This window comes from Lissotriton helveticus, chromosome 12 (genome assembly GCF_964261635.1).
Source record: "Lissotriton helveticus chromosome 12, aLisHel1.1, whole genome shotgun sequence".
Lineage (NCBI taxonomy): Eukaryota > Metazoa > Chordata > Amphibia > Caudata > Salamandridae > Lissotriton > Lissotriton helveticus.
Window position 1 is genome coordinate 318,040,217 of NC_136073.1, and position 72,089 is coordinate 318,112,305.

General features: G+C 44.1%; 1 long non-coding RNA gene across 1 annotated transcript; it reads left to right on the forward strand.

Moving 5' to 3' along the window:
• The first annotated feature begins 8,177 nt into the window (after nucleotides 1-8,177).
• Nucleotides 8,178-42,014, forward strand: LOC144799108 (uncharacterized). Its single transcript, XR_013603750.1, has 3 exons — nucleotides 8,178-8,796; nucleotides 41,108-41,400; nucleotides 41,840-42,014. It is a non-coding gene; the product is annotated as an uncharacterized LOC144799108 (long non-coding RNA).
• The last annotated feature ends 30,075 nt before the right edge of the window (nucleotides 42,015-72,089 follow it).

The window sequence follows — 72,089 nt, forward strand, 5'->3', positions numbered from 1 at the left end:
CACTCAGGCAGCCGCACTGAAAGAGAGTCTACTTGATATGAATCTGATCCAACAGATCCACCTACCCACCCATAAAAAAGGGCACAGCCTCGATCAAATCTGGTCACAGAACATTCCCTTGGCTGTTAATTCCATCACCCCTTGTATCTGGTCGGATCACTTTCTGATTCACTTCACTATCATCACTGCAAAAAATAGCAAGCAGCCTTTTCAGAAAGGAGGAAAAGTCAGAATATGGAAGAATGTTGATATTTCTGCCTTCATCGATACTTAAACTTCTTCTCTCCCCCCATTAGATCAGGATATCGATGGGACCGAAGCAGCCTTTTCCAACTGGCTACTTCAGGCAGCCGATGTGCATGCCCCTTGCTCTAACTTTCCCCGCTCCCGCCCCAATGACGCTCACAGGTGGTTTACACCTCATCTGAAAGCATTAAAACTTGAAGTTCGTCAAAAGGAGCGGAAGTGGCGAACAGTGTATTCAGAATTAGATAAAGCCAACTATTGCAGGGCCAGAAAGGAATATCTAAAACTTATCCAAAAACATAAAACTGATTATTTTTCGGAAAAAATCCTTAATTCCCGCAATAAATCAAAAGAACTGTTTAACATCGTGGAGAGCCTTAGTGGCAGTGATAGAACGTCCCAATCTGTGGTCTCCACCCAGGACCTTTGCAATTCACTAAACTCGTTTTTCTTTAACAAAATCTGCACTATAAAACAAAGTATCCTCACTACTCCGTCTCCCCCCCTTCTGGCTGACATCTACTATAATCCTTTATTCCTGGAATCCTTTCCCCTTATTGACGACGCCACTCTATCTAAGCTTTTTGCCAGGGTCAAATCAGGCTCACCCGACGATATTTGCCCCCCACATATTTTGAGAGAGGTGGAAACTATTATTCCTGAAGGCATGCTTTCCATGCTGAATGGATCTCTCTCACAGGGTAAAGTCTCTGACAACCTTAAAAAAGCCCTCCTTATCCCCTTGATAAAAAAAGTCGGAGCTGACCCGCTGGATCCGCTCAACTATAGGCCCATATCACTGCTGCCTTACTGTGCCAAATTATTGGAGGCTCACGTCTGTGACAGTATCTCCAAATTTGTTGAAGAATCAGAGTATCTTGCACCCAACCAGGCGGGTTTCCGCCCATGCCATTCAACTGAGGCAGTTACTCTTTTGGTGCAGAATACTTTGAGACGGAACGCGGATGAGGGGATCCACCAGGCCCTGGTGCTACTGGACCTTTCGGCTGCGTTCGACACGGTTGACTACACCATCTTGGTCAACCCTGTCGAGCAGGCAGGTCTCAGGGGCCCTGCGCTGAGCTGGATCCGCTCATTCATTACTGGCCGTACTCAATCTGTTAGATTGGGTCCCTTTACTGCTCCCACTATACCTACCACCTGCGGAGTACCTCAGGGCTCTTCATTGTCACCTCTGCTTTTCAATTTATATTTACGCCCCCTTCTGTACTCTCTCAGGATAGCGAAAGTTACCATCTTCAACTATGCAGATGATTTGCAGCTCATCTTCCCTCTAAACACCAAGGACTCAGTGGAAGATTTTCAAAAAACCATGTCTCATATCCTGAGTTGGATGAGCTGCAATCATTTGAAACTTAACCCAGGCAAGACTGAATTGGTCTTGCCTGGGCAGAGTGTACTTAGTTGGAACCCTAGCTTTTGGCCATCTAGCATGGGAGCCCCTCCGTCCAAGTCATCTTCAGTTAAGAGCTTGGGAATTTTTATCAGCGAGGATCTCTCCTTGAAAAGACAGGTAGGCGCAGTTGTGTCATCCTGCTTCTTTCAACTGAAGAAAATTAAGAAAATTGCCTGTTTTTTTTCTCCGGCTGCCCTTACTCAGATCGTCATTTCCCTGGTCCTGTCTAGATTAGACTTCTCCAACAGCCTTTACCTTGGGCTCCACGCTGGAGAGTTAAAACGCCTCCAGCTGGCTCAAAACCAGGCAGCCAGACTTATTCTGAATCTATCTAAAAGGCAGTCTGTCAGATTAGGGTTGAAACAGCTTCACTGGCTGCCTGTTGAGCAGCGAGTAGCTTTCAAAACTGGGTGTATTTTATTTAAGTCCCTACATCACTCTGGCCCTCAGTTTATCAGAGCTCTATTTAACAGATATGACCCTTCCCGCAATCTCAGGTCTACTCACAAATCCCTTCTGACCGAGAGGAAGCGTCTCGGAGGCTGCTGTTTTGACCATCTTGCAGCCACCTTCTGGAACTCTCTTCCTCTTCAACTAAAACTGAGCGACAACATCCTGAGTTTCAGACATTCCCTTAAAACCTGGCTTTTCTCCCAGGCATATTGTTGAGCCGCCTTATTTCTACTTGTAACTGGTGCGTTTTGTTCCTTCCTATAGCGCCATGAAGCCCCTGGGCGTACGAGCGCTTAATAAATTCATATTAACATTAACATTAACAGACTTCTTAAGGTGGTATTTGGTCTCTAGGTAACCTTTTTTGCGCAGTCTTCAATCTAAAAGAATTTTGGATAAAGTGCAGGGACTTTTTAGTAGTCATATTTCCCGCATATTTAAGGTTAACTAAGGTCGGGGTAGGGAAGTTATCTTACCGGCTATCTCCTACAGAGCAGCGTTCCACTCCCTTCTCTGGCAACAGTCCTGACGTATTGGCTCGCGGTTCCGGCAAAAGAAGATCATTCACTGCCGTTCCCGTTGGAATTTAAACCCATATTGCGGCTTTGTCATTGGCTAAGTTTTAATGCCCGACAGCTGGTTACACTAATTAGTATTGCCCAGCTTTTTTTTCTTGGTTTTTCGTTTTCCGCTGCGGCGCGAGTTCCAAGCCTCATTGCGGCGCGAGTTCCAAGCCTCGTTTTCATTCTTGCAATTCAAGCCTCGTTATCAACCCCGGCCGCAATCTTAGCCTCGCTCTGATGTTATTCGGAATGCGTCCCAATGCTCTCTCAGTCGCGGCCATATTTATTTATTTATCGACTCATCAGTTCTAATCCGGGCGCATCCTTTAATTATGTTTTAAGCCACTGTGTATAAAACTATTCTAATACAATCAGGGCTATTCTTATTTCGGATGTTCATTATTCGAAGCAGATTTTTTATTTATTTAATTATTTATTTATATCCATCAATCCTTTTATATTTACTATTTTCCCATATATAGGCTGCTATTTCTGGAGTTATATATTTAGCCATTTCGGATTTACATTATGTAATTAATCAAACTTCTATTTTTTATTCTTTTAAATGCATTTGTAATGTACGATATATAATGTCCAATAGAAATGATTACAAGTTCATATCATCATTGGGTCATTTTCATTGGACATGACGATGCATTTTCATTTACCGTATCCAGGCCTGTTTCATTGAATATTCCAGTTTTATCTTAACCTATCCCAGTACAAGTTTGATCGCTGTGATAAATTTGCCTTCTATTTCATCCAGTGGCAAATATTCTCATTAACTATTGACTAAAAACAGGTCAAAATGTGCTTTTCATATATTTTTTTCTCAGGCACTTTTTTTTCACTACTAGTTGTCTATTACTATTGTCATCCAGTCCTACCTTGAGTTCAGACCTCTCTTAATAGTGTCAAGGTGGCATATTAACCACTGCTCACGTTTCTTTCTAAGGGCTTCTAAGTTGCCTCCCCTTCTACTAATGCTAACTTTCTCCAAAATAAACCATGAAAATTGATTACAGTCATGGTTATTTGTTACGAAGTGATCCGTGAGTGGAGCATTTTCCTTTTTGTTCTTGATTGCTGATCTATGTTCTAATAGTCTTGTGCGCAATTCTCTCCCTGTCTCACCTACATAGCCCAGCCCACATGGGCAGATTATGAGGTAGATTACACGTTTACTTCTACAATTGGTCAGGCTTTTTGGGGTCATTGTTTTACCATTAAAGTTTAGGGTCTTGCTTTCCATACAGTTTGGACAAATTGAGCAGGACCCACATCTGTAATTACCCACTGCCCGTCCTTCTCCAGGAAGAGTGGTTTGGAAATTGGTAACTTGGTTGTTATACGTGTGTACCAGGGCAGTACGCAAGGTTTTTTTGCGTCTGAAAGAGAACAGTGGCTTGGGCATGGGTTTTTCTAGCTCACTGTTTAGGATCTTCCAATTTCGATTTACAATATTCTTGATTTTATTGCTGAGGCCTGAGTACTGACTTACAAAAACTATTCTATTATCTGTTTTGTTTGTTTTTTGTCTATTGGTATCTAACAGGGCATCTCTGCCCTGGGTACCTTTAAAAGGGCCTCTTTAATAATGGGGAACAAGTCAGGAGTTACCACTTTAAATAATCCCTATAACACCCAACAAGGACTGAGGATAGCCTTATTTTAGCAAACAGGTTTTCTCCACTATCACGCCTGAATGAGATTGAATGACTAGGGTCACCCGCCTTAGCCACACTACAACAACCACATGAACCTGACCCTATTACAACGGTTGATTCTAACTTTAGGTTATTAAGTTGGAATATTGCTGGGTTAAGGTCAAAACGGGAGGACCTATCCTGGCTTAGTTTTATTAAAGCCAATGATGTGATAGCATTCCAAGAGACATGGGACCTGCAAAATAATTTTTGGCTGGATGGCTTTACATCTTATTTCCAACCAGCACGCCCATCTGCTTCAGGGAGAGCCAGGGGAGGACTGTTGTTACTCCTTTCAGTTACTCTGAAAGGGGTAGTCAAGACTTTAGACTCTGTTTCCCCCAATTGTTTAATAGTTGAGATCTCCTCTGAGACCGACGGGAAAACCTTGTTAATAAATTTCTATAACTCAGGGGAGAGTGATTATCGTAATGAACACTTGTGTTTTTTAGAACAGTTTATTGTAAGCTATAAAGCTCAACAAACCACTTTAATCGATATTATCCTTTTGGGAGATTTTAATATTCACCTTTGTAATTTTAATTGTCAACTTAATGAAGGATATAGCCCTTCCTTTGCGTCCCCCCCACATTTCGAACATACTCAGAGGGGAGTGGGTCTTGGGGATCTTTTATCATGTGTCGATCTTTACGAGCCATCTTTCTTTGATAGACGCGAGAGGGTAGCAACCTTCAAGTCCAGGGAAAGGGAGTCTATTATCGACTATATATTTTTAACTCCTGCCCTGATGGGTCACGTAATTTTTTATAACGGAGTCAGTTCTCCATTTAGTGACCATAACCCGGTCAATCTGGTGTTGAACGCAGGATTTTCCAGTTCTGTTAAACTAAATAGCACCAGACCTCAAATAAGTGTGACAACTAATGACCAAGGGCGAAGGTTGAAATGGGCGAAAATAGTACCAGACCAGTTTTTAGACACCCTCTGTGAAAAGATGAGCGTTGAGTTTGGGAAATGTGCAGATGGTGCCACCTTGGCAGGGGAGAGCATCGTAGCTTTTGAAGCAATTTGTAAGCAAGTTGCTATTGATCTAACTGCCCCTGCTAGACGTACAAGGAAAAAAGTGAAAAGATGGTTCGACACTAAATGTTCTAGGGCTCATCGTATTTTAATGGAATCATTGAAGGTTTTACCCAGAGATAAAATCCTGATAGCTAATTGCAGAAAGGAATACAAATCATGTATACAAACGCGCAAAAATGAAATTAAATCAGAGGCCTGGGACAGTCTCATGTCTGAAGCAGTCTTAAAGGATAGTTCCAAGTTTTGGGCCACCGTTAACAGTCCGCTGTTAACAGGTGAGGATAATGAAAAGCTTGAAACGAACATCTCGGAGGAAGATTGGGTGAGACATTTTGAACAAATTTATGCAAGTAATGAAGTATTTAATACCTTTATTCCACCTGCCTGTATCCCACCCATATCTAACTTATTGTTTATAGAGGCGGATGTGGAAAAAGCAATAATTAAAACTGCTGCAAACAAGGCCCCCGGCCCAGACGGTGTTCCTGCAGATTTATTTAAGGGAAATGTTAAATTTTGGGCTGCAATTTTAACTAAGGTTTTTAACTCTACTGTTACTCATGGTTTCCCTGCCTTATGGGCCCTTTCCACCATTATCCCTATTTTTAAAAAAGGACAGAGAGGGGACCCGAGATGTTACAGGCCCATTTCCCTTATAGACTCCTCTGTTAAAATTCTAGGAAAAGATATTTTATCTAAAGTGTCTGAGTGGGTTACACAAAAAAGTATCCTAATAGATTCCCAATATGGATTTAGGCCGGGCAGAAGCACTGTGGATCAGTGTCTCAGCCAGTATTTATTAACCCCTTCCATGCTCATGACGAGCTCAGCTCGTCATGCAGTACACTGCTTGTGTGCTCATGACGAGCTGAGCTCGTCATGAACAATGGAATTCAAAGAAGTTCAGCACCAGGGGTGAATTGCCTTAGCATTGATAGTGTTAATTAATAAATACACAGTGGCCAGTAGGGGGGCTATTTATCTAGGTTTTATGGACTTGTCCACAGCCTTCGATCTAGTTAATAGATCGAAGCTGTGGACAATTCTATTGGATATGGGAATTGACCCCAGTTTGGTTTCTTTTATGGCAGAACTTCATCGTGATTTATACACAACTGTTAGGATGACCCAAGATGGTATTTGCACTAGGCACTTTAAATCAGGGGGAGGGGTTAGGCAAGGGTGCATCCTGGCCCCTCTTCTTTTTACATTATATATTAATGCACTAGACAAAACCTTGGAAACCGCTACTCTGGACGTCCCGCGTATAGGAGGCAGTACCATCCCAGTCCTCCTATACGCGGATGACGCCGTCCTACTAGCACGCACCCCGATAGGACTACAGAGGTTGCTGAACTCCTTCGGGGAATTCATGGCCTCGCTGGATTTGGTGGTTATTTCCGCTAAGCCTCATTTTATGGCCATGGGCCTATTGTAGAGGGGTTGAGGTCCAAGGAGTGAGAGCTTTCACATATCTGGGGGTACTGTTTGACAATTTCTGTACATGGATGCCCCAGAGGTTAGCTAAAAAGAATGCCCTGGTGCGAGCAGGATCAGCCTTGTTAAATTTGACACAGTGCCTCGGGGAAGACCATTTGAGGCAATCTTGGCGATTTATAAAGCTAAATGTCTTGCACTGACACTTTATGGTGCTGCGATCTGGGGATCTATCCCGATGGACGATGTGCAAAGGGCCGAAAACAAACTGTTTCAGTGTCTTCTATCTATCCCTCAGTCTACCCCAACATTTGCTGTGCACCAGGAGTTGGGGATGGGGTTTGTTGGTGATTTGATTGGTTTGGCCCCCCTTATCTGTTGGATGAAAACTTGGCTTAATCCAGAGCTAACATTAAATCGACGTATTTTAAAAGACTGTATTAGTTTAGATCGGGGAGACGAAATACAGTGACTCACATATGTTAAAGGAATGTTCGTGAAACTAGGTTTGGGGCTCCATCAGGTTAAACCCGCCTTAATGTATTTGCAATTGCTAAACAATACATGGAACATTTTTAATATTGCTAGTTATCTTGTTGCAGCCATAAGATGTAAGAAACTAAGAGGCCGGAGTATAAGTGAACGATTAATTTTATTGTAGCCCTTGCATCTGTATATACATGAAATATGTTAGCAACCATCATATGGACTCTTTATGACTATTTTACTGTTTTTTATTGTATTTATTGAATGTAATTTACGTGTGTACTTTTATGATTTTAATTATTCGCATAAAGTGATTTGATGATGATGATGTTGTTTGAGGTAAGTGGTGTACTAATAATGTAATATTAGTAGTATAATTATAGAGGAAAAACATTTTAAAGGTTGTTTTAATACATTTTCTGGAGCTATTACAACATTACGAACCATGCAGTCACGTATTCCTGGAGTAACAGGAGGGTCGCAAATCCATCATAGTTTTGGCAGTACTAAAACAAATATCTAGGCACTTCAAAGGTTTTGTTTAGGGTAAGAGGTGTCAGGACTAGAAGCATGTGCACCCTCACCTCACTACAGGTACCAGAATGCAGTGCAATAGAGAGGGATTGTGTGATATCCCATACTGCATAGAGGCTAACCATGTGACATGAGGGGAGGTTCATAAGCCTCTCCATCAAAGATTGGGGTGCTTGGTTTTCCTAGCTGCACCCTCGATCGCTAGTCATCCTCCTCTCCTTGCCTGTATTCCTGAATCTCCTGTTTAATGAAGCCAAGAACCTCGTGTTTTCCTTGTTTGTACCTCAAAACTTTTGAATCTACGTTGCTGAACCACGCTGCCTGTTAACATCAGAAGAGCGTCTCCCTCGCTGCCAAACAAACAACACAAGACATTTTTTTTCTTTCAACTAAACTTTATTGCTCACTGCAGTGCTGTTGCTGTGACATCGCCACCTGTGGTTGCCTGCACTTGTATCGAATACGAGAGCTCTGTTACCTGCACCTGTCTCAAGTTCGAGAGCTCTGTTACCTGCTGCCATTGTTTCTTGCAAACGCGAGGACGCGTTTATTGTTTCCCGTGCTTACACCCTAAAAACTGACAAGCCTTTTTTTCTTCGAAACGCGAGGACCCGTTTATTTTGTTTCTTCTCAGAAACGCGTGTGCCTCTTTCGTGTGGGACGCAAGACGCGTCTTTTTTCCTGGTCACCTCATTTTATTTCTTGAACGCGAGGTCGCGTTGTTCTTTTGCTCCAGACATCACGAAATGCGAGGAAGCGTTTCCACCTCATTCTTTTGGAATTAGAGAGCATTCCTGCATCCCTACTATTGCTCTCACGGAGGGACTGAACTATATTACTGTCTTCCTCCCCATTTATTTGTGAGACTACTTATGGACACATTCTAAGCGCCCTTGAGTCACCAGGTCAGGTGAGTGTGGGATAGCACACTCACATTGTAAGGTTAATCTATTGACTATTGCACTTGAACTTATTGTTGCTATATTGTGTTTGTTCATTTCTCCCTACTGCAGTAAGAGTCGCTGTTCTGAAACCCTACCTGAGTTACTTCACTCTTCCTTTGGCGGACCTTTTGATTGTGGTCTCTCCCTTTTTGTGAGATGTTTACCTTCTCCTTGGTGTTCCTTTGAGACACGGTGAGGGTGATATCTTTAGGAAAGGGAGTGATAATATCATCGCTCCTGAGGAGATTGGATTTCTGCCTGGATATACTTCCACGCCCGACAGAAAACCAAGCCCACGTTTTTTACACTCCTCCCGAGCGAAGCAAGTCATGGACGAAAATGCCATGATAGGAGAGTCCGCAGAAAGCACGCTTAGAGAGTTAGTGACATCAGTAGTGAATTTACAGACAGAATTAAAATTGGTCAAGAGTGAAAACCAACGACTTATATCAGAGAACACTGTGTTGAGAACAGAGAGTAAAATGTTGGATGCACACCCTTAGTATAAGCGCAGCTATATACACCCAGCTCACTTCCAGGTCCCCACTGTTAGTGCTTCTCCTGAGTCCTCCCAGATTCCTTCATCCCCTGGTCCCGCACAAACCCCTTCTACTCCTGTCAATGTTACAGTCGTTACACCACCACAGACACCACTTGCCATGCCGGAAAGGTTCAATGGAGATAGTCAGAAATACAGTGCATTTATGAACCAATGTCATTTAATTTTTCTCTGTAGAGCCACCTCTTTTCCTGACGATGCGGCCAAAATAGCCTCCATTATATCATATTTGAGCGGTAACGCAGCCTCATGGGCTGTGACCTTAGTAGAAAATGATGACCCGGTATTGTACAACTTGGGTTTATTCAAAGAACGGATGAGAAGTCTATTTGCAAGACACTTGTACATGCAGGCAAGTGACAATGAATTGTTAAACTTAAAACAAGGATCTAAAGACTTGTTGACGTACATCACTACGTTCAACAGGCTGGTTACTGAAACCCAATGGCCTGAGGAAAAATGAACCTCGCTGTTTTACAGAGGACTCAAAGCTGACCTCAAAGATATTCTATCACAAATCGTAGATCCCCCGGAAGAATGCTCAGCGTTTATGGATTTAGTAGTGAAATTGGATCATCGCTTAACAGAGTGTAAAGGAGAAAAATCTAAAGGGGAGTACCCTAAACTCTTTTTCTCCCGAGGCGAGAAAAGAGAACCCTGAGACACCAGTGAACCTATGCAAATAGGTGGAATACGTGGCCCCTTATCCGCTGAAGAGAAGGAGAAACATAGAAAACTTAACCTTTGTCTCTACTGCGTAAAAGGAGGCCATTTCGCAAAGGAATGTCCTGTTAAACCAAAAGTTCCAGTAAAAGACACACAGGGTAGGAATGTGCGACCTATGCCGTCGGGAAACTGAGTGACTTGGGGAGTAGCGATGTCGCTCCTCCAAGTCCCTTCACCTTCCAGACCTCACACAATCTGGCGAACACAGCGGCCCCTATACCTAAGCCCTTCTCAATTAATATTGTGTTCTTGTTGCCTTCTCATTTGAGACATACCATGGCTAACCATTTAGAGTCTGGTGCCACAGGAAATTTTCTGGATTTAACCTTGGCTAAAGCATTGGGTCTTGATTTTATACCCAAGAAACATCCTGAAAAAGTCAGCGCAGTGGATGGGTTTGAACTCTCTTCGGGCATGATATTGAACCAGACCCCTGATATAATTCTGATGTGTGATAACGGTCATTCTGAAGCTGCGTCATTCGACCTCATAGATACGCCCACTTTTGGGGCTATTTTGGGGTTTCCCTGACTCCAAAAACACAATCCCTTAATTGACTGGGTCGCTAGAAGAAGTTGAAGTTGAAGTGGAAAATATTTGTAAAGCGCTCTGTGACCAAGCGGCTTCCTGGCGCTGAGATTAATATTTGCCGATAGAAGAAGCACCAGGGAGTGACTAGGAAGAGAAAGCTTGGGAAAACAGATGGGTTTTGAGTGCCTTACAGAAATGCAAGTAGACAGGGATGGATCTGATGGTCAATGGGAGGCTATTCCAGAGGCGGGGGGCAAGGATGGAAAATCTGGTGCCACCTAATCTGGACTTGCGGAAACGGGGAACACTTAAAAGTGCCTGGCTAGAGGAGCGGAGATTGCGGGAAGGGATATAGTGGATAATCATGGAATTGATAAAGACAGGGGCTGTGCGAGCGCGGGCCATGAAGACCATGAAGACCATGCAGCCCATCTTGAAGTGGGTTCTCTGCAGGATGGGGAGCCAGTGGAGGGACCTGAGTAAAGGGGTGGTGTGATGAAATTTAGGAAGCTGATAGATGAGGCGAGCGGCATGATTCTGGATGGACTGGAGGCGCCGCAGGTCGTAGGCAGGAATGCCCACGTACAGGCAGTTCCCGTAGTCCAACCGTGAGAGAATCATGGCCAAAACAATGATTTTGAGGGCATCAAAGGAAAAAAAATGGGAAATCTTTCGGATAATCCTGAGGGACAAAAAACAGGATGAAACAACAGAGCTAACCTGGGGACGCATGGAGAGGTCCTGGCAGTTTTTAATTCCCAGGGTTCTAACTGAAGCAGAGGGAACCGGGGGAGGACCAAAGATGGAAGGCCAGAAGGCAGGGGACAAGGGGCTGGTGGAGCCACCAGTCAGGACCAGCTCCGTCTTGTCCGGATTAAGCTTTAGGTGGTTTTGGTTCATCCAGTCAGAAATAAAAATAAGTGTGGTTTGAAATTTAAGGAGGGAGTCAGGATCGTGGGATAAGTCAAAAACAAGCTGAAGGGTGCCAGCGTAGTTGTACACGGAGACCTCCATGTTTAACCGAGCAACAATAAGGGGGTAGATATAAAGGTTGAAAAGAAGAGGGGAAAGGGAGGAACCCTGGGGAACCCCACAGGGAAGCGAGCGGGGGGGCAGAAAAACCAGAGAGACGGACAGCCTGCGTCCGACCTTGGAGAAATGAGGCGAGCCAAGAGAAGGCAGAACCCTGGAGGCCCGCTGCCCTGACACGGTCGAGGAGGATGGAATGGTCGACCGCGTCAAAAGCAGCGGACAAATTGAGAAGCACCAAGGCTTGGGGGGAGTTGGAATCAGCCTTACTCTTCAGCTCGCCCAGAACAGAGAGGACCACAGATTCGGTCGAGTGGACCGGACGAAAGCCAGCTTGATGGGAGGCCAGAAGATGGTTGTCCTCGATGTAGGCCGAGAGGCAGGAAGTGATGTGGCTCTTCAGGATCTTGCCTAAGTAGGGGAGCAAGGAAATGGGCCTGAAATTGGCAGGGAGAGTGGGGTCAGAGCCGGATTTTTTTAAGATGGGGATAACTGTGGCTGATTTAAAGAAGGCTGGAACTATACCCTGGGAAATGGAAGAATTAAGAAGGGAAAGGGGAGGTCAGGGCAACCAGAAAACAACTCCCTTAAAACGCGAGCCGATCCATAGTCGGCAGGGGAGCCTGACTTAACTTTCCTGAGCAGAACAAGGAAGGATTCCTTAGAGATGGGTAAAAATTGGTTGAGAGAAGAGGACAGAGGGGGAAGGGAAGGGGAGGGAAGAAGAGAAGATGGCGGAGGGATGTTCCGTTTGATGTTGGCAATCTTCTCAAGAAAGAAATCGTTCAAGGAGAGACAGAGGGCTTGGGATGGAACAGGGGAGGGATTGACTCTGTCGGATGCGGCCAGATTGTGGACAATAGAGAAAATCTCCTTAGGTTTATGAGCCGCTGACAAAATTTTGCCAGAGAAATAATCTGATTTGGCTGAGAGAATAGCTCTCTTGTAGTTGTTAAGGAGAGACCTAAATCGATCTCTGAGAGGGGCAGTAATTGCGCCTCCACTGACTTTCTGACTTACTGAGAGACAATTTAAGGGCTTTAAGATCATCAGAGAACCATTTATTGGCTTCGTGGAGGCAACACGCCTTGACCCTCCTGAGGGGGGCAACCAGGTCGCATGAAGTGGACAGCCAGGTGTTAACGGCGTTGACTTGATGGTCAAGGGAAAGGTCAGATAGGTCGGGGTGGAAGTCGCCAGGGAAGAGCAGAGAGTGTTAAAATCCACCCGGTTCCAGTTCCGTGCTAGAATGTTCTTGGGCAGGGGGGACTTGTCAGTAGCTCCAAGGTCGATAGAGAAGGAGATGAGCGAGTGATCCGACCAAGTACAGGGAAGGATGGTGGTGGAAAGTATAGCCCAACTAGCCGACCATAACTGGTCAAGAGTGTGACCGTGTGCGTGAGTCGGGGAGTGAATATGGGAAATAAAATTGAGACCACGCAGAGTGTCAGAAAAGTCTTTAGAAGTCTGATCTTCTCTGGGGTCTCCAGGCCAGTAGTTAAAGTCGCCCAGTAAAAGAACCGAAGAGTTATTGACCACAAGAGTGGCCAGCAGCACCTGCAGAATAGGCACAAAGTGAGACATGGCCTGAGGAGGGCGGTATAGAAGGAGTACAGTGAGGGGGACCAAAAGGTTCACCGAACGAGCCACTATAAGGTCTACATTAGGTATGGCGGGATAGGAAAGCGGTTGGAACTGAAGATTGGATCGGATGATCATAGCCACGCCCCCGCCGACTTTCCCGTAGGGACGATCGGTCCGGAGGGCATAGTAGGAATCGGGAAGCGCAGATAAGACATCAGGCAGAGAATCAGCAGAGAACCAGGTTTCCGTAAGAAACAGGAAATCAGGAGTCTCTGTGTCCAAAAGATTGAAAAGTTCCAACTGGTGCCTGCCCGCCGAGCGGGTGTTGAGGAGAAAGGCTGGGGCCACAGTAGGCAGGCAGGAAGGGGGAAGGAGAAGGGAAGCAGGGAGGACGGCTGACTGGGGTCTAAAAAGGGGGGGGCGCAGGGAGGGAGGGAAAAGGGGCAGGGATTCCAAGAGCAAGAATGCGTTTGAGCATAGAGGGACTGAGGGGCCAATTACCTTGGTGAATGAGGAGCTGGGCAGAAGTGTAAGTTAAAGAAGGGGCAGGGTCTGTGGCCCCGGGTCCCGACCGGTCGTGGACAGGTGCAGACGGGCTTGCCTTTGGCGCGCCTTCGGCGCGCTGCGTGCGTCCCCTTCGCGGCCGGGATAATATTGTCATTATATGCTGGCCAAAGGGGGGAGTGGCCGAGAAACTGCACCGGCAACCCCAGAGTACCCTCAAGATGGCGTCGAACCTCGCCCGTCCCTACCACAGCAATCAAATCGGACATGAGGGGGGAACGATCGGCGAGGGAGGGCAGTGGCGGTGAAAGGGCAGGCAGGTGTAAAGATTTTAAAAAACAAGTTACACAAAGTACACAAAAAGACAAGATCGCTTTTAAAAAACACAGGTATCGGTGCTCCCGGCTTAAACGCCTCAGGAGATCTGCAGGCAATAGTAAATCATGCGAGCAGCGCGACCGGCACGCCAGAAATACTAGCCAGAGGGGGGAGTGGCTGAGAAACTGCACCGGCAACCCCATAGTACCCTCAAGATGGCGTCGAACCTCGCCCGTCCCTACCACAGCAACCTAATCGGCTGTGAGGGGGGAACGATCGGCGAGGGAGGGCAGTGGCGGTGAAAGGGCAGGCAGGTGTAAAGATTTTAAAAAACAAGGTACACAAAAAGACAATATCGCTTTTAAAAAACACAGGTATAGGTGCTCCCGGCTTAAACGCCTCAGGAGATCTGCAGGCAATAGTAAATCCGTCACCTTACGTTCCCCTTACTGTTTGACTCATTGTTACAGGGACATAACACATTGGCATACACCAGTATATTGTGCCTTAACCACGACTGATGGCGCCTCCTTACCGGAGGAGTACCAACGGTTCTCTACTGTATTTGACGAGGTAAAGGCAGTCGCCTTACCTCCCCACAGGACCTATGACTGTAGGATAGATTTGGTTCCTGGTGCTGATTTACCAGTGAGTCGCATATATGCGCTCACCGAGACCGAAACCAAGTATCTCCATGACTATCTACAGGACATGCTAAAAAAGGGGTTATCAGACATTCCACATCACCTGTATCTTCCCCTATCCTTTTTATTCCTAAACGGGAAAGAGGCCTTCCAGCCTGTTTGGACTACCGCGCCCTTAACAAGGTGACGGTAAAAAACAAGTACCCTCTTCCACTCATCTCTACCCTATTGGATCAGGTGAGGAAGGCCACCACATTCACCAAACTAGACTTAAGAGGGGCCTACCACCTGATTCGCATCAGGGAGGGGGATGAGTGGAAGACGGCTTTTAGGACTAAATTCGGCCTGTATGAGTACTGCGTAATGCCTTTTGGCTTATGCAACGCTCCCGCAGCGTTTCAATTTTTTATCAATGAAATACTGAGGGAGTACTTGGATATGTTCGTCATCGTCTACATAAACGACATACTGATCTACTCGCAGAATGAAGCTGACCACGTGGAACATGTAAAAACTAAACTGAGTAAACTGCAAGAACATCATCTTTTTGCTAAGTTAGATAAAGGTATCTTCCATACACGTAGTGTAGCGTTCTTAGGATTTATCATCTCGCCCGCCGGTGTTCACATGGATCCAGCCAAGGTATCTGCCATTGTAGAATGGACAAGTCTTACCACTGTCAAAGAAGTCCAGTCGTTTCTGGGTTTCGCAAATTTTTATAGGGGATTTATCAGCCATTTCTCAGACCTCATTTCTCCTATAACACGACTATTAAAAAAGGGCGTCAAATTCAGGTGGGATACCACGGCTGAAAAAGCCTTTCAGGCCCTAAAAAACAGTTTCATTTCTGCTCCTGTAGTCAAACATGCCGATGAAACCCAACCGTATTATGTTGAAGCCGATGCTTCACAGTACGCTGTAGGGGGAGTATTATCCCAGCGGATAAAAACAATGGCACGCTCCATCCTGTGGCCTATTATTCCAAAACACTGTCCCAGGCTGAGCAAAACTACACCATCGGAGAGAGGGAATTACTGGCCATTAAGACAGCCTTTCAAGAGTGGCACCACTATTTACTGAGATCACCACAGGTGATCACTATTTACTCAGATCATCAAAACTTGCAATACTTCAGAACTGCCAAAGCCCTGACTCCTCGACAACTGCGCTGGGTTTCCTTTTTTAGCGAATATGATTTCCAGATACATTTCCGTCCTGGGATCAGACACGCAAAATCTGATGCTTTATCGAGGTTGGATAAAGAACATAAATGTTCTATTGAAGAACCAGTGCCTATCATTCCTGCACATAAAATCATTGCTGTAGGTTCAGATGTATATTCTCACACCTTCTTAACGCATCTCGAACAGTCATATTCCATGATAGATCAGACGAAGTGGCTGGAAGACCCCTCCAATACCATAACTGACAATCTGTTGTTCCATAACAACAAGCTATTTCTACCCTAAAAAGAAACACAGCTTCTCATTATTAAATGGTGTCATGATTTACCTTTAGCTGGGCATCCTGGAGAAGCAAATACCAGACTGATGTGTCAGAGGTGGTTTTGGTGGAAGGGAATGACTCATGACATAACGGACTACGTAAAAAAATGTCCTACCTGTGCTCGTCAGAAATCTTTACACACTGTCCCTGCAGGTCTCTTACAGCCCCTCCCTGTGCCAAACAGTCCCTGGACTGCTATAAGCATGGATTTCATTACTGACTTACCATTAACACGAGGATACACAGCTATACTAGTGGTGGTAGATCTAGTATCAAAAATGGCTCATTTCGTCCCTCTTAAGAAAACACCCACGGCCTTAGAACTCACAGAGGCTTTCATACTGAACATTGTGCGTCTTCATGGCCAACCTTCCATGATTATCTCAGACAGAGGTCCCCAGTTCATCTCCAAATTCTGGCAAGGATTATGCCAGGCTCTTCATATAGGCCATCGTCTATCGACAGCTTATCACCGCCAAACGGATGGGCAAACTGAAAGGACTAACCAAACGTTAGAACAATTCATGCGATGTCTGATCACCACCTCTTGTGAAGACTGGGTACAGGCCTTGCCCCTCGCCGAGTTTGCCTATAATAACACCACTCACTCCGCCTCTAAAACCTCTCCCTTCTATTTTACAACAGGATACCATCCCAAATTCCTCCCTTTAGAGTTACCTTCCTCTGTTTCCCACACTCCAACAGTGGTAGATCACCATAAGCATTTACTGAAGATCTGGGAACAAGCCCGGCAAGAGTTAGTACAGGCCAAAGAAACCATGAAGACACAAGCCGACAAACATAGATGTCCTGCCCCTGATTACAAGGTAGGAGATAATGTGTGGCTGTCATCAAAGAACCTAAAACTAGAAGGACCCCGTAAATTACAGCCCCGATATCTAGGACTTTTCACCGTCAGTAAGATTATCTCCCCTGTAGCTATCAAATTGAATCTCCCACCTGAATTACAGATACACCCTGTCTTCCACACCTCTTTAATGAAGCCGTACATACCTCCTATAAACCCAGAGCCTCCCCCGCCCCCTCTAAGTGTGGAGGGATAACTTGAATATGAAGTCAAACATATACTAGACTCAAGAAGATATAGGGGAAAGTTGCAATATTTAATTGATTGGGTAGGATACCCCCCTGAAGAACATGGGAACCCGCTGAACATGTACATGCACCCAGATTAGTCAGACATTTTCATGTCTTAAATCCTTCCTAACCAAGACCTGTGAGGCAGCCTTTAGGGGTGGGGTACTGTCAGGACTAGAAGCATGTGCACCCTCACCTCACTACAAGTACCAGAATGCAGTGCAATAGAGAGGGATTGTGTGCTGTCCCATACTGCATAGAGGTTAACCATGTGACATGAGGGGAGGTTCATAATCCTCTCCATCAAAGATGGCGGTGCTTGGTTTTCCTAGCTGCACCCTCGATCGCTAGTCATCCTCCTCTCCTTGCCTGTATTCCTGAAACTCCTGTTTAATGAAGCCAAAAACCTTGTGTTTTCCTTGTTTGTACCTCAAAACCTTTGAATCTACATTGCTGAACCACGCTGCCTGTTAACATCAGAAGAGCGTCTCCCTCGCTGCCAAACAAACAACACAAGACATTTTTTTTCTTTCAACTAAACTTTATTGCTAACTGCAGCGTTGTTTCTGTGACATCGCCGCCTGTGGTTGCCTGCACTTGTATCGAATTCGAGAGCTATGTTACCTGCACCTGCCTCAAGTTCGAGAGCTCTGTTACCTGCTGCCATTGTTTCTTGCAAACGCGAGGACGAGTTTATTGTTTCCCGTGCTTACACCCTAAAAACTGACAAGCCTCTTTTTCTTCGAAACGCGAGGACGCGTTTATTTTGTTTCTTCTCAGAGGCGCATGTGCCTCTTTCGTGTTGGACGCAGGACGCATCTTTTTTCCTGGTCACCTCATTTTATTTCTTGAACGCGAGGTTGCGTTGTTCTTTTGCTCCAGACATCACGAAACGCGAGGAAGCGTTTCCACCTCATTCTTTTGGAATTAGAAAGCATTCCTGCATCCCTACTATTGCTCTCACGGAGGGACTGAACTATATTACCGTCTTCCTCCCCTTTTATGTGTGAGACCACTTATGGACACATTCTAAGCACCCTTGAGTCACCAGGTCAGGTGAGTATCGGATAGCACACAACCAGGGGCACATTGTAAGGTTAATCTATTGACTATTGCACTTGAACTTATTGTTGCTATATTGTGTTTGTTCATTTCTCCCTACTGCAGTGAGAGTCGCTGATCTGAAACCCTACCTGAGTTACTTCACTCTTCCTTTGGCGGACCTTTTGATTGTGGTCTCTCCCTTTTCGTGAGATGTTTACCTTCTCCTTGGTGTTCCTTTGAGACACGGTGAGGGTGATATCTTTAGGAAAGGGAGTGATAATATCATAGCTCCTGAGGAGATTGGATTTCTGCCTGGCTATACGCCCAACAAGAGGCTTATAAAAGTAGTATAATTACAGATGAAAAACATTTAAAAGGTCCTTCTAATACATTTTGCGGATTCGCGACATGGACACTATGTAAGCATGATGACGTCGCAAATCCCATGTGGCACGGGAAGAGATGGATTTGATAGGTTAAACACCTTTCTATTATTAATAGAGAAAGGTCCCACTCCTAGCCTCCATCTTTTTGGTGTGGCAGTCTTTTTTCACACATTTGTATTGTGCCCAATAAATCTTTTTTATGTTGGATTTTTACACTGTATTTTTGTGAGAGGAAGATCGCATCTGCTGCTCAACAGAACCTAGTGGAGCATAGCAACTTCTCAGAAGAAGAAGAACCAATAGGTTCCAAGAAGGAGAACATAGTGCAGGAGTTTTTCTCCATACCTCTGGGAGAAAAAAAGTGAACACAAGAAAAGTCACCTGCACTATTTGCAATAAGGTTCTTTCCTGAGGGTCTGAGAAGAAGTACTTGTGCTGAACATCAAGCATGATGAAACACCTGAGAGCCATGGACACCACCTGTCTCGCATGAGCAGAGAGGGAAACTGAGAGGAGCCAGCAAGGAACATCTGCTAGAGCTGGTGCAGAATCAGGCACCTCATCTGCTCCTGAACTTATTTATTTATTTTATTTAGAAGGTTTTATATAGCGCTAGCTCCACCCGAGTTTATCAGAGCGCTTTACATCAGCAATGGAAATAAACAAGAAAAACAATCATAGAACTGAACAAAACAGATTATACAGGAGATCAGACAAAATAAAAGGAAACAGTTTGGGGTACATGGTGGAAAAAATACATATGGGATAAACAGGAAACCCATTGAAGGAACCAAAGTGTTGTTGTAAATAGAAATGTTACAGTATGCCAAGGGGGATTCAGTGGGCATAGAAGAGTGTGTGGGGGGTATAATGGGGTGGGGAGGGTGAGGGGATGTCAAGAGGGGGGTAGGTGAGTATGGGGGGTTGGCGGAGTAGCTTAAGGAGGGGGGAGGGAAAGTAGTCAGAAAGGGGATCAGGGATTTAATTTCCCCAGAATTTAGTGAGAAAGTGAATTTTAAGATGTCTTTTGAAGCTGGCATAGGAGGGGTTGCATCGAAGTTCTTTGGGGAGGGCGTTTCATATGGATGGGGCCTTGCCAGAGAAGGAGCGGGATTTCGAAGTGGTTTTTTTGAGTAGGGGGTATGAGAAGAAGAGGATTGGTGCTTCTCAGGTTTCGGGCACATCCAGCTTTTTTTAGTTTAGTTGAGAGGTTGGTTGGAGTCTTCTGATAGAGGGCTTTGTGTGTGATACAGGCAATTTTATAAGAGGATCTGCCTTCGATGGGAAGCCATTTGAGGGTCTTGAGGGCAGGGGAGATGTGGTCAAAGTGTTTACAGTTTGTTGTTAGTCTGGCAGCGAGCTTGAGGACGGATTTGATGGGGGCAAGTTGGATTTGGGAGTACCAGAGAGAAAGGCATTTCCGTAGTCGATTTTGGATAGGACAACAGATTGGATAATTAATTTGAAATCTTCCGCTGGAATAAAAGGTTTGATTTTTTTGAGATGCCGGCGTGTGAAGAGTGTGCTTTTTGCTGTGTTCTTTACATGGGAGTTAAGTGTGAGTTTATTGTTGACTGTGATGCCGAGTGAATTGACAGATTCGGCGAGGGAGAGTGAGCAGTTAAGGGCATTAAGGTCAGCGATCCATGTTTGAATGGGGAGAGGGTTGTTTTTGGGAGAGAAGAGGATGATCTCAGTTTTGTTAGGGTTGAGTTTAAGATGGTTGTTTTGGAACCAGGTTTGGATCTTGGTTAATGCAGTGTTAAGGTGCAGGATATCGGCCTGGGATTTTATTTTATAGTACAGTTGGGTGTCGTCAGCATACAGATGATAGTTGATTTTTGCCTGTTTAAGTATAAGGGTAAGGGGTTCCATAAAAAGGTTGAAAAGGGCACGAGAGGGGGTTGGATCCTTGAGGGACACCTAGGGAGACAGAGGTTGGGCTAGAGAGGGAGCTTTGAATTTTATTTGTTGGGTTCTATGTTGGAAGTAGGAGGTGAACCAGTTCAGGACAGTGCCATTGAGGCCAAAGCGATTTTTGAGTGTATTGAGTAAGTTTGGGTGGTAAACTCTGTCAAATGCAGCGGTGAGGTCAAGAAGGATGAGAAGGCAGGCTTCGCCCTTATCCAGGGCTAAGTGAATATCATCGACTATGTTGAGCAGTGTAGTTTCAGTGCTGCAACCTTTGCAGAAGCCAGATTGAAGGGGTTCTAGTAGATTGAATGTGTCAATGTGTTTTCCAGGGCTTTGGAGAGGAGAGGGAGGTTGGAGATGGGGCGGAGATTGTTAGGGTCATTGGGGTCCGCCTTGGGATTTTTGGGGATGGGAGTGATTTGTCCGAGTTGGAGGGAGATGGGGACATTCCCTGTTGAGAGGGAGGTGTTAATGATGTTGGTCCAGTGAGGGACAATGACGTGTTTGAGATCTTGGACAAGTGCAGAAGGGAGAGGGACTTTAGTGTGGGAGGACGGTTTGAGTTTGGCTAGGATGTTGAAGACTTCCAGTTCAGAGATGGGGTAGAAGTTATGCCATGAGGCGTTACTTTTTAGCGGTAGGATAGCGGGGAGGGGTTTAGGAGGGGTATGCAAAGGGAGGAGGAGTGAGGGAGTCATGGGTGTTTTTAAGGGGAGTGGTGGATGAGGTGTTGAATTAAGGGGAAGTTGGGGGGTGAGAGAGGGTTGAGTATCGAGGTAAGCACAGTCAATTATTGCAATTTTTTCACTGAAAAAGTTGGCAATTTCTTCATATTTGTTAGTGCAGGCCACAGGGTTAAGGGGAGCTGGGGAGGTTTGATTTCTAATAATGTTGAACAGTTCTCTGGGTCTGTTTTTAGCACGAGAGAGTTGAAGACGAAAGAAAGACGCTTTTTCAGAGAAAATGTGTTTTTTGTAGGAGGATCGTGCAGTTCTAAGGAGTGCAAGATGGGATGGGGAAGGGTGTTGTCTCCATGTTCTTTCAGCCAGTCTCAGTGAGCGTCTTTCTTTATTAAGTTCTAGGGTGAACCATGATTTAGAGGGGGCATTTTTTAGCGTTTTAGTTTTTAGAGGGGCAAGTTGGTCTAAAACTTCGGAGACAGTTTTGTTAAAGTGCTCAGTAAGTTCATTTGCATTTGAGGAAGGGGGGTGCGACAGAGTTGGGATTGGAGTTTATGTTCCAGTACGAGGGGGGATTTGCTTAAGATTTCTGATCACAATTGTAGTTTTATTGTTTTTTATAGTGGCGGGTGGGGCTGGAAGGGAGATCGTGAACAGAATGAGATAGTGGTCACACCAGTCGATAGGGATGATGTTGGATAAGGATGTCAGATCAGGGTTGGAGATGATGGCGTCTAGAATAGCTCCTTTGAAGTGGGTGGGGGAGTGGCAAAGTTGTTTGAGTTCGCTAATCTCAAGAAGGTTATTGAGAAGATTGATTGTCGGATCATCAAGTTCATTCCAGTGAAGGTTAAGATTTCCTAGGAAGAGATTTTTGGAGTTAGAAAGAAGCGATTTAGTTAGAAGGTCCGATAGCTCTTCGGCAAAGGGAAGGGGTTCACCAGGAGGGTGGTAGATGTTATGAAGTCGTATTGGGGGGGAGTTTTTCATTTTGAGTTCGGCTCCTAAGTATTCGAAGGTTGTGTAGTCAGTGTTATTAATTGGGGAGTGTTGTAGTTTTTCTTTATAAATAATAGCTAGACCACCCCCTATTTTTCCAGGTCTATCTCTTCTGAGAATAGAGTAGCCAGGGGGGGACAGAAGGTCAATGATGGGTGTAGAGTGGTCTTTAAGCCAGGTGAGGAAGGCGATGTCGGCATCTTCATTAAGAATGGTTTCTCAGATTTCGGTCGCATGCCGGGCAGCCGAGCAGCAGTTTACGAGCATGCAGGTAAGTGGCTTGGGGTTGCTGATAGGGGTGAGGAGTAATTGAATGCTGATGAGTTGACTGGGGGTCTGGGGGAGCTAGGAGGTTCTGGGATTCTGCTGGTTCCCAAGATAACTGGGATATTGGAGTGAGAGGGGGAAAGATCTTTAGGAGGGGGGTCGTTAAGATAGGCGTTGCAGAGGGCAGAGAGATCGAGGGCGGAGTATGTGTTCAAGGTTCGGAGGCGTCTGTGAGAACGGGCGAGGAGAGGCGTTGTTAACCAATACTTGGGATAAGAGTGTTTGCGATGGTTAGCACATGTGGGGGAGGGCCAAGAGGGGCGGGCAGTGGGTTTGTAGAATTTGAGCCGATTGAAATCTTTTCTGAGTAGGGTAAGTTCAGTAGTTAGGGTAGAGAGACAGTGGTCCAGGTTAAGAAGTGTTTGGCTGAGGTTGAAGAGGAGGGAGGTGGGAGTGGTTGGAGTGGAGGGGGTGTTAGGGACAGAGAGGCTAGGGAGAGAAGGTTGACAGCTTGGAGTAGGCGGTTCGCCAGAGGTGGATAGTATGGGTGGTTTTGTGTTAGAGGGAGTTGGGGAGGTCAGGGGAGGGGAGGGGGAAGTGGCTTGTGTTGGGATGGAGGGATGGTCGGGGTGTGCGATAGCCTGCTGGGGAGGGAGGGGGAATGGGGGAGTGGTGGGGGGAGTGTGAGGTATGATGGGGATGTGGTAGCAATGTAATGGGTGGAGGTGTCGTTTGTAGAGGATGGGGTAAAGACATGAGGTGTTATGGTCATTATGGGATGGTTTGGGGGAGGGAGGGATGCTTGGGAGGTGATAGGGTGTTGTAGGAGGACTGTCATTTGGGGACATGGGAATTTGGTGGAGTGTATTGGAGGAGTCGGGGGATGGTTCATGTGAGGTGTGTAGAATAGGAGTTAGGGCGAGGGATGTGTTATTATGGATAGGAGGCTCATGGGGGAGTGGAGTTTGTCTCAGGAAGACGAAGGGGAGTTGGGAGTGAGTGGGGGAGGGGGTTGGGGTGGAGAGAGGGGATAGTATTGAGGCAGGGGAAAGTTCAAGTGAGGGAAACAGAGTAGGAGTTGGTGTATGGGGATTGTCATTAGGGAGAGGGTTGGGAGATGTGGCGCCTGTGGACAGCACAGAGGGGTTAAGGGACTGAGAGGGTGTTGGGGGACGGGTAGGTAGTGACAACTGGTTAGAAAGAGCGCTGAAGAGGAGTTCAGAAATTGTGAGGGGGTGTTCTGAGGCTTGAATCAGGATGTTTCCAGTTTTGAAGATGGAAATGTTTTTTTCACCAGGGAAAAGAGAGGTAGGGGAAGTGGTAAGTTTGTAACCGTGGGGGATTTTAATTGCACTAGATATTGGGAGGTGAAGTAAAAAGGTGCTCTTCCATTTGGAGGGGCGTTTGGTGTAGAAAATATAGTTCATTTTAATGTGGGACGTGGGGCTGTGGTAGTTGTCTTCAATTAGGGTTTCAGGATGTCGGTTTAGTAATTTATATTTAAGATTCTTTTTGGCATTTTTCGAAAGGTAGGGAGGGTAAGGAATGGTCCAGGAGTTGGTTCAATGTTTGGTGAGGGTGGTATTGTGGAGGAACATGATGGTAGGTAAGAACGCGGAGGGAGAGGGAGTGGGAAGGAAGGCAGAGTTAGTTAAAGGGAGTCATGGCAGCAAATCCGGGGGATTGTATAATTCTAAATCCCAATGTAAATACTTATAAAGAAAAACATAATGTTGGGTGGTAGGACACCAGATTTGTCACAGTAACAACATAACCGACATTATGGCAAGACATCAAAACTCAGTTAAAACAGGGGGGCAATAGTTATAGATATAACTAAAATTGTAGGGGTTGAGGACACTAATTATATAAATAATGGGGGTGCATAACAGTCGAGCAAAAAAAAGACCAAAATTAATTAATTTCCTACAATTTACCGAAACCTCAGTAAAACGAATTAAGAAAGGGGGAGGGGGGACTCTTTCAGTTAGGCCAGTTCGCAGAAGTATGAGAGTGAAAGGGGGGGACGTTGACTAGTCATGGACGAGGGCTGATTTCGTTAGAGGAGTCATGTTAAAACATGACTCGGGGAGCAAGTAGTACAGAATCCTAATTTAGCCAAAGGAATTGGTAGCTGACTAAGGCAGAGTAGGCGGCCAGCAGGGGGCAGCAGGAGCCGTGAGGTAAAGTAACAGCAGCAGTCAGTCCAAGCAGTCGGCCATGTTCAGGGTACAGAAAAGAGATTGGCAAATGAGAGGAGCAGTATGAATACACTTTAAGGCGTCAGGATTGCCAGCAGGGGATCGCAGAAGTCGGGAGTAGATTGCGCTCAACACTAGCAGAGGGCCGTGTTCAGGCAAGGCAACGGTGTAGGCAGATGTCCAAAGAAAACAGTTAAACTTTTGGCAAACGAACAAAAAGGCATAAAAAGCTGAACCCTGTGGCAAAGCAAAACAGTCAAACTAATGGCCAATGAATAGGCAGAAAAAGTCAAACCTTGTAGTGTACTGCTGGGGCAAAAAAAGATCAATATGAAACGGAGGCTGTGTTCGCAGTGCGGGCCGCACCCGGGGAGGGGGGGGCGATGGAGAAGGGCGATGCGGCTCTGTCCCGATTCGCGCTGCATAGTTGCTTTAAAGCGAGGGAGAGAGGGAAAGACCAGCCGGGAAATGCAGAAATCCTGGGAGGTGAAGGGACGTCCTCGCCTTTTGCCCTCGATACAATCAGGCTGGCCTCCTCTGCTACCTCCTACTCTGGTGAGAACCAAGACGATTTTCGGGGGTCCATCAACCATCAGAGGGCGGCAGCCACTACACCAGTTCTAGCGCGATGAGGCATTTCCCCTGTCCTAGCACGCTGTTAGGGGGACGTCCAGGGGCTCCATCACGCTCCAGGCATTGGCGTCCGGCATCCAGCCGAGGAACAAAGCGAGGCAGGTAGTGGGCACGGCCGTTACGGGTGACCAGCCTGCACCGAAAGTCGGTGGCTGGACAAGCAGCCAGCAGCGGAACCACAAGGAGAGTCGAGGCAGGCAGACGTTCGAGATCGTCGCAACCTGTGTTGGCAAGCCCACTCCAGAAAGATTCAAAGATAATGATCCCTACCCTCGGGTAGCTCCGTGAGGACTCCCAGTTCCGTCCGCCATCTTGAGCTATGAGAAGGGGGCTTCACAGGCGTCGGCCTCAGCTGAGGGGCCCGGGCCAGATCTGGTAACGGCACACCACAGAGGGCCCAACATCCAGTAACAGTCTCAGCAAGACCCCGGGGGACTCACCGTTTGTGTCCATGCGTGGGATGCAGGTCGGGACCCTGCCAGGCCGTAAGATCCCGGCAGCGATCTCAAGGACCCAGCCCTTGGTATCGGTCCCAGCGAGGCACCTGATCACCCCTTTCCATCGGGAGTAGGTCGAGCAAAACCGGGACCCAAGCAGCAAGAGCCCACAGCACAGCAGTCAAGTCTTCTTTGGGGTTCAGAACACGAGTGGAACTGCCAGTGCGGACTCGAGAGCCAGGACGTAGGCCAGGGTGCGAGGAAGTCCAGGCAAATTGACGTCGAGTCCTGGGGTGAGTTGATGCAATATTTATTCCAGTTTCACCCAGTTTTTGTTTACTTGATACAATGTTTCAGTTGGATGGGACGGGTGGGTCGGATGGTCAGGTAATCAGGGAATGAATATTGATTTGGTGTTCCCCAACTCAGGAGCTCGGCGAAAGAGCTCCTACTCGGTGGCCATCACTGCAACAAACAGTATTAGAACATGACACACATCATACTGCCTAGACTTCTGACGTTCCAGCAGGTGTTACTGTGTTTACGGGTGCCTGACAATTTTGCCTTAGGTGCAAAAAAAATTGAGCATGGGGGGGCAGTACATCCTTGTTCTAGTTGAGAGCATTGATGCACATAAGTGTTAGTTTTTTTGTTGCAATTGTTGCAGAACTTTTATGCTTTTTCTTGTCAAGCAGTATGATTTCAAGTTTTTTGTAAAGAATAAAAAAAACTATATGTTATATATGTCTGTAATAGTGTGAATACATCTTGTTCTGTCTGTTGGTGTATGACTCAGTGTATAGATGAGTGACTGGGTGTGTGAGTGGCTGTATGGGTGTATGAGTGCATGTGTGAGTGAGTGGTTGTATTTGAGTGAGTGTGTGCCTGTATTGAATGAGTTGGTGTTTGAGTAGCAGTATGGGTGAGTAAGTGGACCCATGAGTGGTGTATTGGTGAGTGTGTGGGTGCATAAGTGGTATCTAGGCGAGTGAGTGGCTGTGTGTGTTGTATGAGCAAGTGAGAGTCTGTGTGAGCAGACTGAGTAGGTGCATGAGTCGATGTATGGGTGAGTGAGTGGATATGTGAGTTGCCTATGAGTGAGTGAGTGGGTGTGTGAGTGAGGGTATAGGAGAATGAGTGCATGTGTGAGTAGCTGTATATATGAGAGAGTAGGTACACAAGTGGCTGTATGGGTGAGTGAGTGGGTATGTGAGTAGTTGTTTGGGTGCGTGAGTGGATGTGTGAGTGTTTGTATGAGTGAGTGAGTGATTGTGTGAGTGGCTCAATTGCTCAGTAAGTGGGTATATGAGTAGGAGTATTGGTGGGTGACTGTGAGTGCCTGTATGAGTGTGTGTGTGTGACAGAGAGAGAGAGTAGCTGTTTATGTGAGTGGGTGAGTAACATGAGAGTCTGCATGAGTGAGTGGGTGTGTGAGTAGCTGTATGGGCAAGTGAGTTAATATTGAGTAGTGTATGGGTGAGTGAGTAGGTGCATAGGGGTGTGTAGGTCACTGGGTGGCTGTGTGAGTGTCTGTATGAGTGAGAGAGCGGCTGCATGAGTAGACTTTGAGTGATTGAGTGGATGTGTGAGTGTATGTATGTGTGAGTATGTAGGTATATGAGTGGCTATATGAGTGAGTGAGTGGGTGTGTGAGTAGCTGTATGGGCAAATGAGTAGACTGTATGAGCAAGTGAGTAACTGTGTCAGTGGTTGTATTGTCCAGGACGTGGATGTGTGAGTGGGCGTATGGTTGGGTGACTGTGTGAGTAACTGAATGGCTGTGTGTATTGGTGTGTGAGTGTGTGTATGTGTGGCTGTATGAGTGAATGAGTAGGTGTGTGAGTGCCTGTGTGAGTGAGTTAGTAGGTGTGTGAGTGCATGAGTGAGAGGCTTCATAAATAGACTGAGTGGGTGTGTCAGTGGATGTATAGGTGAGTAAGGGAGTACATGAGCAGTGTATGGGTGAGTGAATGAGTGCATGAGTGGGAAATGGCTGATTGAGTGTGTGTGTGAATGCCTGTATGGGTATGTGGCTGGGTATGTGAGTGCCTGGTTGGGTGAGTGAGTGCCTGTGTGGCTTAGTGAGTAGGTATGTGAGTGGTTACATTGGCGACTAGGTACCTCCTTGAGTATGTATATAGGTGAGTGAGCAGGTGTGTGAGTAGCTGTATGGATGGGTAAGTGGGTGTGTGAGTGGTTCTATGAGCAAGTGAGTGAGTGGGCATGTGAATGGCTGCATGGGTTAGTGAGTGGGTGCATGACTGACTGTGTGGGTGAGTGAGGCAGCATGTAAGTGTCTGTATAGGTGAAAGAGTGATGGTGTGAATTGTTGTATGAGCAAGAGAGTGACTGTTTGAGTGGTTGTATGGCTCAGTTGGTGGGTGTAGTGGTGGGTTACTAACTGTGTGAGTGAGTTGGTAATTTAGTACTTGTGCAGGTGATTGTATGGGTAAAGGAGTGGCTGCATGAGTGGTTACATGAATGAGTGAATGGCTGTGTCAGTGACTGCATAGGTGAGTGAATGTGTGTGTTGGCAGCTGTATATGTGAGTGAGTGGGTATGTGAATGGCTATGTGAGTGAATGGGTAGATGTGTGAATAGGTGCATGGTTGAGTGAGTGGGTGTTAATAGCTATATACATGAGTGTTTAGGTGTGTCAGATGTTGCATGGGAAAGTGACTGGGTGTGTCAATGGGTATATGGATAAGTGGCTGGGTATGTGAGTGGCTATATGGATGAGTGGTTAGTTGCATCTGTAACTGTATATATGAGTGAGTGCATGTTTTACTATATGTATTGTTAAGTGAGTTGGTGTGTTACTGGTTGTATGGGTGAGTGAGCGGGTGTGTGACTGGAGTATAGCGGTAAACAGATTTTTAGTGGCTGTATGGGTGCATACATGGATGTGCAAAAGGTGTATGTGTAGTATATGAGTGACTTAGTAAGTACGTCAGTGTTGTGTGGGAGAGTGAGTACATGCACCAGTGCATGCATACAGTGAGAGCCTGTATGGGTTAGTGTATGAATGCTGTATTGATGAGTGAGTGAATGTGTGAGTAGTTGTATGCAGAAAAGAATGAGTCGGTGTCTGAGTACCTTTTTATGACTGATGTATAGGTATGTCAGTGTGTGTGAGAGTCTATGTATGAGTCAGTGACTGGGTGTCTGTGACTGCATGGGTGATTAACTGGGTGTCTGAGTAGCTCTATGGGTCAAAGAGTTGGCATATGAGTGGTTCTATGAGTTAGTTAGTGAGTGAGTGTAACTATCTATATGAGTTAGTGACAAGTTGTGTCAGTAGCTGTATGAGTGAGTGAGTGTCTGAGTTGCAGTGAGTAAGGGAATAACTCAACAGGTAAGATAAATGGTGCATGAGAGGTTGTATGAGTGAGTGAGTGCAATAGTGGCATATGGGTGGGTGGATGAGTGTGTAAGTGTGTGTATGAGTACATATTTTTGTAGCTGTATGGGTGAGTGATTTGTTATAACTGTGCTTACATGTGAGAGGGACTGAGTGTGTTAGTGAGTATATGGGTGACAGAGTTGATGAATATCTGAATGCATGCATGAGTGAGTGGGTACATGAGAGTCTGTATGAGTGAGGGGATGTGTGCGTTTCTGGTTGGGAAAGTGAAAATATGTAGTTGTGTGTTTAAGTGTCTTGGTCTGTTGTTGACTGTGTTGGTGAGTGAGTGGATGTGTGAATGGCTGAGTGGGTGACTGGTTGGGTATATGAGTGGGTTTATCAGTGTCTCTCTGTATCAGTACCTCTATGATACTCTACCTTGCTGTGCAGATAGACAATGTTTGTCCATAGAACTATACAAAAGGGTGTAACTAGGAAATTACTTTACTCCAATAGATGTGTCATTCATGTGTTTTAAAACATAAAGAATATAAATATAAGTTAGCATTACTTTTTGAACAAAACTGTGTTAAACCTTTAGCTTTTGCAATGGATAACTTCATATTTCTAACAAAACAGTAGACATTTCTGTAGTTATGCTTATTACTACAACATTTCCCTTCTTTCATAAAAGTTGCAATGGCATAAAAGAAACGGAACAATAATGGAATCAACAGTACCATTATATAAAACTTCAAACAGCAACATTCCATAGCTCATAGGATGACATCACACCCAAGACAAGAAGACAAACATATTACTACAATTTCCTATGCTGTAATAGTATGTAACATTATGGTAATGGAATTTCTTTTCCCTTTTTTACTGTTTTCCGTTTTGTACTTAAATAACATAATTGATGCACTGTATAAATATTCATTTTCAACAGTGGGGAAAAACAATCACAAATGTTTTTTTAAATGCCTTGTTCAGAATTCAGCACTTGTTCTTTTCTTTTTCTAAATGTTGTTGCTTTTTATACCATTTGTAAATTAGATGGAATCTGTTGACGGTAAGGATCCGTTGCCACAGCACAGCAAAAAGGCAATCAATTGCATGAGAGTGTTTCACCATCCCCTCCTGGCAAAAGAAGGTGGTGGCAAAGCACATAAAGTGCTCTTTAGGCACAAAGACCCTCTCGATGAGTATGCCAAATAAATATTTCTGTGGCTCTACAAGTATGTTGATACATCTAAACACGTATTACTCAGGATACTGCTGTAAAAGAAAAGACAATAGAAATAGAAATTAGTTTTTGATTTACAAAATTCCAGAAACATAACAGTACACATTGCTTATCACAGTATACCACAATATAGTAAAACATTCCATATTCACTTTTTTACTATTCTCTGCTTTAATATTGGACTCTATAAAGGATGTACTGTATGAAGATTCATTCTTTAACAGTGGGGAAAAAACAATAACATAGATTGTTGAAAAAAAACTGCACAGTGTTTCGCTATAAATAAGTGACACTATGCATTGCACTCACTACAATTTGTTACTCAGATGTTTTTTCACTAATCTAAACAAACCTATCTTAAAATTATCTTTTTATTATCATAACTGGTACAATACGACTAATAAATATCAACCACACTTGAATTTTGATTATTTTGAAGCCATCACCCCATGTAGGCCAAATGATGTCTTAAACAGTGACGATTCGTGTAGACCCATCACCGTATACCACCCTTTTAACAGTAATACTCCTTGAATGAATGAATGAATGAAATAGTTTTATAAAGCGCGCAATTATCCTTAGGTGTCTTAGAACTAGAGGAGGGACAACAGAAACGACTGGTCACTAAACACACAACTAAATCTGACAGCAGCTTATTTAATGGCTTCTGTAAACAGCCACGTTTTCAGCTGCTTCCTAAATTGCAACAGGGAGGGTTGGTGATGCAGAGTAGAAGGCAGTGAGTTCCACAATTTTCCTTAGAACTTTGGTTGAAGAAACAAGATGTAAGAATTTCATAGTTTAAAAGACAGTTTTGGTTTGAATTTTAGGTTGCTGTCATTGCATTCTGTCCATCCAGTTCCACTCTTTCAATTGGAAGTATAGTGTCCAGTTGTCATATTAACTTCTTTGTGAAACATAATAACCATAATAGTATAGGTTCTTGAAGAAATTGATATTTGTCCTGCTTTGAAGTTTGTAATTTTGGTTTCCAATTGAGATCCATCTCCTCTACATCGTTGCAGCAATAATATAAGGTATTTTCCAGGTCTTTGTATTTGCAACAAAGACATCTGATCTGCAATTTGGGCTGGTCATATTTTGGGTAGCCGTTTAGATCAATCTGACCACAGGTACAGTTTTGAAATCCAGTAGTGTTACCCATAGGAACCTTTCAGAAAGTATTTGAGTGGTAGATGTAAAAGGGCAATCTTCACAGTCATGATTCCATGGGTACTTTAGTCTAAATAAGTCATCTATGTTTATTTGTTCTTCTTCTAAAACTCCAAAGAGGAGTAAATTGAACTGATCCACTATATATATCTACTAGATCCTGAATGCCTGAAACACAATGCATTATTGTCCTATTACTAAGTAAATGTTGTTGCAAAGTAGACAGTGCAGAACATAATCTCTTCCGCGGTTTCTGTTTAACTGCATTTATAAGATTTGGGAAATAAAACAGTACATTGAGAGTAACATTTGCATAGCAGTTGACACCAGAAGGGTTTGGATAACTGGTAACCGAAAATATCTCCCTCATTCTCCAGTTTTCTTTTCTGAGCACCTTCTTTGTTATCCTTGTTTTTCTTTTTCCAGCAGCATCTGTAGATGTTTTTGGGATCTTCTGCTTTGGACAAATTATCAGTTTTTCATAAATGGGATACTGTCCTAAATGAGGAGCATCGGGACAATGTTCTTACTCGAGACAATGCAACATATGACATACCTTCTTTAAATATAGTACAACCAATATTAATAAAAGCTGCATCTACACTTAAACCTTGAGATTTATGGATAGGTACACTGTATGCTAGAGACTGCTGCCCATGCACATCATTCTTTCACAAGCAAAAAATGCACAACACATTGGCCAATCTGCTTCACGCCATCAATCTGATCACATTTTATAGTTAAATATTCAACCTCATCCCTATTTGGCAAAATACCAAAATCATTAACTTTACCCGTTGCACCATTTACTAATCCTTCCTCAACACTTAAATTACCCTGTAAAATAACTAGTTTTTGCACATGCTAAACATTTTTTTAATCCTGCAGTCCTAGATACAGACTCCTCCAATTGGACTAATTTTGTTTGTAGCTTCCCACTTAGCAGTGCTGTTACTCTCTGGTGTTCCATTTGGTCAGTGGCTGTAATTTTCATAATCTCTTCTATCTCCAGTTTTAATAATTGCTCATTAAAATTGGAGCACTCTTGAATGTAGGCATTAAACAGGCTATAGATTTGCCTTCTTCATTGAAATTGAACATTAGCTGTGCTGCTGTGTTCTTAGAGAGGAAACCTTTGTTGATAAGTCGATTTTCTAACATACTTTTGTCCTCCCTGTCAAAACTCTTAGTCTAATGTCCTTCAGAATATTTCTGTATTCCATATCAGGTGTTTGACACATATTTCTCAGTAGTTCCTTGTATTCGAAATTTAGCCAAATATTTACATTGCCAATACTTCCCAAAGAATTCCGAGTTTAATCATGGAGAAGAGTCTTGAAAACAGGCTGTTTTCTGACGGGGTTAAGTAGCAGTAGGTCACGGAAGACACTAAGGGCCAGATGTAGGTATATGTCATTTACCGATTCGTAAATACCGAATTTTACCGATTCGGTATTTTCAAATCGGTAAATGCTATGTAGGTAATTTTACCGATTAATTTAACGAATCTGTAGAATTCGGTAATTACCAAATCGGTATTTACCAATTCGGTAATTGCCATTGATTCCTATGGGCCTTTAACACCCTGTTGCACCCCTGATTCAGGCTTGTGTGCCATGTGACACACATACATGCCCTCAGGGCATGTATTTGTGCCACATGGCACAGGTGTACATGCACAGATGTGCATGTACACAGAAATCCTTTATTTACCATGCAATAGTATTACGTGGTAAATAACGAATTCTTAGGGGCCTGTGGCACTGTTTCCAGTGCCACCTACATATAGATTGACCCAATCGGTAAATATACCGATTCGGTATTTTACAGAATCGGTAAATTTACTGAATCGCTAAATTTACCGATTCTGTAAAATATAGGCCCCCTAAATCTCAATCACCAAATACTGGTCGGTAACGGACGAAATCGGCCGTTACCGACCGGTATTTGGTGACCTACATCTGGCCCTAAATGCTTTACTCCAAACAGAATGTCATACTCCATTTTTAAAAGCTGTTGTATTCTCAAGTGTACAAAGGGAAGCATTGAGTTTGAGATAATGCTTACCTCATCGATGAGTAAAAGCTTCAGTTTCTTTAATACTCCTGACATCTCATGAAAGCTCCACCGGATAACTTCTGGTATTCCAGTTTATTGTCATGTTCAACAGGTAACATTAGTAGTTGATGTGGAATAATACCTTTAATGTTGTGTCCATCTAATCCAGTTGGTACCGTTACCACGCAATAAATGTGATTCTCTAGTCCTCTGTACATTAGCAATGAGAACTTTAATTAAAAAGCGTTTCCTGGTGCCTGCTTGACTACTGACGTATAATAGTATTGGCTTAAATACATTTGCATTCGTGCTCTCTTTTCTGTTTTACCTTTATATAGATTTCTTCCTGTTCATTGCTCAGTTGTCCAACTAAGGGGTCCATTATGATATCGGACGGATTGCCTCCGCCAGGCTGGCAGTAGCCACCGCCAGCCTGGCGGAGGCAATCCGCCCGATATCATAACCAAATTCCCCCCCCCGCCATATTAGGATGGCGGGGGGGACCACGGCAGACGGAAAGACCGTCCGCCGCTTTTCCTCCCCGGTCGCCTTGCGGCCGGGGCGGAAAAGGAATAATATGGTGGGGGTGTCTAACAGTCTGGTTTTCAGTGCCTTTCTGCGGCGGCGATGCCGCCACGGAAATGCATGCGGTCTTCACTCTGGGGGCCCCCTGCAGGCCCCCATAGTGAAGTACCGGTGGGGGTGCACATGGGGGGTACCTGTGGTACCCCACGTCATTGTCATTTACAGGCGGTGCCTGCCGCTTTGTAAATGACAATGTGAAAGTGCATTTTCAGCATTGTGGCGGTCGGTGCAGAGAGCACCGCCCGCCACAATGCTGAAAATACATGATGTGCCCGCCACTGTGGCGGGCACATCCTAATAGCACCCTCGGGACCCCCGCCCTTATGGTGGGTGGTCCCGATTTACGATGGGATGACGGGCGGGCAAAGTCCGCCCGTCATCCTAATGAGGCCCTAACTGTTTGAAATCAACAATTTCTTGTCTTGCTTGTTCCATTTGAGTTTCCACCTCCTTCATGGCTATTGCAGCTTCATTTTTAATAATGGGTTGTCCAAGAGGATCTTGACTCAGTGGTACAGAACTTTGACTGCTTTGGAAACTTTCCTTAGCTACCTCAGCAGCAATAATTTCTTCCTGTTCAATCTCATCATTTAACACCTCTAAATAGTTCACAAAGACTGAAAACTGAATTCTGTCTTTTGCAGCATTTAAATAATAATAATAATAGCAATCATAGTAGTCAGGTAGTTCTGATTCAGCACACCAAGGCTGAAGAGTTGTAGAAATGCCAAATAAAAAAACTCTTTTCTGTCTGGAGTTTGGCAACTAAGTTTTCTGTGATTAATTACATTTCCTTATGCGTGTCTCACCAAGCAACTGTTACATCCAACAACTGTATATTTCCCTTCTGTGTTTTCAGGTACATTTCGTTCATATCTGTAATGTTGAATACTTCATAAAGGTATAGGTTTTCTCGGTGTGGACTCCTTCTTGGATAGTACATATCCAGCATATTTTTTTTTCACAATATCTGCGTTTTCCGTATCAAATTCTGTTAGAGACTTAGGGCCAGATGTAGGTGGCCATTTACCGGCCGGTAACGGCCGATTTCATCCGTTACCGGCCGGTAAATGGGTTTTTGTGATGTAGGAGGCCAATTTTACCGAATCGGTAAAATTACCGAATCGATAAAATACCTGATTCGGTATTTTTACCGATTCGGTAAATTCTAGATGTAGGTGGGACTCTTCTGAGTCCCAAAGGCCTTACAGATTCGGTATTTTACCACCCAATCCAATTGGGTGGTAAAATACCGAATCCAGGTGTGCGTGCACATGTGTGCATGCACACCTATGCCATGTGACAGACAGACATGCCCTTAGGGCATGTCTGTCTGCCACATGGCACACATGTCTGTATTTGGGGTGCTAGAGGGTGTCAAAGTGACACCCCCTGCACCCTTGCTGAAATCGGTATTTACCGAATCGGTAAATACCGATTCGGTATTGCTCATTGATTCCTATGGGCTTCAAGGCCCATAGGAATCAATGGGCAATACCGAATCGGTAAATACCGATTTTTACAGATTCGGTAATTCAATTACCGAATTTACCTATTTATTTATATCACTTGTAGAGCGCACAAATACCGATCGGTGTCCTGGCTCCTAAATCTCCCTCCTTCTATTTTACCGATTCATAAATACCGAATCGGTAAAATTCGGTATTTATGAGTCAGTAAAATAGAATTACCTACATCTAGCCCAGAATTTCCAGAAAATATTTAATATTCTATTTTGCGTTCTTGCAAGGACTTGACTTACCCAAACAATTCCCCTTGACTTTGAGAACTTGCTCAGCTTAAACAATCTAAACACTCATAGCACACTATCTCTCTGTGGGAAAGAATTTTGAAGCTGAAACTATACAATTTATTGGTAAGACTCTTTTCTGCAGAAATCTCCTCGCACATCTCCTTCATCTATGTCTTCTCTGATGTTTTAATATATGAAGTGAGGTAATGAGCAACAGCAATGGAGTTGTCTGCAACAAACTGTATATCCATGTTCTCATACCACATGTTCAGAATGAATGAATTATAGTCATTGATATGCTTCAATGCCTCTGCTCTCTCAGGTTGGTTTTTTGGTGGTTTTCGTGTGAGTGTATGCTGACTGCAGATAAAAAGCGTTATGGTTGGTTCTCCTAAGTTCCCCTAAGCCAATCACAATGCTACAATGCAGCATTGTGATTGCTTTGAGCGCCATGGTTCGGCGCTCAGACGGGGACAGGGAGCCTGTGCATGTTCCCCACCAGGCTGGGTAATGCAGCCTGTTGGGAACATGCAAAGTGTGCATGAATATTTGGCTGGCCCAAGACGGCCGCTCAAACATTCATGCACACGTTGAGTGGGCAAACCACTCTACCCCTGGCCCCTGCTCTGGCCAGCCCCACCCGTACCTAAGAACGAAAAAAGAAAATGATAATAATGCATGTTATTATCATTTTCTTTTGCCTCTGCACTACCTTAAAGCAGTGGGGGGACGCTCCTCCACCTTAGTGCAAGAGCCACCCCTGTACAGAAAACGTGTTTTACTGGAAACATTGTCCAGTTGTCTTTCTAAATTTTACCTTTGTTGTGTGTCCTTCAGCACCAAAAAGCTATGCATTCATGACATCTAAAAATAAAATCAACATAAAATTAACAATTGACCAACTGGAAACAGAAAAACAATAATGATTAAAATGAAAAAGGAATGTAAAAGAAAACAGACACTTGGGATTGCTCATAGAAGTCTAACACATGTTTAATGCAAAATAGTCATCAAACATCAAAACTAAAGCTAAGGGGAAATCGCTACATCAACCGACCTGAGCTTCACCCCCTGGTCGGTTAGAGCTTGTAATGCTAAAATCCATACATTTTGGTGCTATATTCATACACTTTTTCCCAATACAAATAAAAGAAGGAAAGAACACTTGGTGAGTAGAAACTAGAGATAAGCAATAATGAGCAGGTACTGTGTTTTTCATGTGGGAAGCATACGAGAAGCCCTTGAAAAGTAGATGAGTAAGCTTGGGTTATATTGCATTCTTCACTAATTTCTGAAGTTTTCGCTTTGTTGTGCGAATTTCACAGTTAGGCTAAAATATGCAGTGTACAACGTGGAATAAAAAAAATGTCAGTGCATTTATTAAAAAATAATGTAAATGTGCAGTAAAGCTAAGGTGTACGTGTGCTTTAAGCAGGTATACTAGCAAGATCTCAGTTATTAATATAAACACAATAGCATATGGAATCATAAGTACTCAGCCCCCCTTTTTTACTGTGAAATGAATACCTACCATTATTCAAAAGGATAAAGTCTGAAAACTAACATTTTTAGTTCTCCAGTGCTACAATTTTCATACTCCTTAATAGCATCAAGCAGATGAGCATGGGCAACACATTTAGGGGGTTATTTCGATGTTGGGTGGAATTTCTTCCGCCAGACACCGACTCGGTCATGGGACCGACCGACACCCGGTTGGCGGTCCTGACCAGCCTATTATAATGCGATTGAGCACTGTTCTGTCGCATTCAACGTTTCTCAACAGGAACTCATGCTACAGCCATAAACCGTCCATAACACAAGCTCCCATTGAGAAAAGGAAGGTGCAGTTCATCCCTGTACCCCGTGGCAGGCAAGGTGCAGTGATCAACAGGTGGACACTATAGGTGTTCCCTCGGCCTCAAACCGGAGGCCATGCACCACAGGGGGCCCAGGCGAGGGGCCCCAAACACTCCTTCTGACATGGTTTCCATGACAGACAGGCCGGCATGGAAACCATGTTGGAAACCATGATCGTAATTTCAAGGGTCGGAAGACTTGCCGGCTTCCGACTGGCGGATGGGCTCTCTAAGCAAGTCGTAAGCCAGCCGGAATGACCGGCTGGTTTCTTTTCCGACAGCCGCCATCATATTGAGGCGATTGGAAAGGAAACCGAGTTGCCCCAGTCTCAGGTAGAGATAGGTCACGGGCTATATCGTAATCGACCCTTTAGTGTTGTAGGCATGTTCGAGGATACACAACATGGATTTAATCAGTACTTAAAGGGTTATTATGAAATAAATCACTACTGTTACTATTTCAAAATATTCATTGGCCAATTCCCAAATATTCCAACCAACCAAGACTATATGCCGCTCATACCAAAGCCACTTTGAATCTTATATAATTTTCTGACACTGCTGTTAATATGGCCTATATGTTCACTGTAAGAAATTGGAATGTTAGTTGAATTGCTTGAAAACCCACCTCAAATAATATTCACAGTCTTTGTCAGGATGAACCACTAAAGACACTAAATAAACCTGTTCTTAACCCTCTGGTAACTTGACACGAAATAGTCATGTTATTTAGCGGTAATGTGCAAAGTACTCAAACATTTATAAAGTGAAAAAATCTTACTTTAGAAAAATAGAGGATATTTTAATAAATGAAATGACACTCAAAAAACAAAATTCAATAAGTAGAATCATAGATATGATTTTTTTTTAAGTATAAATAAAAATAGCACCAAAGAGCCTACTGCGGTTATTTGGTCGTGCTAGTCCAGGTCAAAGGTAAAAGTTGAGGCTGACTGTGATGGATTGCCGGTCAGATACAGGAATCAGGTTAGTTTTAGTGGAAAGTTTACCTTAGGGCTTAGAAATTTGAATGGAGAAAAAGTGGTTGTCAATGAGTCATCGGGGGGCCAAGCTATATTTTGGATGTGAATCGGGGCTCGACAACTTCAAGCTGCTGAGGAGCAGGGTCCCGTGCAGTCACCATCAAAGGAATGAAAGCTGTATGCAGGCAAATCTGACGTTCATGCCATGGAATGCCCCAAGGCCAATCGGATGTTGCTCAACATCAGTCCCAATGAAACTCTCTACGTTCAGACTTAGAAACTTTTCTGCAGCTAATATCGCTTTTAGCCAGGCAAACAAGCAAGCTGAGGCCAACCAGCGATCCGACGCCTGGTTCGTTGATGGTGATCCTGGTCTCCATTGGTTCTCCAGGCAAAAAGTTGGCGGAACATTTTTAAGTCTCACTTCTTGGAGTATGGGGACAAGAAGAGTACACTCTAACATCAGCTAAGGGTCTGGGACCTGGGGAGCACCACTTGGGAATTAGGACTCATTACAACAGAGGTCAGAAAAAGGGTCCAAGACAGGTCTAGTTGTAATTGTTCAGCTGGGAAGTTGCAGGGAGAGAGGCCTCTGGAACCTTGTTGTGTCCCAGTAGCTCAAACAGGAGATCAGCCAACTAATCCTTGGAGTCACTTCTGTGGTCCTGGGTCCAATGAAAACAGACCCAAGTGCTTAGGCCAACAGGGAAGTCCATATTATTACAGGTCAGTAAGTGTTCACAGGAAAGGTATGTAGGCTCCACTTTTATGCACAACGCCAGACTGTGGGTGGGAGGCAAGTCTTTGTCCACCCCTGAAGTCAGTTTTGGTCAGTTTCTCCTCACTCACTGCGTTTCATGCCAGCCTCTCCAAAGAGACAAAAGGGATGCAGGCCCAAGTGTGAGCTTTATCTATTAGTGACAAGGAAGGCATCCTTTAAGGGCCAGTTAGGGTCTGGGAACTGGCCCAGGCCATCCTGTCAAAAAAGGAGTCCCCCCTCCCTCCCCACACCCAGAGCCCTTTGTCCACTGTCTCAGACCAATAAACATTTAACCACAGGGGAGCCATTAGGGGTTCAGGTGACAGCTGGACACTTGCATTAAAGCCTTTTGGTTTAGACTGGAAATTGACAATTCTCTAAAAGTGCCATTTTCAAGATAGTAATATAAAATTCGACTTGACCATTAAGTTTAAATTACTGTAAAATGAGTCCTTGAATAATGTTTCTAGCTGCTCCCAAACTGAAATCAAACACTATAGGCAGTTATAGTGTAGCCAAGTGTTTTCATATGGGAGAGCCAGCCTTACCACAGTGAAAAACAGCTTTGTATTATTTTTCAATATCAGGACCCCTAAAAAATAAATATACGTGTCCTACTTTTTAAATACCATGCACCCTGCACTATGGGCAATTATGGCCTACGTAGGGGTGACTTACAAACATTAACAAGTAAGGTTTATGCCAGGCAAAAGTATTGTTTTGCCATGTTGAAATGCCATTTTAAAACTGCACACCCAGGCTTAAGTGACAGACCTGGAGACATGTTTTGCAGTGGTACTTTAATGAGTGGCACAATGGGTGTAGTAGCCCACTAGTAATATTTCATTTTAAAGGCCCTGAGTACAAGTGGAACCATATACTAGGGTCTTAAAGTAAATTAAATGTGCAAGTTAGGGGTATGCCAATTCTAACCGGTACAGAGAGGAGAGCACAAACACTTTACCACTGGTTAGTGGGATTAAAATGCAATGAGTCCTGTGCCTAGCAAAAGCTGCTTCAGAAAAAACATAAACATTTGGAGTAATACTGTGCAAAAGATGGTTATTTCCAACAGTTACTGCTGAAGCTGTTGGAAATAAAAGTGGAGCAGTCGGACCTGACTATGGCACAACCCCTCCCCCCCATTCCCATTAGCTGCAAGAAAAATGTTAAGGGCTGTTCTCTTCTGAAGAAGCACTGATTTCTGAGCATCCAGCTGATTGGATATCAGACCTAAAGAAATGGTTTTGGCATTGGCTATGTCTTCCAGTATTTGATCATTGTGTCTTGTCTCTCTAATGGCCTGATGTAAGGGGGTGGGTCTGTGAGTCTGGTTCGAGGCACAGTACTTACCAAAGGACAAGAGAGAGCCAGTCCATAGCGCTGTTCCGACCCGGAATCACAACAATCCTACGTCACTCCAGCAGGCCACACCTACCTCTTTTATCTTCCCACAGAAAGGCGAGAGGATTGACGGAGGTGGAGTTGACCCCGGAAACAGTACCCTACCACAAATGAAAAGAGAGCTAGCCCAGGAAGGGGTGTCTTGGACCGGAGGTGGAGTCGGGAATCTCACGGAGGATCAAGCAGGAAGAAGAGACGAGGAGAGGAACAACGTTGCGTTGGAGATAGCCCAGAACAAAGACGGGATTGGAGCGGAGGACACCGAAGACTGCTGGAGCGAGGAGTGGTGGTGTCCCCGGAGGAGGCTGTGGAGCGGCCGCAGCTCAGGAGAGTTTCGTAGAAGCCGGTGAGTGTCGGAGCTCAGTGGAAATGAAAGGTGGGAGCATGGGAGGAGGGAGGAGACCAGAGGGAGACGGGAGGGAGAAAGGTTATGGGTTTATAATCACGGGCACCTATGATTTGTGACCAATGTTTCTATCGCACGTTACCTCACTTACGGGTCCTTTTTTCTTGCACCACTGTATATAAAGGCCCCCCCCCTTCACCTAGGTTGCCTACCGATTTTTCCCTTCTCTTCATTTCTTTTATTTAAACGCACAGTAGAGAAGATTCACAGACTCGGTTTACCTTGAAATTGTGGCATTGTTTGCGGGTAGACCAACCTTTCTCTGTTGTAAGAAAGCCTGAGCTAGGGCTACACCAGTGTGGTGACGGGTAGAATAACCCCTACGTTAAGCAAGGGACATTGTTACTCATGGCCAACCCTTTTTCTCCCTTTTTGTGAGCCTTCGGGTGGAACCAACCATGACGGAAGACCCCAGGCAGACCCCCTTGAGTACCAGTTCAGAAGAGGAAGGCGAAGACTCTGCACGTACCAGCACCACAACCCAGGCAGAAGATCCCTCCACAGGGAAAAGAGAGACTAACCCCGTTGTGAGACCTAAGAGTGTCTATCCTGATAATAAATCTACCACCCTTGGAAAATATATCTAGCCCCCGCGTCAGTATATCCGACCCACCCTCCCACACATGCCTAACACCATAAGTGCAGAACAGAATGGAACATAATCTGTTTCTTTGAGAGACCTTATGACGCATCCACCAGTGCTAGCACAGTTGACCAAAGCCCATTCTCAGAGCAGCCAGGGATAGGCTTCCTTGCCACAAAAGGAATGTGCATACTACTTTCAATATCAATGTTTGTCAATTAACATGCCAATGGGAAGACATTATTCATATGGTATTACTTTGTGATATATGGCCTTTAAAGCAGCGTCACATTTCTTTGGCCCACAAAGATTCTCCAGTTGGCAGGTTCTTGATCCTCACAAAACTGTCCCATTCGGAATAATAAATATGATTAACATTAGACAAATACTAACTAGTGAGACTGGTATAATTGTCGAGTTCTTGCCAGTACTCTGGAGAACTGCTGGCATATCCCTGCAGTCAGTGTCCATGGTTAGACAGATCAAAATAATGTTTGTTTTTGCTCAGGGGCACTCAGGTCAAAGCAAAAACAACAAAATGATGGACAGAGTGCTGAAACTTTTCAACCACTCACCCCTAGTGACAGATCTGGGTTAAACTTAAATCCATTGTTCTTTTGCTCACTGTGCTACCCAAGTTTGGACTCAGCCATATATAAGTCAATCTTGACCCTGCTCCTTATGGGAACAGTCCAGTCTGAGCTGCCAAGCCAGGACCTCCCTGGACCCGAAACAAGCATCCTGGAACCTGTTTTCGAGTATCACCCATCATCAGGCGGGCTAGTTTGAATCCAGTGGCACAGTGAGCAAGGGACCCATGTCTGGGAAGACCCTTGGCAATTTAGAGCGAACATAGCAAACACAACAAGAGTGATGGACAGAGTGCTGAAACTTTTCAACCACTCTCCCCCAGTCACAGATCTGGGTTTAATTCATTATTATTTTGCTCACTATGCCACCCCAGTTTGGACCAAGCCATATGCAAATAAGTCTTGACCCTGCTCCTCATGGGAAGGGAGGACCTGGCCTGACAGTTCGGGTTTGACTGTTCCCATGGGGAGCAGGGTCAAGACTGATTTGCATATGGCTGGGTCTAAACTGGAATGGCGTGGCATGCAGAAAAACTATGGATTTAACCCAGATCTCTGACTGGGGGTGAATGTTTGATTGGTTCAGCATTTTGTCCATCATCTTTTCTTTTTGCTTTTGTCGCCCTAAGTGGGAAGGGTATGCCCAGATGTGGGTCCTGTTCTGGCTACACCACCAGATTCAAGCTAGCCTGGCTGATGAGGGGTTAAACACTGAAACAGGTGCCAGGATACCTGTTTCAGGGCCAGGGAGGACCTGGCCTGGCAGTGCAGTCTGGACTGTTCCCATCGGGATCAGGGTCAAGACTGATTTGCATATGCCTCGGTCTAAACTGAAATGGCGTAACGTGCAAAAAAAACTATGGATTTAACCCAGATCTATGACTGGGGGTGAATGTTTGACTGGTTCAGCATTCTGTCACCGTAAATGGGAAGTATATGCCCAGACGTGGGTCCCCCGTTCCACACTCCACCAGATTCAAGCTAGCCTGGCTGATGAGGGGTGAAACCCCAAGACTGGTCCCAGGATGCTTGTTTCTGGTCCATGGTAGACCTGGCCTGGCAGTTCTGGATGGACTGTTCCCATGGGGAGCAGGGTAAAGACGGATTTGCATATGGTTGGGTCTAAACTAGAATGGCATGGTGTGGAGAAAAAAAACAATGGCTTTAACCCAGATCTGTGACTGGGGGTGAATGTTAGAATGGTTCAGCATTCCGTTCATCATCTGTTCTTTTTTAGCTTAGAGCAAAGGCAGAGCTCCCAGAACACCAGCAGACAAGTGCATGCAGATCGAGCACGAAGAAAGAATAATCATTGAGCTATACTTCTCAACCAACGGCAAGTAAGAACTATTTTCGTGTACAGATTGGCAGCTCTGTTCAAAGACAGTTGCAGTACATTTTTACATTCCGATAACTCCCCATTTCACAGCAATGAATTATCTGACCACAAGTCAGAAGCTGAGGGCAGCGCCGAAGAGAGCATGGGATTCAGCACCTGGGAGGTGACTGCTTGTCTCAGACAAAGTTGGTAACAATAAGAGGTGATGGGTTCATCATTGCGTGGCTGTGGAGGGGTAGAGGAAGAGGGTGGGTCTCATGGATCCAGCCCACTTGGAGGAGTTGAGGTCACTTTGGCAGTCCACAACACTTCATGGCTGTGTTGGTGATGAGTTGCGCCAGGTATGGGCTATACCAGCGAGGCTGCCGGGTGAAATTCCTTTTTTGGATCTGCATCTACACCCACTCCCTGGGCGAAAGGGTAAGGCAGACTTGAATGAATGAATGAATAGTAAATTTATAAAGCGCAGACTTAGCCCAAGTGCATCAAGGCGCTACAGAGGACTAGTGCACAGCCGAATAAAGATGATCATATCACAGTTTGTGTAAACAGCCATGTTTTCAAGGCACTGCAGATAAGAGAGTGAGACAGAGGACCTGATAACCCATCAGGAAGAGAGTTCCACAGCCTAGCAGCGGCAGTGGAGAAGGCCCTGCTTCTCCATCTAACCTTTTTGTACCTGGGGACTACCAGCAAATTCTTGCTGGCAGACCTAAGCTGTTTGGTAGGGACATAGCGGTGAAACATTGCTTTAATAGCATCAGGGCCTAGACCATAATAGGCATTGTGGGTCAAGCAAAGAGTCTTATACAGAATTCTAAGATCCAGAGGCAACCAGTGCAGTGAAATGATGGAGGCCGAGACTGATTAGTACTTAGGTAAGTCCATCACCAGCCTTGCTGCCGCATTCTGCACTTACTGATAACGACGCACCAGACCCTTATTCATTCCCAGATAAAGGGCATTACAGTAGTCGAGTCTGGACATTGCCTGGGCAATAACTGCCTGTTTTCATGATGCAAAGGAGAGAAACTGGGAGATTTTCCTAAGCAGCCTGATTATTCCAAAACAGGTGGACACAGTTCTACTACTTTGTAGGTCCATAAACAAAGATGTATCGACGATAACACCCAAACTTTTCCCATGAGATACAGGGGAAGGGCAACTGCCCAAAGTGTCAGGCCACCATCCATTAGACCAGGGACCCTATTGGTTGCCAAAGATCAGGATCTCTGTTTTTTCCCCATTCAATTTAAGATAGTTTCCACCATCCAAGCTGAGACTGCCTGCATGCAATTTTAAACATTTGCAGCAGATTCACTAATGCTGTTAGTAATGGACACCATGATTTGAGTATCGTCCACATAGGACAATACTTCAAATCCAAAGGATCTCATGACGCCAGTCAATGGGTCAACATAGATATTAAATAGTGTGGGGCTCAAGGAGGAACCCTGTGGCACTCCATACATCAACTAGTTAGAAGTTGAATAAAAATGGCCTGTTTTCACTATCTGTGCCCTCTCACTGAGGAAAGAGGAAAGAAGTCACAGGGCCGTTTCCCCTAACCCCTATCTCCTTGAGGTGTTCTACCAGCCTCAAAGGAGACAGGGTCTCAAATGCTGCAGTAAGGTCAAGCAAGATCAGCAGGGTAGTATACCCTGCATCAACCTGGACCCGAACGTTATCAAAAACCGCCATTAACGCTGATTCAGTGCTATGATGGCTCAAATGGAGAGTCAGTTAAGGCAGCTTGAACCTGAGAATGGACACCGTAGAGACAATGAATACGTTTTCTGAAGTACTGGAAAAAAGCATCATCATTTAGTTGAAGGTCTGACTTAGCACCTGAGATGGGTGGATTTGAAGATAACATCACAGGACGTCCCATGACTATTCCTTTAGTATTTAGTTGATACCACCTGATGACCATTTCAGTTGGGTTTCAGAACAATTATTTGCTATCTTGTTCATTGGCATACTGTTAGTTTTCTGCACCTTACCTACTGACTTAGGTTGATAGGTACAATAGAAGCGTTCATTTATTCTTAGCACTCTGTAAATTTCTTGAACTAATGATGAAATGAAATGTGTCCCTTAGTCAATTGAAATGTGACTTGGGATCCCGAAATGGAGAATAATGTCCCCTAAGTAAGCTTTTAGCTAGAGTAATGGTATCACTCTTGCACAGGGATAAGTCTCCACCCTCCCACAAAACATACAGTTGATGAGCAAATAAGATTAAGAAGCAATCCTGGTTAGAGCAGAAGCCCCAAAACAGTTGCACAGCGTAAGGCGCGCGCTAACAACCCCGCGGAAAGTTTAATCAAGATCTTGTGCATACTCTCAAACGGTGGAGATGGATCAGCCATATGTCCACTAAAGCAGGCCAACTCTCAGGTCAAAATACCCCTGAATAATGCACTGCCATGCACTTGCTAAGCAAAGCCACAGGACTATCGGAGGACTCTGGCACAAGGAACCACTTGCTACAGCAAAAGTGGCAGAGGAATGATGGAAACACCTTGTCAACATGAAAGAGGTGTAAGAAGCAACCTGTCTCAGGAAATAATTGAGGTAGAAAGTCACTTATGTTGCCATTGTGGGAGGAGCAAAAAAATTTATAATTTTTTGGGGTAGCAAAGAAGTTGCACAACACAAGATAGTAAGGGGTCAAGACATATGTTCTAACTGAATTAAATCTCTACAACACCGAATGGAACAAGAAGACAGACAGGAGAAAACAAAAGGAGTGTCAAATGAATCACACCTAGGGTCTCCTGTTGCTAAAGGAGAATTCCCATCAGTCACCACTCGGATCCGCCCTTCATCATCTGGGATCCTGCACCCTCTGAGCCACAGATGTATAGACCCACAGTGGATTGGCAGATGTCTAAGTGCCTAATCCTACATGTGGCGGACCATGAGAGGGAGAACATAGGTATTTGATGGTGACTGGAAGCAGTGCTTAAAGTGCAAAAAACGTGAAGTGCACAGTGAATAGTGAAAACTGGTTATAAAATTAGGTAAAGAAGCAGAGAGGAAATTTATTAGAGTTCGCTTCTTTCCTAAATATTAAAAGAAAAGAGTGCGTAGTGGTTTAAACAAATAACCACTGTTGGAAAGAAAGGCCAACAAGGAATTCAGGGATTCTATCCTATTTACTAAACTTGAGAAATGCAAGAAAGACCTTGCAAAATTCGCTATGGATAAAGTCTATCCATACACTCATGAGAGTTATGTACCTGTGCCCTTTAATAACAAAGGAAGGAAGGGGGGCTCAACTTATGGTACCTCCAGTTCTGATGCAGAGTCTAGTGACTCAGAGAATTCAAGCCTCACTAATACCAACAAGAGAGGCAGAGGCAATAATAGGAGAAATTGGGGCAGATACAACTCAAACTATGGACCACCCCCGCCTCCTCCCTGGTGGCAACCCTCCCCTTGGGGCATACCAACCTATCCACCACCAGGAGTTACTTTTGGCCCCCAAAACTTTTACCCTGATTATTCACAGCAGTCTTTTTTAGGCTATGGCCAAGGGAGACCGAGGGGCCGACGCAGATTCCAACAGCAGGGCCAGGTCCAATGGAACCTACCACCCCCGACCTTGGACCTGAGGAACGGGAAGCAGATTTCCCGAGCAACACCAGGGACATCAGCAGAGCATCCCTCGTAATGAACCTAAGCTCCCACACCTTGTCTGATATTGAAGAACAGGTACTCAATAGAGGACTTGGGTTTGTTTCAACTAACAAAACAGATCCCTTCCTCACTAATATTGAGATGAACAAAAAAAATTTTTTTTCGCAAAATTAGATTGCACTTCCTGTTTGCCAATAAAGATGGTCTAGCTAACGATCTTGACCTTGATACTACTGATGAAAATATTGGTCTACGAAAACCGTCCAAGTTCAATCCTACTACGATAGGATTACCTGCCAAGGTAACAGCCTTCGAAGAAGCTGTAGACCATGATCTACAGCTGCTTTTGCAACAACACCAAAAATCCTTCATCAATCTAAGCAGAAATGAACAAGTAGCACTGAATGGACTAGCAAACAACTCAGCTGTCGTGATAAAGCCGGCAGATAAAGGGGGTGCCGTAGTTCTTCTGGACACCAACATCTATCGGGAGGAATGTCTGCGGCAACTAAATGACAACAAATTTTACCGCAAATTGTCTTGTGACCCTACTCCTAGACTTACTACCATTATTGGCACCATTGTTGAAGAAGCTTTGGCAGAGGGTTGGCTCACGGTCAAAGAGTCACAATTTTTATGTGCTACTAACCCAGTCATTCCATATTTCTATGTGCTGCCTAAGGTCCATAAACCCCAGAGACCACCGCCAGGGCGCCCTATAATCTCGGGCATAGGCTCATTGCTAGAGCCTCTATCAACTTTTGTGGACTGCTTCTTGCAACCTTTAGTCTTAGAGATGCCCACTTATCTAAAAGATACTAAAGCAGTGCTCAGAATCCTCCCTGAAGTGAGTTACGACGCTGAACAAGACCTTTTGGTCTCATTCGACGTAGAAAGCCTCTATACTTCCATACCTCAAACTGAAACTCTAGAGGTAATAGAGGGCCTCCTTGAAACTCGAGATTTAAAATCTATTACACCAGTCAGGCTGATTATGAACTTAGCGACTTTGGCTATGACTGAAAAATGTTTTGCTTTCGAGGACTCCCTGTACCTACAGACTAGCGGGACCAGCATGGGCAGCGTTTTTGCCCCTAGCCTCGCTAATTTGTATGTACATAATTTTGAGCAACAACATGTGCTCACTTCTACTAACCCATACATGAGCAATGTGCGTTTATGGAAGCGTTACATTGATGACGTGTTGGTGGTGTGGCGTGGCACAATTGAGAACTTGAACAGATTCCATGTGTGGTTAAATGAGCTGAATCCCTTTTTGAAATTTACCATGGAATATAGTGCAGAGGAGTTATCTTTTTTAGATCTGTTGATTACACCCACCCCGTTAGGTTTATATACTGAAATATATCGGAAACCCACAGCAAGGAATTCCCTTTTGAGCTATCAGAGCTTTCATCCCAAAGCCCTTCTTGATAATCTGCCATACGGACAATTTCTTCGTATTCAACGAAATTGTTCCACTAGGCCGGCTTTTGAGGTACATGCTTCGAACCTCGAGAAACAGTTGGTGGAAAAGAAGTACCCTAAGAAACTTGTTAAAGCAGCCAAAAAGCGCGCTTTAAACAATAACAGGGATGGTCTTCTTGAACTTTTGCCTCCAAAAAAAGCATCAAAGAGAATAACTTATGTCAACACCTTCAGTACTAAGTCAAACCTAATTCAGAAAATAGTGAAGAAGCACTGGGCCATCCTGAATACAGGGGGAGACACTGTCACTCTACCCCCTCCCCTCTTTGCTTTTAAACGGGGACGGAATGTGAAGGATCAGTTGGTCCATACGAGACCTAAAACCATGAATCCCCGGACTGTAGGAACCCTTTGGGATATGCCAGCCGTCACGGGACACCATCCCTGTGGCAACTGCGTGGCCTGTCCATTTACAACCAAATCGATACAGATTGACATTGGCACAGGGCGTCCCTGGGAGCAGCGCCGTTTCACTAATTGTAACAGTCAAAATGTCATCTATTTAATTACATGTCCCTGCAATATGCAGTATGTAGGGATGACCGCACGAAAAGTGAAGTTGAGGATTTCTGAGCACAGGAGCTCCATCCGGTGCTCTAAACAGGCTACCAGACTAACAGCTCATTACATAGAGGTTGGCCATTCTCCTTCCGAACTCAAGTGGACAATTATCGAACAACCTCTGATTCCATCACACATTACAGACATCAGTGGGTTTCTATTCGGTAAAGAGCAAAAATGGGTGTACAAACTCCGATCAGATAAAATAGGTCTCAACGAGCCGATCCCATGGATGTCATTATGATGAAAGGGACGTGACTCTGTGACCACTGAGTTATAACAGTTGGGCCCCTTTGTTGGGCACATTGCATATTAATATCACTGACTAATCCCCCTTCTTTTGCACTCATGCCACATAGTATGATCTTTGGAAGCTTGGTATATACCTGCAATATACCCCTTCCAACTGAGTGCCGTACGCAACATTTTGTTTACGACCTGTTAGATTGATGTGTATTTTTATTGGACACTCCGTGTTCCATTGTTCTAATATAGCGCTCTATGATCGCCAACACCATATTGTAATGTATGCCATCAGCGCTACTATTACCACAATAATACACTCGCTCAGTTCTTCAAAAGTGAAATCAGGATGAAGACTACAATCCCCATAATGCCCAGTAGAGCGCACACAGACTGACGTCATCGGCATGCGGCGCTTTTCGCTCCTGCCAGATATAATCAACAAGCCGAACGCCGCGTCGGTACCTCCCACGACAGCCCAGAGGGACGCCCGGGGTACCGACGGACAGGTAGGCTTAGACCACGTCTGTTTGTCTGTATGAGGGCGGTGTCTGGTGCGTCCATCAAATCCACTAGTACCCTTTTTCTTCAGGTCCCGGGGAAACAATTCAAGACAGGTCCCCTTCGGAATTCGGAAGGTAGCCTTTGCTCCTTCCGTCGAGCGTTCTAGATAGTTTCGCTCACGAGAGGCGCGACCATTCACTGATCCTTTCTGCTTACGGCTTCTTGCTCTCCGCTGCTCTGACAAGAGGTTGTGTAGGTAGTCTTGGTTTCATGCCATGTAACTTGTAACATCGTTTATATGTGCAGTGCATTTCGCATTGGCTGCGTGTTTCTGACACCGGTGCGATCTGCATAACGTGCAGGTCTTTCACATGTGTAACCAAGAGCCAGTTTTTCTGCCATTCTCTAAACCATTTCTGTACCATCGGAAAACGATCACTGGTGGGGCTCTTAGGGGGCTGATCACGATTTATTATGGTCAGAGAAAAAGAACGATACATACTTTAAAAAAAAACATGATTTGTGTGTGAGGTATTCTGCTGGAATAGCGTGATGACTCTGATGTCCTAATATTTCCCTTTCATTTTACTTATGTTTTTTCGCTACTCTAGAGCGGTGCCTCGCTTTACCTGCGCTGTAGCCAGGTGAGGTGGGTCTTTCTCTCCTGCCAGTTGGGTAAGTGAGCAACTACAAACTTGGTGTTGTAAATAGAGATGTGTTAGACGCACGCACAGGCGACCACATCTGGCAAGCATTGAGAATGACGAAAGGTTGTCTGTTTTGTGCACTTACATTGTGGTTTGCACTCAAAAACGTTGTACTTCTTCTGTTTTCTTTCTTTACATAAATGTTGTTTTGAATGGACCTACTTTTGGCATATGAACCAAATCAGCCAGGAGAAAGATGGTATCGCTACATTGCAGGTGATATCCATTTACTTTTTTGATTTCCCACTTATTCTTTGCACAAGCAGTAGCGTAATTTGGTCCTGAGGAAGCAGCTGGATACTGTTTGATCTGATAAGTCTGCAGAAACATGTCGACCTTTCTTTCCAACAGTGGTTATTTGTTTAAAGTCTGCAGAAACATGTCGACCTTTCTTTCCAACAGTGGTTATTTGTTTAAACCACTACGCACTCTTTTCTTTTAATATTTAGGAAAGAAGCGAACTCTAATAAATTTCCTCTCTGCTTCTTTACCTAATTTTATAACCAGTTTTCACTATTCACTGTGCACTTCACGTTTTTTGCACTTTAAGCACTGCTTCCAGTCACCATCAAATACCTATGTTCTCCCTCTCATGGTCCGCCACATGTAGGATTAGGCACTTAGACATCTGCCAATCCACTGTGGGTCTATACATCTGTGGCTCAGAGGGTGCAGGATCCCAGATGATGAAGGGCGGATCCAAGTGGTGACTGATGGGAATTCTCCTTTAGCAACAGGAGACCCTAGGTGTGATTCATTTGACACTCCTTTTGTTTTCTCCTGTCTGTCTTCTTGTTCCATTCGGTGTTGTAGAGATTTAATTCAGTTAGAACATATGTCTTGAACACTTACTATCTTGTGTTGTGCATATGGTTTTGGGATACTAGTATTGCTGGGTCATTAAACTATCCCTTAGACCCTCCCTTATCTGGTTTATGTTATGTTCTTGTGCAGCTGCTGAGCTGTGGGTCTTTTTAAAATGTTCAGGGTTACCATATAGACCTTGGAATAATGGAAGGGACATTGTGTGACCTCTTATAGTTATTCCTTTTCAAGCAGAGTCTTTGTTTCACTTATCAGCGCTCACTATGGCCACTATTGCCGGGTTTGCATTTGATGAAATGGAGATCCAGTCAATCTTGTCAGAAAACCCGAGTGTTCTAGATATGTTACCACCTGTACAGATTACAGGTGATGATGGGTGGGCCAAAATCCTCTTATTGAAAAAAAGTCAGTCCAGGATCTGTGTACATGGGATCTCTATGGCAGAATACCTCCGAGGCAATGGTGCCCCGAGTGGACTAATTGTCACTAATACTCCTCGTCTCTTTCTGGATGATAAGGACTTCCTGCGTGATTGGTCCCTTATCGCCTGGAAATGTACGAGAGATTGGTTGGTGCTACTTATAAAAACAGCCAAAAAAGCAGCAGATAAGATTCTTATAGAGATCCAGATTCTCGAGGGGCAGATTAAGACTACCCTCACTACCAAGATTTTCTCTAAGAATCAGGACGAGAACAACAAGGCCAACAAGGAATTCAGGGATTCTATCCTATTTACAAAACTTGAGAAATGCAAGAAAGACCTTGCAAAATTCGCTATGGATAAAGTCTATCCATACACTCATGAGAGTTATGTACCTGTGCCCTTTAATAACAAAGGAAGGAAGGGGGGCTCAACTTATGGTACCTCCAGTTCCGATGCAGAGTCTAGTGACTCAGAGAATTCAAGCCTCACTAATACCAACAAGAGAGGCAGAGGCAATAATAGGAGAAATTGGGGCAGATACAACTCAAACTATGGACCACCCCCGCCTCCTCCCTGGTGGCAACCCTCCCCTTGGGGCATACCAACCTATCCACCACCAGGAGGTACTTTTGGCCCCCAAAACTTTTACCCTGATTATTCACAGCAGTCTTTTTTAGGCTATGGCCAAGGGAGACCGAGGGGCCGACGCAGATTCCAACAGCAGGGCCAGGTCCAATGGAACCTACCACCCCCGACCTTGGACCTGAGGAACGGGAAGCAGATTTCCCGAGCAACACCAGGGACATCAGCAGAGCATCCCTCGTAAAGAACCTAAGCTCCCACACATTGTCTGATATTGAAGAACAGGTACTCAATAGAGGACTTGGGTTTGTTTCAACTAACAAAACAGATCCCTTCCTCACTAATATTGAGATGAACAAATTTTTTCGCAAAATTAGATTGCACTTCCTGTTTGCCAATAAAGATGGTCTAGCTAACGATCTTGACCTTGATACTACTGATGAAAATACTGGTCTACGAAAACCGTCCAAGTTCAATCCTACTACGATAGGATTACCTGCCAAGATAACAGCCTTCGAAGAAGCTGTAGACCATGATCTACAGCTGCTTTTGCAACAACACCAAAACCCTTCATCAATCTAAGCAGAAATGAACAAGTAGCACTGAATGGACTAGCAAACAACTCAGCTGTCGTGATAAAGCCGGCAGATAAAGGGGGTGCCGTAGTTCTTCTGGACACCAACATCTATCGGGAGGAATGTCTGCGGCAACTAAATGACAACAAATTTTACCACAAATTGTCTTGTGACCCTACTCCTAGACTTACTACCATTATTGGCACGATTGTTGAAGAAGCTTTGGCAGAGGGTTGGCTCACGGTCAAAGAGTCACAATTTTTATGTGCTACTAACCCAGTCGTTCCATATTTCTATGTGCTGCCTAAGGTCCATAAACCCCAGAGACCACCGCCAGAGCGCCCTATAATCTCGGGCATAGGCTCATTGCTAGAGCCTCTATCAACTTTTGTGGACTGCTTCTTGCAACCTTTAGTCTTAGAGATGCCCACTTATCTAAAAGATACTAAAGCAGTGCTCAGAATCCTCCCTGAAGTGAGTTACGACGCTGAACAAGACCTTTTGGTCTCATTCGACGTAGAAAGCCTCTATACTTCCATACCTCAAACTGAAACTCTAGAGGTAGTAGAGGGCCTCCTTGAAACTCGAGATTTAAAATCTATTACACCAGTCAGGCTGATTATGAACTTAGCGACTTTGGCTATGACTGAAAAATGTTTTGCTTTCAAGGACTCCCTGTACCTACAGACTAGCGGGACCAGCATGGGCAGCGTTTTTGCCCCTAGCTTCGCTAATTTGTATGTACATAATTTTGAGCAACAACATGTGCTCACTTCTACTAACCCATACATGAACAATGTGCGTTTATGGAAGCGTTACATTGATGACGTGTTGGTGGTGTGGCGTGGCACAATTGAGAACTTGAACAGATTCCATGTGTGGTTAAATGAGCTGAATCCCTTTTTGAAATTTACCATGGAATATAGTGCAGAGGAGTTATCTTTTTTAGATCTGTTGATTACACCCACCCTGTTAGGTTTACATACTGAAATATATCGGAAACCCACAGCAAGGAATTCCCTTTTGAGCTATCAGAGCTTTCATCCCAAAGCCCTTCTTGATAATCTGCCATACGGACAATTTCTTCGTATTCAACGAAATTGTTCCACTAGGCCGGCTTTTGAGGTACATGCTTCGAACCTCGAGAAACAGTTGGTGGAAAAGAAGTACCCTAAGAAACTTGTTAAAGCAGCCAAAAAGCGTGCTTTAAACAATAACAGGGATGGTCTTCTTGAACTTTTGCCTCCAAAAAAAGCATCAAAGAGAATAACTTATGTCAACACCTTCAGTACTAAGTCAAACCTAATTCAGAAAATAGTGAAGAAGCACTGGGCCATCCTGAATACAGGGGGAGACACTGTCACTCTACCCCCTCCCCTCTTTGCTTTTAAACGGGGATGGAATGTGAAGGATCAGTTGGTCCATACGAGACCTAAGACCATGAATCCCCGGACTGTAGGAACCCTTTGGGATATGCCAGCCGTCACGGGACACCATCCCTGTGGCAACTGCGTGGCCTGTCCATTTACAACCAAATCGATACAGATTGACATTGGCACAGGGCGTCCCTGGGAGCAGCGCCGTTTCACTAATTGTAACAGTCAAAATGTCATCTATTTAATTACATGTCCCTGCAATATGCAGTATGTAGGGATGACCGCACGAAAAGTGAAGTTGAGGATTTCTGAGCACAGGAGCTCCATCCGGTGCTCTAAACAGGCTACCAGACTAACAGCTCATTACATAGAGGTTGGCCATTCTCCTTCCGAACTCAAGTGGACAATTATCGAACAACCTCTGATTCCATCACACATTACAGACATCAGTGGGTTTCTATTCGGTAAAGAGCAAAAATGGGTGTACAAACTCCGATCAGATAAAATAGGTCTCAACGAGCCGATCCCATGGATGTCATTATGATGAAAGGGACGTGACTCTGTGACCACTGAGTTATAACAGTTGGGCCCCTTTGTTGGGCACATTGCATATTAATATCACTGACTAATCCCCCTTCTTTTGCACTCATGCCACATAGTATGATCTTTGGAAGCTTGGTATATACCTGCAATATACCCCTTCCAACTGAGCGCCGTACGCAACATTTTGTTTACGACCTGTTAGATTGATGTGTATTTTTATTGGACACTCCGTGTTCCATTGTTCTAATATAGCGCTCTATGATCGCCAACACCATATTGTAATGTATGCCATCAGCGCTACTATTACCACAATAATACACTCGCTCAGTTCTTCAAAAGTGAAATCAGGATGAAGACTACAATCCCCATAATGCCCAGTAGAGCGCACACAGACTGACGTCATCGGCATGCGGCGCTTTTCGCTCCTGCCGGATATAATCAACAAGCCGAACGCCGCGTCGGTACCTCCCACGACAGCCCAGAGGGACGCCCGGGGTACCGACGGACAGGTAGGCTTAGACCATGTCTGTTTGTCTGTATGAGGGCGGTGTCTGGTGCGTCCATCAAATCCACTAGTGCCCTTTTTCTTCAGGTCCCGGGGAAACAATTCAAGACAGGTCCCCTTCGGAATTCGGAAGGTAGCCTTTGCTCCTTCCGTCGAGCGTTCTAGATAGTTTCGCTCACGAGAGGCGCGACCATTCACTGATCCTTTCTGCTTACGGCTTCTTGCTCTCCGCTGCTCTGACAAGAGGTTGTGTAGGTAGTCTTGGCTTTCATGCCATGTAACTTGTAACATCGTTTATATGTGCAGTGCATTTCGCATTGGCTGCGTGTTTCTGACACCGGTGCGATCTGCATAACGTGCAGGTCTTTCACATGTGTAACCAAGAGCCAGTTTTTCTGCCATTCTCTAAACCATTTCTGTACCATCGGAAAACGATCACTGGTGGGGCTCTTAGGGGGCTGATCACGATTTATTATGGTCAGAGAAAAAGAACGATACATACTTTTAAAAAAAACATGATTTGTGTGTGAGGTATTCTGCTGGAATAGCGTGATGACTCTGATGTCCTAATATTTCCCTTTCATTTTACTTATGTTTTTTCGCTACTCTAGAGCGGTGCCTCGCTTTACCTGCGCTGTAGCCAGGTGAGGTGGGTCTTTCTCTCCTGCCAGTTGGGTAAGTGAGCAACTACAAACTTGGTGTTGTAAATAGAGATGTGTTAGACGCACGCACAGGCGACCACATCTGGCAAGCATTGAGAATGACGAAAGGTTGTCTGTTTTGTGCACTTACATTGTGGTTTGCACTCAAAAACGTTGTACTTCTTCTGTTTTCTTTCTCTACATATATGTTGTTTTGAATGGACCTACTTTTGGCATATGAACCAAATCAGCCAGGAGAAAGATGGTATCGCTACATTGCAGGTGATATCCATTTACTTTTTTGATTTCCCACTTATTCTTTGCACAAGCAGTAGCGTAATTTGGTCCTGAGGAAGCAGCTGGATACTGTTTGATCTGATAAGTCTGCAGAAACATGTCGACCTTTCTTTCCAACAGTGGTTATTTGTTTAAACCACTACGCACTCTTTTCTTTTAATATTTAGGAAAGAAGCGAACTCTAATAAATTTCCTCTCTGCTTCTTTACCTAATTTTATAACCAGTTTTCACTATTCACTGTGCACTTCACGTTTTTTGCACTTTAAGCACTGCTTCCAGTCACCATCAAATACCTATGTTCTCCCTCACATGGTCCGCCACATGTAGGATTAGGCACTTAGACATCTGCCAATCCACTGTGGGTCTATACATCTGTGGCTCAGAGGGTGCAGGATCCCAGATGATGAAGGGCGGATCCGAGTGGTGACTGATGGGAATTCTCCTTTAGCAACAGGAGACCCTAGGTGTGATTCATTTGACACTCCTTTTGTTTTCTCCTGTCTGTCTTCTTGTTCCATTCGGTGTTGTAGAGATTTAATTCAGTTAGAACATATGTCTTGACCCCTTACTATCTTGTGTTGTGCATATGGTTTTGGGATACTAGTATTGCTGGGTCATTAAACTATCCCTTAGACCCTCCCTTATCTGGTTTATGTTATGTAGCAAAGAAGTTGCCTGTCTCTAGGGTGAGACTCACCCTATTAGAGTAAGGCGTGGGATAAGGAAGACAGAAGTGGAGTAGGCACAAGTGAAGCTTTCGTTATGCCACTGTATTCTATTATACTTTTTTCATTTTGCATTGGACAATATGGCTGAAATTATGCCATTACGCCACGTAGCATAATTTTCTGTTCATTCAAGGGAAAATCTTATTGCACGAGCACAACAGGAAGCTCGCATCAAGTGCAAAACGCACAAGGATGCGTTTCATGCAACAAAAAATAACTGGTTTGTGGTTAACACAATTTCATATATGTGGGAGTATTTTTTTTAAGTTGACCAATTACGCAAAAGGAAATGATGCGAATTTAGCACACAATCATATTGAAGAAATCTGGAGTGAATTGCCACCTTTACGTGGACGACACACAAATCTATTTCAGGATCAAGTCTCCCTGCGACATCCAGCTCCTCAATACCACCCTAACCGAGATCCAAACTTGGTTCTACGTTAACCACTTAAAGCTCAACCCAGACAAAATGGAACTAATCCTATTCTCTCCAAAAAGTAATCATCATCCAATCCAAGAGTGGCTCAAAAAATCGGTTAGCCCTAAACTGCCCCCTTACCCTATCCGACTCAGTTAAGTCTCTAGGCATCACCCTTGACAAGAACTTATCAATGGAGGCTCACATCAAAAGCTCTGCAAAAAGTGCTCTCTTCTCTCTAAAACACCTCAAGAAACTGAAACCTTTTCTACCCCACGATGACCTCAAGACAGTAGTCCAATTCCTAGTTCTCTCTAAAATTGACTACGGGAACGCAATCCTTACAGGGACTCCGAAAGCTCACCTAGCGCCTCTAAGAGCAGTGCTGAACATGTCCGCTCGACTCGTATCTGGAGTTAAAAGATTTGAGTACATCACTCCAGCTCTCAACTGCTTCAATTGGCTTCCCATGGAAGGGAGATGTATCTATAAATTGGCCTGCATCACACACAAAACCCTTCACTCTCCTGACCCCAACTACTTAAATAATAAACTGAGTAGAGAAGGTAAATCCAGAACACTAAGAAGCTCCAACTCACTCCGTATTCCTCTGAAATTTAAAAAGAAAACCACACAATACCGATTGTTCTCTGGCAACGCTCCCAGGATATGGAACGCTCTCCCTGAAGTCCTCAGATGCAAACCCTCCTTCTCCTGTTTCAAAAGGGACCTGAAAATCCATCTCCTAATCAAATACTTTTCTGACCAACGTCAACTAACCTAGTCTTCTTTATCCAAGCTGTTTCCTCTCTCTCTGGACTTTTATGGATAGTGGGTGACCAGACTGTCACACTCGCCTTTTCTGTTATTGCTCTCTCCTCCTCCGCTGCACTGCATATTTATTGCACATGCTGTATTTTTTTCTGTGGTTTGCTTCCTTACTGCCAACCTACTATGTAATGTAATGTCCTTCTGCTGTTTACTGTATGTATGTAAAGCGCTCTGATACTTACGGGTTAAGCTAGAGCTATATAAAACTTATAAAATAAAATAAATAATGAAATAAATATATATTACATCATTTCCGTACTTTTAAACATGTACGATGATTTAACTCTATTTAAGATATTTTTATTTTTACCAAAGGACGCCTGGTAGGTCTTCCCAATACAAATTATATTGTTTCTTCAGGGGTGAGAATAAAATGTAACAGTTTGCACATAGATTTGCGTACTCATAAAACTCTAATGCAGCATGATGTGAAACATGTCAGTTGACCGTGATTTGACGCTACAGCATGCTATGAGCAATCGAAAGTAGATGTTTTACGAATGCATTTTGAATCTTTGTAGGTTTTGTTCAACTACATGTATGTGTGTCTGTTGTACCTAAAAGTGAGTCTATGACATAAGTGCTTGATCCCTTTTATATTTGATTAAGCATTTTCGGCACTGAAGTGCCCTATTTACATGTATTTACTTTCTCCATCTTTAATAAAAAGCGCCGAGGGTTGGACCTGTGTTGAATTTCCTTTAGAAACCCTCTAGATGGCGCCGTTGTTTTACCGTATATCTGTCGTTCAGAAATAGCCTCCCCCTTCGTTAACGTGAGTTTTAAAGTTGTACATTTGAATGGCTGTTGTAAATGTCACGCGGGTTTGTTTAATTGTTGGTGTAGCTTTCTTAATTAAATTAGCCGGGGTATTGTTTAAAAATGTGCTCAGGGAATCTCGGCGTGCGTACAATACATGGTGGGAAATTAGCTTGGAACACTTTTTGTGTCTTTTCTGCTAACCTCTAGGACATCCCTGTTCAGTCAAGGGCTTCGACGAATTCTAGAGGCGAAAATCCTGGCTGATGCATCGGCGCGCCTGGAAGAGGGCAGAGGTGAGCAACCGGTGCGGCTGAACTGCAGGCAATCCACTTCTCAAGACTCCAGCAGATGTTGCTGCTTTTGTATGCTAATGAGAACTTTATGAACCGTTTTCTCTTCTTCTGAGAGCAGATGTAGTTACATGAAAATCACTTCTTTATTTCAAGAGCAAATTGATAATTACCTTGGCTGAGTTATAAGGTGGAAACCGTAGAGCCGTTTTATTCAATATTTCCAATATGATTATGCAAATCTTTGCCAATTAATATTTTATGTGTGAATATCCTTTTAGGTAGTTTTAGAAGTCTAGACGTGGGTGGAATGCTGTATTATCTATTTACGGGGTAATACGTCAAACTTCGGTGTGCTAAACTGGCATGGGCAGAGAGGTAGTCGATCCATGTGCCTGTGGGTGAGAGCTGCTGTAAATGTGGGGTGGGGGTGGGGGGGGCAGAGACCCGGGCCCTCATTTCTTGAGATTTTAAAGTCTATGGGCCCAACATTGCTGATTTGGCCTCTCCAGATAAGAGAGGACACAAATTTGATCGTGATGCTACGTTTTATAGATTCCAGGATGCCTCGTGGCAGGCAGCGCTTAATTTGTGCCGGTGGTAGGCATCGCCCTTCATTTTGGAACGCGATTTATTTTTCATCGGCAGACTTTGACCCGGAGTATGGGAGAGAAGCAATCCTAACAAGTGAGGCGTCTTCAGTAAGTCAGTGCCTTTTAGCCAGAAACAATTTCCCCTGCTGAGGTTTGGATCCTAGAGTTCCAGTGTTAATAATGGCGAAGGTACAAGTCTCCGGATGCCGTTGTGTATTTGCAAAACACTCAGGACTAGCCGAAGGTTTCTAACATGACGGAGGGGGGGGGGGGGTTGGAACTACAGATTAGGATAACTATTGCATGCTTCTCTGCTCTCTGGTCACCGATTAACGGACCTAACATTCATCTGGTACCATTTCCGTTGTTGGTAAAACAATTCGACGTAAATAGTGCTCCTATTAACTTGTAAATTGCTAACTTTACATATTTTAGACTGTCATTGCTGCTACTCGAAAGCAGTGGCATCGAGGTAACAAACACGAGTAACATTCTGTTAGCACCCAGTGACAGCACATCATTTTACAAGTTTCATCAGAAATAAAAAATGCACGACACCAAAGCAGATCCCTTATTCGGGAAGCGATCCTGCCTCTGCTGCAACAGGTTCTATTGCTGAAAAAGAAGTAGAACAAAACATGGCTAAATAAACTCAACCTGCCTCAAAAGGCAGCTGTCAGGTTTGAAGACAGCGCCATTTTTTTTAATGTCTCCAGGTTGTGCAGGTGAAGCGCCGAGTATAAAGTACATTATAAAACAACTGTATCAAGCAAACATAATGGCCAAAGTGCATTAAAAAAGTATGAGAACTGTGATGCTGTGCGCGGATGTATGATGTTACAACGCATACTTTTACAACGCCTACCTTTACATCGTAAGTTTTACAACGCATACCATTACAACGCATAATGCTTTTGGGCGCTGGATAGTGAATAGTTTAATTTACTATTCCAACTCCAGTCCCCGTGGATAGTAGGGAAGGTGTTGGATAGTACATTAAACCTATTCCCTATCCTAGAGCGCCCCCCAGCGCTATGCGTTGTAATGGTTTGCGTTGTAAAAGTTGCGTTGTAATGGTAGTTCATTGTAAAAGTTTCGTTGTAAAGGCTGTATACCGCTGTGCGCAATGGGGGAGGAGGTGAGTGTGGGGGTGGGGCAAAAGGCATGGCTTAAGAGCAAAATATATTGTAACGTTTTTGGTTTTTCAGCTTCAGGTAACTACATATAAAATAACGCACAGCTTAAATGAAAAATAAATGCAAGTTAAGGTAATCAATGGCAAATATACTAGAATACATTCTAAATCCTTTAGTAGTTGATGCACTGTAGAGATCTGCTTGTGTTACCAGAGGGCCCCAGCATTGAATTCTGTTTGGTGCATTGGAGAACAGTAACTTGTGCATATTTAGTGCTACGAGGTCCCAGTCTGTGACAGAAAGCACTATGAATATGTAAGTCATTATTTTAAACATGCATTACATACAACATTAGATAGACTACCACAAAATGCTCAAAATGCTTTAAGATAAAAAATTGCTTCCAAAATATAGATTTTGGTAATACTCAGACTATACTTTGTAAACATTTGTTTTACAACTGTCCTTTAAAAGTGCACACTTTACAGCTCAGCTGGTAACTCCCTTGCAGTACCACTCAGAAAGAACACATCTGTGTCATCAGGCTTCCAAGCACCCTTTACATTTGCAGATTAACCAGCTACGCACATTTACATTTCTTTCAGGCAAACAGGCACACTATCAGGAAGGTTTGTTTAGCTATTTACCCCTTCCTCGATTTCATAGTACAGGAGACTCCCTGCCTTAAGCATCAGCGAAAGCATTTCAACCCTGAGAATTAACCATCCCAGGATGGCTGTTAGTTCACAAAAAGTAGGGGAATGGTTTTCTTTAAATTAAAAAAGTCTGGGTACGTTGTGCCCCTCAGATCCCGCCCACTTCGACTGCTGAGGAAACAGATGGAAAAACGTAAAGGATTCTTAAATCTATATTTGGTATAGGACTCCAGACAAATATTGCAATCTATCTCAAAACCCTTTCGGAAAGTGTGCACCGAGATTAGGAAGTATGGTCGAACCACTAAGGTGAGATATATAGTGGCGGGAGACTTGTGTATACAAATATAGCCAGTCGCTGCTGGTGCAGGTAAGCACGGTGGGCGGGGGAAGTGACAGACGACGGAATAGCCAAAATAAAATAAATAAATAAATCAACTTCCCTTGAGCTCGCCGCATCGCCGAGTCGGTGATGCGGCGAGCGCCAGGTACGTGTTTTTATTTATGTATCTTTATTTAGCCTATTCTGTCGTCTGTCACTTGCCTCTTCACACCACCTCGCCATGCTTACCTGCACCAGCCGCCACTGACTGTAGCTATTTAAAATAATGTCTGAACTCCTTCTCGGAAAGGATAAACTGAGAGAAACACTGTTGAATGTTTGTGGCACTTCCGAAGCAAGCCTCGGGATAAATGAGAAGACAGCAAAGAGAATTGAAACCCAGGAGAGCGTGTAAATACGAACGGAGGTCAAAGGTCGTCTGGATTAATCAATCGAATTGACTTCAATTGGAAAAGATCTTGTTTAGTCAAAGTTAAAGTGGCAGCCTTGCTGCGATGTTTTCTTAATCAGTTGCCTGATGGCGGCATCTTCTTGCGCACAGTTGTCGAAAGGCAAATATATTTTAATAACATGTGTTCAGAGGACAATGTATGTGCATATCAGAGGTGAAAAGTAATGTGCTTTAATATAATGTGAACTAAACAGACATGTCCTGCATATTGGGGAACTTCTCCAAATCTACAATTTTGTATGCAAATGAAGCATTTTTGGGCATATTCTACAAAATCGTGCCCTTTTTTATATATCCATGTTTGCCACATTTCTTTGCACACTGTGCACACTGTGCACAACATTCGAGTGTTTGTCCCGGTGAGATGGCTACAAATCCAGGTGTGTAATCAGGGCATACTGATATAAATGCAGATATTAGAAGGAAAGGCAGACACATTGATTCATTACAACAATTACATTAAAATCACAAACGGAATTAAATCGTTCATAGTTTTGATAGGGCAAAGTCATGAAAAGATATGTGTTTGGGGAAATAAATGTCTGAATTAAAAAATAAATATAAACCAGGAGCGTCTTCGGCCACCGTAATCAAATCTTTTTAAACTGCACACTCACAGCATGACCTTTTGCCTTCAGCTGCCCTCCCCCTCGCTCCTCTTACCCCTAATACCTACTTAATTCACTCCCTAGATGCCTCCTTCATTCCCAGTCGAGCTCTGCACTTACCAACCTCTGCCCATAGTTATGCTAATGAGAGTTTAAACATATGGAGTTAAAACAAATAACTGTTGTAGACAGTCTCTAAGCCCTATAGGGCAAGTGACTAGTGAGCACAAAAACCTGCTGGGCGATATTTAAGCATTTTTTTCAAAACCTAGGGGTAAATTTACTAGGAAGCGCCGCAGCGCTGCAATGCAAACCCTTTGGCTGCACCACGCTGCGTCACTTCCAAAGCACAGGAATGTGACATATTTACAATAATATCTTGCATTCCTGTGCTCTCCCCTGCGCTGGTGCACAAACTGCAGCCATGCGCCGGCGCAGGCACCCTTGCACCATGGTGCAAGGATGCCTGCATCATGGGAAGATTGTTTTGTGCAGGAAGGGGGACCTTCCTGCACAAAAACAATCATTACATACATTTTCCTCTTTCAATGCGTGCTGTAGAATGCAGCACGCATTGAAAGAGGAAAAAACAAGGAGAAATGAAAACATTTCTCCTCGGTTCGCCTTGCTATGCCACCCCTGGGGAGGCGTGGCATTCAGGCGCATTTCCAGATTTACAATTCCTCGTAAGTCTGGAAATGTGTCTTGTTCCATGGGTGTTGCATGGGAACACCCAAAGCAACACCCATGGAACGCCCCTTTCCCCCAAAGTGCTGCGTGGTAAAGGGGCCATATTTACAAGGACAGGAAAAGCCATGCATGGTGGCTTTTCGTGTCCTTGTAAATATGAAGCAGTAAAATACGCCACCAGTAGTCACAAAAAGTGACGTACTGGTGGTGCAGGGGGTCTGTAAATCTGCCCCCTAGTATGTGGAATTCTCCTGAGAATTACCGGTATTACGTGAGAATTATGGCTGTTACGGTAGAATTATGGGTATTCAGTGAATTTGCCGTAGGAGGTCTTTGTATCAAAATCATATTTGAGGTATGCCCTTGAAAAATGTTAGCTAAACCACAATTTTTTTATCTAACATTTCTAAAGTCACGTGGTGAACCATGCTAATGTGGCACTTTTGCCTATGGAAGATATCCAGTTTGCTCATTACTCAATCAAGACTCCAGTAAGTGAAAAAACACAAAAAACAGCGTAAGAAAAAATTACGCATCATACACAAACCCTGATAATCAGGATGTACAAGAGATTTATGCTTGTGTTATACAAAATTTGCACAACCTAATTCCTGCAGAACTATCACAAGAGGTGGGTGAGCCACTGGAAGCTCAAGCCAGGTTCGAGACTGAAGCCTGGCTCTGGCTCCGCTCGAGGTTCTGCTGGAACTTCGAGCCCATAACAAGCAGAGTTTTCATGTGGCTTGTGCCTGCCTTCCACCCGCGGCCCAGGATGTGGTCAGAGCTGACATCTGTGGAACTGGGTTACCAGCTTCAAGTCTCGACATCGGATCAATATCCTGTGAATCTGGGCAAATCACGTAATCTTCCCGTGCCTATAAACAATGCATGTGACCTTGTGTAATGAAATTGGTGCTCCTGTAAAGAGCTGCAATACCTACAGGTCTAGTTCTGGCTTCATGTAAAAAAACTTCAGAAAAATGCACTTAGAGGCAAAAAGCAAATTCTTTACATAAGGAAAGACAAATAGATACCCATTTACTAGCTGATTTGTACACAATGAAACCAAATAACCTGGATAGATCACAGCTTTGCCACTTAAATTGTGTGATCTTAGGCAGATATTTTTATTTCACAAACACTCTTTTTTCCCATTACCGCCCCTGAAAGCACTTTCAACTAAGTGATTTGAGACTACCAGCTGTACAAACTGCAAAATACTGCAAAGTCAAAGTTCGGGCCGACTGCGATCGACAGCAGGCTGGCTACAGGAAACCAGACAGGTCCTGCTGGAGAAATACCTCAGATAGAGCTTTTGTCGACGTGGAGAGTCTACTGAGTCATTGTCAGAGAGGGTCCCAAATCGTCGTGGAGGTAAGTTGAAGTGAATGCAATGCCTAGCAGTTGAGACGCACAGGCGGTGGATTTTTCATTATCGAGCAGCCTCTGCCTTGGTGTCGAAAGGCGATGTGGTGGAAATTCTCACGCAGTCGAGGCAAGGCATCGTTCTTTGCGGAAATCAGCTGCAGAACCCACTTCTGAGGCTCAGGACTGAAGGGGGCACCACAGTCAAGGGTAGGACTTGCAAATGACAGTGTCCAGCAACGCCAGCAGGATTGCAGGAAGTCCTTTGTGTTCCTGAGACGTCAGAAAACAAGAGTCAAGCCAGCAAGGCTTTGGAGTCACTCTGGTTTCAAGTAAGATGGGTCCAGTCCTTGTCCCCAGAAGTTCAGAGATCAGCAGGCAGCAGGGGCAGTTCAGCAAAGCAAAGAAGCAGCTCCTCAGAAAAGTCTGTCACAGAAAAGTTAGCAATTCTTTCAGCACAACAGTCTTTACTCCAGCAGAGTTCTTCCCAGGTCCAGTATTCTACTGATTTGGTAGGGTCAGAGCACTGGTACGTATACTCAAAAGTGCCTTTAATGTCACTGCAAGTGGGTCCCCCTGTCGATGAGGAGAAGGCGAAGGCGGCATCGGTTCTGCAGTGAAGAATCCCAGTTCCCTGGGTGAAGTGGGAGCGGCTTGTGTTGGCACCCATGGGGGCCGGTGTGTGGGGCCATCAGCTGTTTAGAGGCCTGGACTGAGACCTTGGGGTGACGAATCAAGTGCGGGGGCAATTCTCCATGCTGGGATGGTGCACCAAGACTGAGGGGCACTCAAATGACTCTGGAGCCCCCGGGGGTTGCCTATTACTCTCACCATGGCCATAAAGAGCACTTCTTGTTGGCTTGCGGCCGAGTTGTGTTGGCCCCTTCCTGAGGGTCGACAATCCAGTTCCGGCACCCTGTCCCTGGCGGCCATGGGGTGGAATGAGGGCCTTCATCCCGGGCAATCGAATTAGATATACAGTTTCTTTGCAACATGGCAGACAATTTCGGGAGTCTACAGTAGAAAACAGAATGCCTTGAGGAACAAGTAGGCAAGTAGACAAAGCAGCAGGTGCAATCGATGGCTCATCTGGAGGATCCGGAGGGGAGAGCAAGACGCAACAATATTCACATGGTGGGGGTTCCCGAGGGTTCGGAGGGTCAATCCATGAATTGTTTTGGAGGACCTGATCCTCAACACCCTCCGCAAAAGTCTATCCAAGTTCTTCTATGTTGATTGGGCAAATTGGGTGTTTAAAGCTCTGCCACACTCAGGGGCCCTCCACGCACAATTGTGGCTCGCATATTCAACTACAGGGACCGCAATGTAATCCTGCAGGCAGCCCGATCCTAAGAGCAGCTGAGGTTTCAGAATGCTGTTATCAGACACTTCCCAGACTTCACCCTTTAGGTACAGTGCCAAATGAGCACCTTAGACTCAGTTAAAAAGGCCCTCCGGGAAAAGAATGTTAAATACATGATGATGTACCAGTCTAAACTTCGAGTGCTGTCAGAGGGCAACTAACTACTTTTCCTGACTCCAGAGAAGTTCTGGGACTGGCTTGAGTGCTGGAGCAAGGTGGGCCATGGGAGAGACGGAAGGAATGGGTCCCTCTTTGGGGATGGGTCTGGTCTGGGGGGCCCGATGTTCTCTGCGGACCCACAGAGAAGACGTTCCTACCCAAGCACAAAATTAGTGCTGCTTAGACTCTCATTGTATGAAACAGAGGTTTTGCAAGATGATATGGGGGACTGGGGAGGGTCTATTGTAGAGCTCATGGTTAAGGGTTCATGAAAGGTGGTTCTGCCTCTTCCTCTCGAGTTTGAGGCTTTGAAGTGTATTGGTCTCCCATGAAAACATCGGAACTAGCTAATCTTTAGTTTTACGGGGTGATTTAATTAAAATAGTACATTATCCAACTGCTACATGGTGGCGGAGGCGGCACCCTCCTATTGCATGATGCTCTTCAGGTTGGGGGAGTGGGAGGTTTGCTACTCTCCAAGCAGGGATGTAGGGGGGGGAGTTGTTGGTATGCTCATTTTTGTTACGACGTTGAATTGTTTGAATCATCCTAGACATAACCATACTACGGCATGTACTGAGACACTGCCCACGGGGTGGAAGAAGGGAGGGTGTCTGATAGCAAGAATGCACCTGAGATGGGGGCACAACACAAACACATACCCTTATGGTCATGGAATTTAAATGGGCTCAGTAGCAAAATTAAATGCACCAGCATCTTAAGCGCTATTTCCCTGATGTGGTCCTGCTTCAGGAGACAAATCTTGAGGGCAATCACTGTAGGGCTCTGGACCGCTTTGGTTACAGGCTCCTGGCCCAGACTGGATATTCCACGGGCTCCAGAGGTGTGTGCATCCTAATTAAAAATTCCCTTCCCTTTGTAGTGACTAAGACAAGGTGGGATCTCCAGGGCTGTTAGGTGGCCCTTACGGGCACCTGGGAAGGCTGTTCCTTAAACATATACTCCATGTACATACCACCCAAACTGCATGCTGCAGTTTTTTATACACTAGGGGCCTTCCTCTTGGAGCTACCAATGGGGAGTATACTGTGGGGGGGGGAGAGATATGAACGTGGTGATGGATATGGGCTTAGACAGAACAGGAGGGACTGGGGGATGCCTAGACGGGAAGATCCTCCCGGCCTTTGCATCAGCAGTAGGGATGGTGGCCATATAGAGGGCGCACAATCCATCCCAAACACAGTACACATTCATAGTCACAGTCATATATCACTTTATTCTGTCATGAAAAAGAACATCCATAAAAGTAGTTACAATATAAACATAGCTCCATTACATTTCATTTCCAGAAGTAAAAAGTACAATCCAAAACACTTTGAAAAAGCCTTCAAATCGGATAATTAAAATTATCTTCCAGCAATATATTCCATTTGTTACATATGCCCCTAACCTTTAAGGGTGCAAATGTACCATATTTCCCATGTTAAGTTCCAGTATTAGTTATTCTTGTGGCACTTACTAGCTGAGCCCCTAAGATATGTAAACCATTTGACGTGTTCTAGGTATTAGTTAAAATCAGACTTTTATAACATAGAATGTGGCCCATAAGAATGAGGACAGTCTACAACAAATTTCGAGAGAGGGCAGAGATTGTAGGTACAAGTAAGCAGGGTGACATTGTGTGATGCCTAACTGACTTATGATGGGTAAAATGTACCGCTTTCTTTGTCGAGAGTAAAATTTACACAAAAATACAAGAGTATGGCGTTTTGGGGCATCCTGCTATCGGAGGGGCAGTTTGTCAATTTTGTAGACTAATCGATCATAGTGGGAAAAGTGCATAGTCGGTGGAATATATCTAACCTTAAACATGTAAAGACAAATCTATGGCACAAATTTGAAGCAGATTTGAGATATAACTGCATGTTAAAAGTAATTAAAATCAATTGATTATTTAAAACGGTAGGTTTTGGGAGTTCAGATATCAGGTCAAGGTTCTCCAGTTGTGCCATAGCTTACCTTTCAAAAGATTTTCTGATGATTGTCGCTAGCAACTCTAGGTTCTCAAAATATTCTGAGTGATCCATATCATGGAAAAACCATGTGACATACAGCAACCATGGAATGGACAGATATGAGGATAGTTTAAGACAATCAGCTATTATCAATCTATTCAGGTCTGTATACCAGATTTTAAGCCAAAGTAAAATAGGTTTCAGTTTATTTATATTTGTAAGGAGGGGTGCACCGAGTTCAGAATGTAATAAATGTACTGATGTACTTTTGGGAGTTGCCAGTAGATATCTAAAGAATTCATTTTCTACTCCTTGCAGCTTTATACATGTCTTGTCCCCCATATACGGGCCCCATAAAGTGCTATGCTAGTGCATTTTGCTTTATAGAGCTTCATCATTATATCTGGCTGGTTGGTTCCCACATGCCTTGCAAAGCATCTCAGGGCCCAGCAGGCCTTGATGGCCTTCCTCCAAACCCCTCCTTGTCGAACAGGAATCCAAGATAAGAAAAGGTATCCATAAAATCAACTTTAGTTCCATTTATTACTATGGTTCTACATTTAATACTATATTTGCTGCATTTCATAATAAATGTCTTGGATTGGTTAACATGGAGTCCCAATTTCTTCATGTAATCCACAAAATTATTAAGCAGTGACTGCGGAGCCAGTGGGGTGCGGGCCATAGGAACAGCGTCATCAGTGTAAAAAGGGCCGTTTTTAACAATAAGTTTATTGTATTACTTCAAGATGATGATACATGACACTGTGTTCTGTTATTTGACCCGAAAGGCGGTAATCTGAACTAGACACTCTGGCTACAGTGAAGACGAATTCCACCCTTTAAAGAAAATAGCTATAGAGCCAGTTCGTTTTGGTGCCTTCCAGTGACTTCTATATTTTCCAGACTGTAACTTTAATTCAAACTAAATGTCACAAACCTTATTGTGTTTTTTTGTTCAAATGACAACTGAGGCTGAAGATGACATTATGAATGTTGCTGTGGTTGATGTTAATGAGTTATAGGCATGTTAGCTTTACCTGCACAGTCTAGCGATGTTTGGTACTCTGTTTGTCCCTTTGGTTTGCACAACACCTTCAAGGAGGGGAGATTGGATTACCAGTTTTGCCGACAGAGGAGATAGAATCTTCCCTTTCTTTAGTGAAAGAGCTTATTAAGCTGAACACAAGCTGCTGAGATCTGTATGCAACCTGCAGATTAGATTCATCATTGCACCCCAACTTTGAAAACTTTTCCAATGCCGCTGGGCGGATTTTATTTCTTTTCTATGTTCATCACAAAGCTTTAGAGCACTCTCCCAAGTTACATTATGAACATCTCCTCTATTCTGAAGTTTAGGAATACTTTCTGTAAAGTTTGAGTTTATTTACAATACTAAAACAGCAAATAACAATAGGGTAAGGGAAACAACAATGCAGTGGCGATATCATTTTTATAGGTATGGTTTTATGAAAATACACTAAGAAATACAATTCTCCGGTATGAAATTGTAATTGAAGTATAACAATAAATGGATAATATAGGGAAGGAAAGGAAGGAAAGAAAGGATAAAATAATGTTGACAATGTTAACTGGTTAATTATATAAGAATGAATCATAATAAACCAGTAGACATTTCATAGTTATACATTTAAAATAACAAGCCTACAATTAAAAACAGAAATATATTATGCATGGTAAATTAAGGAGTTTTCTGGACCTCGTCAGCAGTCAAGATATTTGAACTGGCAAATAAGCTAGATAGAGATCAAAACGTACTCATTGGAAGCCATAGTAAATCTCTTTTTATAGCTAATGAAATGGGTGTAACGTAGTTAGTATCAAGTCTATGATTGAAGCATAAAGCATACCACCAGTAGCATCCTGCGCATTTTTCCAAAGGGAAGTGATTAAATAAAAGGCAACGGCTAATAGTAAGTCTGCCAGTTTATGATTTTCAGTACGTTCAGGCCAAAACAGAGCAATCATATCCTGGAAAATGTTTGAAAATGAAAACGGAAAGTTGATTTTCAAAATTATATTAATCTGATTCCATACCCGTTTCCATAACATATGGATAGTAGGACATTCAAAGAGCATGTGTTTTATATCAGCATGTGGACAACTGCAGGACCAACAAGATGGGCTTGAGTCAGAGGAAAATCGGTGTGGATTGAACGGAGTGAGCAATAAAAGGTGGTAAACAGAACAGAGGGATTGTAAAGTGTTTGCCGCTTTGATAGATGTATGTATCTTAGTCCAAATGTTGTCCCATAAACTAACAGACCAGCATTCCAGTAAGTCTGCTTCCCATGCCAACTCAGTCTTTGATTTAGATCTATCATTAGAAGGGATGAAAGTTTTATAGATTGTAGAGCCTTTGGGATTGGTGGTTAATAATGGGAGCAGCAAAAGTGAGTCAGTGGAGGAAGGAAAAGCTTGAGGAATATTTGATATGAGATGTGTTAAAGATTTCTGAAGGAGGTCATATTGTTTCTTGGATGAAGACGATAGGAGAAATGTATTTTAAAGTTCCCAAAAAGATAACATTTGATCATTATTAAAAAGTTGAGATAATCAGTAGATATCTCTGTTCCTCCAAGTTTTTGAGTAGATGAAATGATTACAAATCTGGATGTTGCTGCCGCTATGCCATATAGAGTGTTATTGGAGAATGGTGAGAGATGTATTGGTAAAAGAATGCAGGGAAGATAGAATATAATGACAGTGGGCAATAACAGGTGCATGTAATTGGGAAATACAAGTCATAAATGACAGTATTTCTTGAAAAGCAAAGAAATCTATGAGGGATTTTTCCAGAAAAAGTA